At 42.4% G+C, this 72,089-nt stretch overlaps 1 protein-coding gene across 1 annotated transcript; it reads right to left on the bottom strand.

Moving 5' to 3' along the window:
• Positions 1 to 23,960: 23,960 nt before the first annotated feature.
• On the bottom strand, positions 23,961 to 44,576 carry GRPR (gastrin releasing peptide receptor). Its single transcript, XM_030955382.1, has 3 exons — positions 44,158 to 44,576; positions 26,870 to 27,221; positions 23,961 to 24,353 (listed from the first exon to the last, which is right to left on the bottom strand). The coding sequence occupies exons 1-3, from the start codon at positions 44,574 to 44,576 to the stop codon at positions 23,961 to 23,963; spliced, it is 1,164 nt and encodes a 387-aa protein (XP_030811242.1).
• Positions 44,577 to 72,089: the final 27,513 nt, after the last annotated feature.

The raw sequence follows: 72,089 nt of genomic DNA on the forward strand, positions 1-72,089 counted from the left end.
CCGAAGTAGACAATGATAGATGAAAGAATAACTTTTTCTCCTTCCTTGAGATGAAATCCAGAGCACTGAACTGATAAAATACATTCTATTTGAAATTTGCCAAGAAAATTCCCAAGTTGAATTATTAATGAATAATATTGATTTCTATTTGTTTATTTAGATGTATTACTGTAGAACAGTTTATTGGAAGGAGTCCTGCTTTCACTCAAATATTTATTTTTCAGCACTCAAACACTTTCAATAACTCTGCCTACTTGCCTTTTTTTTTTTTTTCAAAGCAAGAACTCTGCATATTTCTGGACCTCTTGGCTCTTCTCAATTTTAAATAAAATGTGTCTTTGATAAGCCAAGAATTTAAGCATTCAATTGAATTTTTTTCTGGTGTTCTGTTCCAAGTGTCCTGTTCCAAAAATTAAGTCCTTTTCATATCACAGAGGTATAAGAGGATAGACATCATCCCTTCAAACATGGAAATATGACTTTCCACTGCACTAAATTTACCAGAAAGTCCCTGGTCAGTAGTGGTGCATGTTGCTCTCAAAGCTCCCCTTGGAGTCTCAGTCCCTGAGAATCTGGGTTGACCAGCTCCCAGGCATCTTGAGAGCCCAACTGACTGACCCTGCTGGAATATCAGCTGCTGCAGGAGGGTATTGGGCACCAGGGCCTCTGGGCCAGCCTTGGAATGCTGGATGAGCACCTGAGGTGGAGTGATGGGGGAAGTGATTCCCCCCCTTCCATCTGGGGGAAGCCCACGAGGCATTTTCCACTGGTTGACAGCTGTGACCATGGTCGGAGCTGACCTCAGTCCCACAGTTGTGCTTACAGAGAGATTCAGACAGGACAGTGTGGGTCCTGTTCCCCATCTCTGTCCCAGGACCCTGGTTTGGACCTGGCATGCTGGCCCTGGAGGCTGGCAGGTGGTCTTAGTCATTACTCATCTTAGAAGCTGATAAGGGCTGTCAGCAAGTCAGAGCCTGACATTTCAGCTTATGTCACAGCTATTTTTGCTTTATTTCCTCCTAACCAATGGCAGTCAATGGGCCACCACAGTGTGTGATAACCTTGTAGGTGTGCTGAGGGCACAAGCACACAACATGATACCAGAACAAGGTAGTGTTTTATTCATTGTGAAGTACTTTGCTGCTGAGATATCGATGTGCCCTGATCACCATGTGCCTTGTTCCTCCCTCACTCAATGCTTTCTCTCCTTCCACGGGCAGTGACGTGTGAAAGAAGCAGAGAAGCATGTTGACTGTGTACAACAGAGCTGTGTCTCATATCAGTTTAACCCTGTCTAGCCAAGTCTGTGGGCACATTTCTGCAGAAAAAGTGGCAATAACTTCTGTCAGCTCTTGCACAGTTGCTCTTCTGCACCCTCCTTCTTTCTCTTCTTCTCTCTTGCCCACTGTATCCAGCTCCAGTGATGCTCTCAGCAGGCCTGTCCACACAACTGACTTCCACCACTGCTGTACTAAGTCCACCTCCCACAACAGATCAGACTTGATAGCAGTTTGCCTAAAATGCAGAGTGTAAAAAGACATTGCTACTCTGAACTTTTTCTGAGGATGTGTTTCAGAATTGTCACGTTATGGAAGCCTCTAGGAATGGTGAGCATTCTCATTATTACACTAGACCTGATCAGCTGGTCGATGATATGAACTCAATAGCAATCATTTTGCTTCCCTCCTCTTCTGAAGGACCCATTTCAGATCAATGGCAGTGACTCTCCCAATAATCATGAAAAAAGAGGATGTGGAGAATTACATGTCAGCGTGCTTGGAAATTATTTTAATCAAATGATGAACTATTCAGAAAGTACCTGAAAGATAAAGAAAGTTAAGGAGGCAGTGCGGATTTGTAAGGAGCAAATTGTGTTACAAAAAAATCTAATTTTCCTCTGCAGCAGCAAAGCAGATCTAGAACTAATCTATAAAACTTCACTTTGGGAACTCTTGATTTGATCTCACATGACATTCTTATATGCCAGCAAAAGTAATATAGCATGGATTAAATCACTAGATGGTGAATCCAAAACATGTTCTATATCTACACTGAGAATTACTTCAATGGCAAAATGTAAAGTGTAACAAGGGCTCTTCCAGGGGTCTTTCTGTTCCAATTCTGCCCAATGCTTGCACTGCTGATCCCAAGCACACACTTACAGATGACACAAAGTTGGGTTGGAACACAAGTTCAAGGTTCAAAGTTCCTTGGGAGTATAGAGAAAGGGCATGAAAACCAAGGACAACTGCAAGGGAATGCTCCAAGTGATGATCACCCAGCTGCCTGGGCACAGTGCATTTAACAAGTAGCCAGGTTGCTGTTTTGGAGAAGGATCATGAGCAGAACACAACAATGCTGTACTGTTATGAAAAAGGCAAACAACCTACCAGGATCTATAAACACACATGGAGTTGGCAAAACACCCAATGTATCAGTGGGAACTGAGCAGGAATATCTTCTCCAGTTTTGGGCACTGTGGTTTAATGAAGATAGAGGCCAATTGGGGAATGTCAGAAGAGCAATGTGAGCACATCTGTACTGTGGAAGTATTTCATCTTCTAAAATTGGCTGTAGACAGACAGTTCCCTGGCCTGTCCTAACTCATCAGGTATGTCCTGCAGCTCTCCAAGAGAGTGCAAAGCTCTCCCAGTTCCAACTGGGCCACCGACTGGTTGTCATGGCCTAAAGGGTTATCCAGCCATGGGTATATAGAGATCATGACTGTGGGTTTGCAGGATTTTTTAATACACAACGACACAAGAGGCTTTATCTTCTAAATTTCTCTGGTTTTATTAAAGATCACCACAAATGCTATGCAAGGATACATATATCAATAAAGTTTACATATCTATCTCTCAAGCCATTAAAGTTACTATCAGCAGTCAGTGCAGCACCAGCCAGTGGTACAGCAACAATCAATTGCATAGCAGCAATCAATATTACAGCAACCAATAGCCAACCACCACTAATGGGTGTAGGGACTATTACAGGTTACTAAACCCTCATCACTAGTGAAATAAGCTTATCAACAATTAGCAGCACACACGCTTATGACAGATTACTTATATAGATGTATGTATAATGCCCGTGTCAAAGGAGTTAGATTGCAGAAGGGACCAAACCATCCCACAGATGGGAGAACAAACCAAACCAAACTGACTCCAAAAGTGGGCCCAAAGGGTGTCTAGTAAGATAACAGAGAGGCTCTCACTTCAGAGAGTATCTCACATCACAGAGCTTGCAGCTGGATCCCCAGTGAGAGTCCAACATCTGGTAGAATTCATGTGGAGCATTTAGCCTGTTTAAGGAATAAGAAAATGCATGAAGCATGCATTGTTCTCAGTTTTCTTACTAATTTTGCACAAAAATTAAGTCCTTTTCATATCACAGAGGCATAAGAGGATGTAGACATCATCTCTTCAAGTAGCCAATAGATGTTGCAAAACTTGATTTTTCACATATAACAAATGATAGGTGATGTTTTCTGACTTTTTCCAATTTTTCTAGACTGTTTTTCACCTTTTCAGATCGTAAATGGTCATTACAGGCCCTTGTTTTTGCACTTTTTGGTGGTATCTCAGAACGTCTCTAGTTTCTAGGCACCCTGGGTATATTTCAAAGAGACAAGCTGCTTCATTTTTCAAGTATGTTTCTGGTTCTCAGCACTGGATCCCAGGCTGGCAGGAATTTCCTCTGTCAATATATTTCAGCAGGCAGTTTGTTCTGTTCAGTAATTTTACCCTTCTAGCCAGGTTGCATTTGAGGCTACTCACATTGCTTGTGTCCCAAAATAATCTCTGGTGTTGTTTGAATTATAGACACAGTGCATGATTTTATGGGCTTTATCCCAGTCTGAAATGCCTGGCACCACCACATGAAAGATAGATGCTCTTTCTTTTAAAGTTTTAAACGTGATGCCTGAGAATTTAATTAGTTGACCTTTATTTATTTGGTTGTGAGAAATAGTGAATACGAGTCCCTATTCACTGCTACATGCCATTCATGGCTGTGTACACATGAAGATACACAGGCTCCTTTCTGAGCCTTTTCTTTCAAAGATGAAAACATTTTGAACTCTTTAACCTTCATACAAAAGCTATTCCAAGGCTTTGACTGCTCTTGCCTTCATATATATATGTATTCTACTTCTGTTTTCCTGGAGGAGGAAAGAATCTGAACAGCACAATATGATCATGCAGTGACAGAGGATTATTATTCTGTTTGTTCTCTGTTCCCTTCTCAAGAATTCTTAATGTTCTATGTACTTTTTTGATGGCTCCTGAGCATGGCATTGAGATTTTATTGTAATTGTCAATGGCAACTCAAAAATCTTTTTTTCCTGCTTGCTAATAGCTAATTTAGAGCTCATCACGGTTATGCATGGTTAAGAATGTTTATTTCCATTATTTCCATGTGCAATACTTCAAATTTATCAGCATCTCATCTGCCATTTTTCTCACAATCACTTGGTATTGTGAGCCATCTGCAGCTCTTCACAGTTGAATTCCATTTTATTGCCTTAAATAATAGAGTATCATCAGAAAATTTCATTGCTTCATTTTTCCAGATGACATATGAACATGTGGGATAACATGAGTTCCCACACACATCCTTTCAAAAAACTACAAAGTGCAAAGTCTGTCCATTAACTTAATGATTTAAGGACATAAAATAACAGAAAAAGAGAGATTTCTTAATAGGTGAGCAGTAGATATGTCTCCATCTTTCCCTGTGGTATTTTTTTGCCTTTAATAGTGCTATGGGGACTCAGATGGAAGAATACCTACAGAGGATATCACTCAATATTTCTAAAGATTCTGCCTTTAACTCTTTTGACTATTGTTCTACTTTTGCACAATAGTCTGCTCTGCTCTGTATCAGGGCAAGATCTCAGCCCCCTATGGGAGCTGCTCGTCCTACATGCGATATTGTACTTAGGTTTTCATATCCGATACAGAGATGGTTTTCATTTTCATCCTGTACTCTACATTAGTAATACCACAGCATGAGAAGCCTTTAAGTCATTATTGTGGGAGCCTCAGGCAAAGTATATCAGAGAAGACCTGCCACTGAGCTGTGAGGTGCAGAAAGGACCTCCTTGTGCACTAAACTCTTCCTCAGAGAGGAGCCTGGTGGCAGATGGATCTGATCTCAGCCACAGACCATCAATGGCTCGAGTAACTTTGTCCTGCAGGCTTTAATGATGGCAAATCAGATATATTCATATAATAAGAATTATTTATTATAACAAATGATTAGACAAAAGATCTTAATCAGAGTTACTACACAGTATAACTTACTACGCAGTATAAAAAGCTAAAACTACTAGCAGTGTGTAGTATAGTATAGTGCACTATATCAAAGCAATTATATTAAAGCTAGCAAAAAGAAACAATTGTTAAGTAGAGATTGATGTAACTCACCATACCAGTGCTTGTGGGCAGATCCCTTTCTCTTAACCTCAAGGAATATCTGTGGGGGGCCTCCCCCTATGCAAGGGAGTAAACTTCACACATTCTAAGCAGGAATATGTTGGAAGAACCTAACTCTATGAAGGTGCTTTTATACTATAAAGTGATTGACTGCCCATCATGTGTTTCCAGGTGAGTTTAGCAGCTTATCTGCCAAATATTTGCCTCACTATCAGGATGATAATTTGGAGTTAGTTAGCCAGACTGCTTTTAGCATAATTCAAAACAGCAAAACCAGCACGTGGCAGCCCCTCTCAATCCACTATTAATAGCTTTGCAAAGAGGACATTTTCCAAGCTGCTTGATCACATTCCAGGGCAGGGCATCTTGCTACAGTCATACCTTCCCACAATATTTTCAAACAAATTTTGCAAAATCACTTGTGCTTTCACATCATGCCTTTAGTTTGCTCCACTACCCCACAGCACAGATGAGAATGTCTCCATTCCCACCACCATTCTTTTTCCCAAATAAAAGAGTACATAATAAAGAACTTTCTAGAAGCCATGTTAATGCCTTTCTAAACAGCTAATTTGTAGTCATCAGCTTTTCCCCTTTCTCAAACCTTCTGCATTGTATACAATAGCTTGGTATTCAACCCAGGGGCCTGGTGTACTGTCAACCATATTCCTGTTTCAGTATCTATTCTAAGGCATACACACTTGCAGTTCCTTTCTTTCCTTCAGCATCTGAGGCCGGGCTTCAACAATTACACTTTTTCCCAGGCATGGTGCCACGGCAGGACAGTCTCAGCTGCAGCATCAAGAAGTGACATGCATCATTAGGCCTCTGAAATCCTCCCTGCACAGAGAAGGAGATGCTCTCAGTGGGAGTACCCAGCCACAGGAGCATTAATTTCTCACTTCCCTTGGGGCAACTGAGGGAGGATGAAGTTCATGGTTATGTTACTTCTCTCTCTTCTTCTTGGTTTGTGGTATTTACAGATCAGGAATGACTGTACATTTATAAAATACTTGCCTGCATGACTTCCCCCGCTCCATTAGATGGTGCAGGAGAAAAGGTCACATTGAAGCCAGGAATTGGGGTACAAGAAGCAGCACAATTTTGCACCTTCTCCTCATCATGGATTTTCACCTCTTGCTGGTGCCTCAACACACAGAGGGGCAACCAGGATGCCACAGTGGGGTACTTCCACCTCCAGACAAAGGAAATGGAGGCCACTGGAGACAGTGAGGATAACTGCATGATCTCCAAGGACCATTTGCTACTGATGAAGCTCTGCCATGGACATTGCACTACATCAAGCCTTTGCTTTTCCTAAATCATTCTAGGAAACTTTGGGAATTTGCTTTATCTATTAGCTGACCAAAATCTTCATATTCTGCACTTGCAACACTAAGGGAAGATGGAGTATTGCATTCCTTTCCACAGAGCAGAGATACTTGGACTCCTGTCCTGAAGGGAGGACATTAGGTTGAGTGATGGCTTTGGTGGAAAAGTCAGAGGAACACAGCTAAGTTAATTGTGGTGTTTGTTTGGGATATCTGCTGAAGGCATTCATAGTGGATGAATCCCAATTCCCTGACAAACCAGAGCCAGAATGAAGCTCCCACAGGGAGCTGGTGTGGGGACTGGTGTTCCTCATGTTTGGTGTGGCGAGGAAAGCCCTCAGCACACAGACATCTCCCTCTTTTCCAGATGATGACTGAGATAGCACTGCAAAGTGGAGCAGAATGAAGTGTGGTTCAAACAAATCTTTCACTGAGTGAAGCTATGCAAGGGAGAGACTTATGGCTGGATATAGAAAAGAACAATTCAGAAAGGGGTCTGGCAAAGTCTCTGTAATTAGCCACATGAGATAGCAATGGCTCACACCTGTGACAGAGAAGCTGCTCAGACCCCTTCATGCATCTTTCTGAAGTTTATCCTATTTTTTAAACTTCTCAGTTGAGCCAGTCACTGCAACTGAGAGTCACTGCAGTTAAAAATATTTGGTCATGATAGTTAATGTGTCTTGTAACATGGTAATTCTTCCCCCACTGCCCCAGCAACACTGTGTAAATTGAAGCTTGTGGGTCCTATCTTGTAGTAGCAAAATACACAAGCAGCTAAAATAGTATATTTATTGGTTTTGCCTATTTAGAGAGAATGGAGTAGGTGGTACATAGGCAAAACCTAAGTGAGGAAGGTTCAATTACCACTCTCAAACCCACTAAGCCAAACCATTATTTGAAGCAGCAAACTGCTTTAGTAGGAGTTTACCTCTTGACATTTCCCCATGCCAGTCTCTTGTACTCAGCATAGCTCATCTCCAGCTCTCTACAATTTACAGTTCTTTACATTAGACCACATGGTCCTGTGTTGTCAGATTTGCTCTCTTCCCTTCCCACCCCTGCAGTGAGCAACAAAGACTGTCTCCTTTCTCTATAATATATTACCTTTATATCTGCTGTATGTTATTGGCACAGAGATATTATAAACAGCTAGAATAATCAGACAACCAAAATGTTACATGAAGCAATTATATATCTTTTAAAAGTACCCAAAAGAATAGAGTATAATTTGTATTTCCAGTAAAATATGCATGATGGTGGTACAACTTGAATATGGATCATCAAATACTTAATACATGCAGATCACAGTATTTTCTTGTAAGTAAAAATGCAGAGAAAGAAGAAATGAATTCCCAGGACAGCGAGGAGGAGCAGTGGGTACATTCACACTGAAATAGCAGTGTGACATACTCGGCTCCCATTGACAACCCAAGCCATGGGCTCTGGCTGTGTTTCCTGGGTGAGGTGCTGCAGTGAAGAATTCATTCCTCTCCCTGGTAATGGAAACACCAGAACAATGAGAGTCCCTTCTCAGACAGCTCCCCCTGAGTCAGTGCAGTGGGACCTGCTGCAGGCAACAAGCCCTTTTCATTTCCTGCTCATTCATTGCTCCCTCTGTCACAGCTCTTTAAGTGTCTCGTTTCCTAAGCCTTTTGACCTGGTGAAACAGAGTAATGAAATTTTTGTGAAAGGCTGACTTAGCTCTCAAACATCAGTCACTGGTCATCATCGTGTGAGGTAGAAAAAACTTATTACTAGACCTTTCATGGAATCAGGGCATGAACTACGGGTCACCAAAAGCCAGGGTTATTTTTTTATTAGCTGCAAAAGCCTTCAGGGTACACCTGTCACAACCAATTCTCTTTGAAGAGGACCATGAGGACAGGTGACCCCAGAGGGAGCTGGAGAGGATTGTGAAGGGGGTGTGCAAGCTCCAGAAGTTGGTCATACCTTGCAAACTGCATAGCTTTTATCTGGGAAACTTTTCCTAGAGAGAGAGGGGGAAAGTTGGATGTTTGATGGGCTCTCCAAAGGGATTAAATCCAAAATATAAAAAGCAAAGAATAATTTTTATTCCTTCTTCTAGCTTTTGGAGAAGGATTAGTTTTGGGGTGGGGGGTGGCTGGGTCAGGGTGGGAATTGCACCTCTCACCTAAAGAGAACACTGGAGAATCTTTTAAATCATCTGTACTACTTCAGATGGTACAGTCAGAAGAAAACAATCTCTGCTTCATCCTCTCTAATTTCACAAATAAAAACATCCACTAAGGGGTAAAAAGTCATATATATTTGTGGCTTGGCAGCATATCACAAGAGTGGGAAGCTGGGTCTATCCTTCCAGCTGTTGCAGATCACTAAATGACAGCAAGATTTGTCTCTTGGTTTATCCCCAGCTGGCAGCTCAGCCCCATGAAGTCAATTCCCATGGGCAGACGGGTGTTCTGCCAGCTGCAAGAAAGACCACCAAAGATCCCTGAAGCCCTCTGACCCATTTCCAGCAAGGTCCAGAAGAACAAACTATGTGTGATAACTAATTTGCACAGAAAGCAAGAAACTTGACTCCAGGGTGGGGAAAACTTACCTGTAAACAGGTATTCCTGTTAAGCGTGGGTGCACACATCCTAGGACACTCCATCAGCTTCATCTGGATCAAAGCTGGAGCTGTGATTTGTCATCCATCCATCCATCCATCCATCCATCCATCCATCCATCCTTCCTTCCTTCCTTCCTTCCTTCCTTCCTTCCTTCCTTCCTTCCTTCCTTCCTTCCTTCCTTCCTTCCTTCCTTCCTTTTCTAACCATCTATGTGTTATCAGCATAAATCCAAAACATAGCCCCGTGCCAGCTGAAGTCAATTAACTCTATCCCAGCCAAACCATAGCAAAACAGGTTTTTCTCTCACTTCTTTCCAGCAGCTCCAGAGATACCAATATGGCAAATAATCAACATAAGCAATAAATTCCCCAAATATTTATCTTGCAGTTATACACTTATTGAAGGCTTCTTGCTCACTTCTGTTTCTCATTTCCTAGTTTTCTGCAAATTGCCTGCATGCTTTCCTAATTTCCTGCTGATAATAAAAATTATATTAAAGTACAGATTAAACCTTATATTTAAAAAGAAATTCTGATATCTATGATACTAAAATAATCTTTCAGGAGTGCAGAGAAACTCACGGAACTACTGAAGAATAGAGAAGATTAACAAGTTCTGAAAGACAATTTAAAAATAGTAATAGAATTTGTGTCTAGAGAGATTCAAGAAAACATTCTGCAAAGACAGGGGACAGATGCAGAGCATCTAATAAACATTTCATTCTTGGCACATGAGTGATGAGCTACCCTGAAAGGTTTGGGCATTTTGGAAGGCAGGACCAGAGTGGGTGTCATGATGAAATTTATTTCTCATCCTGGGCTCTCAAAAAGTCTCTTAGGAGTGTGCCTTCAAAATGTTAATTAATCTAATGGGAATTTCAGGCTTTGTGATCGACTTCAACAGCTATAATAAGGCATCTCTTAACTAGGTTTGGAGAAGATTGGATTATCATGGGAATTGAAATTTCCATGGCATAAGCAGTAAGTCATGATTTTATGCAGGGTGCTATAAATCTCAAATACAAGCATGTCTCCGCTGAAAGATGGCCTTGAATCTCTCAGCTCAACTAGTGTTTTCTGTTTGGCTTACAAAAACTGACATGCCAGCAAGTTACTGGAAGGCAACCTGGAGTTTGAGGTGCTCTGGTGCAGCAGAGCCAGGTCACTTGGGCAAAGAGCTGGTACCAGGGCTGGTGTCACAATGTCCATACCTGACTGCTGCTGCATTTGCAGCTTCCCTTGGAAAGGCATTCCTCTATGTACCGATGGAATCAAGTCTTGGAGCTTCCTCAAGAAAATTCTGGAATGTGGTGGTACCAACTAGGATCTGCACTTACCTCAGGCTGCCTAAAGGCAGGTATGCCACCATCAGCTGTAAGCAGACTGGATGCACTGGGAGCCACAATAATTGCCATACTTAGATGAAAGTGTTCCAAAGATCTCAGCTTTGTGCAGAATACAGTACTGGGGTTAGACAGTAGAAAAAGCTAGAAATTTAGAGTTCCAACAAACCTGTGCAGCTGATACCCCTGTACAGACTTGTACCCCATCAAGCCTGAGTGCTGCTCCCCTGCCTTTTAAATGCTCTTAGGGACATGTGTTCACCAAAGCAATGTTGAAAGGAAGTGTGAACCTGTCATCTGACTCTTCAGTCTTGGTGCCATCTTTTCCAAAGATTAGAAAGGACTTCAGTGGGAATCTGCCATTTCAAATGGGAGCTGCCTTAGGATGAATAGGGATGTTTGAAACAAATGTCTGTGCTAAGAATATTCCCATTAAGGGAAGAATTTACCATTAACAAACACTCATCACAGGAATGACTCATCCCATACATGGCTAAAATGGCAATTAAAAATTGCATTTTGAGAACTTTTTTTTTCTAAAGCATCTCTAAACCTCCCCAGTGTTCAAAACAAACCTCTTTCTCCACTTTGGAAGGTGCAGAAGGCTAAGTCAACCCAAACCAACACCTAACTCCTTTTATCTTTCAGTAGGAAGAGTCTTAACAGATTCTCACAGCCTCTTTGAAGCCAATGGACCACCCAGCCTCAATGCAAGGCAGGAGTGTTCTGTGTTCTGTTGTGTGTCCATCTCATAGTCATGGTAGCACACAGGGAGAAGATGAACTTGTCATTGGCATTATAGTTTAAATGGACTGACAACACTGATAATTGCTTTATCAAAAGGACTACTTTATAAAGGAGCTGTCAAGATTTCCTACAACTCATCACTTAGAAGCATGAAAATGAATGTTATCTTTTTGTTTCCCTGATAACCTGTGGAGATGTAGCTCTTATAGCAATGCTATCTATGAAAGCATAGATAATTTCTTTTCTGGTATTTGCACTTTGTCTATAATGCATTTAGTTTAATTCACTGCAGTGAGAAGCAAAATCTAAAAGCAAAGAGTCATTATTTTGTCTGCATCTGTGTGCCTTTACTTTTTTTGGGAATTATGATTACACTCACCTTGACATCTTCCATATGTTGTGAACACCTGTGTTCAGATGGAAAACTGATCCTGTGCTCTTAGAAAAAATTGAGCATAACAATTATATTCCATAAAATAATGTAACAGAAAGGATTTAAATGTTTAGCAGGAGTGAAATCAGTATGATTGCCTCTTTTCAATGAACAGGGTTCAGTCTAATCTAGGTGAGAATCTAGCTCTCTGCAGTGCACATGCTAGAGGTTTTCTTCACTGAAAGTAATGTTAGCCTGTATGGCCAGTTACTTTTTCAAACTTCAGCCTTTCTCTTAGATATCTCCATCAATTTTTTTCAGTTGTCTCTGCTCTTTTCACCAGGCACAGTAACTTTTTTATCAAAAAACATCTTGCATTGCTTCAGAAGACTCACCCCATCCATCTTTGCTGTTTTCTTTGAAGTCTTATTTTCACATGGCATGTAGAAAAAGTCTGCAAAGAAACCAGTGCTGCAGGCAACACTTTCTCTAACATTTCCAACATGGGAAATGTTTCCGTTCAAGTTTCTCAATGGATGAAACACCACAACTCAGCTGTAGTGATGTTTCATTTTGTTCTTCCTGCGCCTCTTGTTCCTGGAAAATATCTACTGAGTAGACTTTGGAGAGTGTCATTGCAGGAAATTATCCTGCGCTGATGAAGCAGCAGGGAGAGTACATTTTTCTCTCAGCAAAAATTTTTTTGCTTCCCCCAATACCATTTATTTAATTTTTCAGTGAAAGAGAGTGTGTTTTTAGATCCTCTTCGTTAATTTGAATTTTAGAGCCTGTTCTAAGGTCTGTTGTGTTTGTATGAATGTATAGTGACTTATCAGATCTGTTCCCTTCTTACATGGCAACTACACTCACAAGTTCACTGGAGTGTCTCCTGAAGCTTAACAAATATGGTTACTAGAAACACATTAAAAATTATAATAAAGAAAATAATAGTCTACCTTAATCAAAGGCCAATAATCTCTGTTCCAGGAGCATTAGCAAGAAGCTGAGGTTACACAAGAAAGCTTAAGAATCAGTTCTTAGTCATATTGATGAAACTGAATTAAGTGGCTTGAGGGACCCTAGAGTAACTCCCAGTAAAGATATCCTTATTTACATGTGACCAGCTCTGAATGAGGGTGCACATAATATTCCTAATATAAGTATAATATGGAAATAAGCTTCATTAACTTAATTTCCTGGTAAGAGTGTCCTTTAAGCCAGTGGCAGAAAACTTAATAAAACCCAGTAAAGTTAATAACCCCAAACTTAATAAAACCTATTAGGTAAGAGACTTGACATATTTTCTTAATGAGTATCTTAATAAATCCCTAAGTCTGATGGTATGAAACAGCAAAGAAATGTATTTTTCCAGTAGAGCATTCCCAAGATCCCTTATGCAAATAGAAATACAATGTAAACTGGTAATTAATGTCAACATCGGACAAGATGCAGCAGAACCCAAGAGAAGCACAGTTCTGCTCCAGAACATTTCTACTATCTGAAACTAATGTCAGGCAGCATAAGGCGATTCCTTTTACCATTCTTTGTATTATATGACAAAGCTGTTCTAAGAATTGTGGGTGTTGGTGGACAAGGAGCTGGACATGACCCAGCAATGTGTGCTCACAGCCCTGGAAGCCAACAGAGTCCTCAGCTGTACCAGAAGTGGTGTCGAGGGAAGGGATTCATTCCCTCAATTCCACTCTCATGAAACCTCACCTGGAGTTCTGCAGCCAGCTCTGGAGACCAGCATGAGAGGGACAAAGAGCTGGAGCACCTCTCCTATGAGGACAGCCTGAGAGAGTTGGGGCTGTTTAGCATGGAGAGGAGAAGGCGCTGACCTGCTATCAACCTTGCAGCACCCAAAGCACTGAAATGAGAGCTGGACTTTTTACCATGGCCTGTAGCTCTAGGACAAGGGGGAATGGCTTCACCCTGAAAAAGTGCAGGTTTAAATGAGATGTTAGGAGGAAATGCTTCATTACTGTGAGATGCTGGAATAGGTTGCTCAGAGAATTTTTTCACTTCTTTGTGTGTTCAAGTAATGAGATTGCTGATGTGCCAGCACAACTCGTACTGGCCTTGTCTGCCTGAGCAGAAAGAAACCAGACTGCAGACTTGTAGAATTTGCAGTCTCTGGGAACTACATTGCTTGCAGTGCTATGAGATGTCTTGCAAGACTTTTCCCTATAGATTTTCCAGTGAGTATCAGGGAACTTACAATTTGTGCAAAGTGCTACATTAAAAAAGAAAATTAAACTAATGGAATATTACTGTACTCCGTACCTTTTAATGCTAAATGTACAGTGAAAGGTCTGTTTTGATAGATGTAATCTGTGGAAAATACCTACTCAAATGCAGTATTCAGGTTATTTCATGGTGTTTAATATTATAATACACAGATCACTTGGAAGATAATGCAATATAAGAAACAGTTTTGTATAATAATATATAACAGAACTGTAGCCAACAGGATAGAAAAAGAAATCGAAGTTTTAAATGAGGGATGGTATAAACATATAAAGAAAACCTTTCCAATAAACAGTCTTTTGTCAGTTGTCTATACTGTTTATGCTTTAAATAATATTATTAATAATAAGTCAAACATGGAACAAAGTGTGAGCTGCATTATGAATCTGAATCAAACAATGCCAAGCAGAAGAAATTGAAATTAGTGAGACATTCTGCCTCCTGTAGCACTCCTACATTCCTAAATCTGCATCCAGCTTACAATGTTTGTAATGAGGATGGAAAAGAGCCATGGACCTGGTGGATTGGATTGATGACCTCAAGTGCAATAACTCTCCACAAAAGCAACATCTCCTTCAATTGTGAGCTGCAATTGATTCTTAGAAGGCCAAAACTGTTGTGTAACAGATGCTCTAAGTGGTATGGGTGTTGAAGCAAAGGTCATTCACAGTTTCCTTCCAGTGAGCCAGACACTAAGCCCGCCGATGCCAACATGTCACAGGAGAGCTTTCACAACATGCCTCTGTATTTTTCCATTAATTAATCAACCTTATGTAGCTGAGTTTCACAGCCAATAACTGTTAGATGTATCCAATTATTCTAATACAATTGCTCTGAGCCCTTTTTTTTTACAAGCAATGCTGACTGCAGCTTTTCATTGCTCAGTCTGTGGCCTCCTCTCTCTCCTGCTCCCTCCACAGCCCCTGGTGCTGCATTCACATCTCCACCACTGCTGCAGGTCAGTGGCGGCAGAAATGGGAGTTTCAAAAACCTCTGCCAAGCCGTTTGGGTTTGCACACCTGTTGCCAGTCCAGTGTTACCCATGGGAGCAAACTGGACCTGGGATGAGGTTCTCAGTGGGATTTTTGGTGGCACAGCTTCTGGTCTTGCCTCTTTGGTCACTGGAAGATAACCCTTTCCAATGCTTGAAAATTCACACAAAAGCAAGTGGATAAAAATGTTTATGAAACTTGTGGGTTTTCTTCTAACTAAGAAGCAACAGATGTAATCTATTTTGTCTGTCATGCTTTATTAGCTGTAAGTTTTGTGCAATTCAATATTCACATTTGACAGTCTTCAACTGAGTCCATATTTATGTAGAGGCCATTCATGAGCAATTTTAAAAGCATAGTGCGTAAAATTAGAAAATACATCAAAGTCACAGAAAAAAATCCAAATTGCAACACGTTTTCACTTTCTGACCTTTTTTCTTCTAAATTTCCTTCTAAATGCTATTTCAAGAGAGCCGAGACATTGACATTAATGCAAATTTTCTTTTAATAGGGAAATTATTTTTCACTGTTTTTCATAGCAGATTACACAGCCTCTGGAAAAAGAAAGCAAAGTATGTTTCAGATGAAATACACTGCACTGTCTCTGTGCACAGCAATACAAGATATTTACATTCTATACAGATGGCTGAATGCATACATACATTACTTTACAAAGCAATAAATAATATTCATAGGAGGTATCAAATTTATACACGTTTTATGAAATATGTACAATCTTGTAGTTTGTAAGTAAGCTTTTGCACACATGCACTTGGAAACTGAAATGAAGGGGGCTGTGTCTTCTGCTGTCCTCAGAGTGCACTGCTGATAAAGCTGTGGCTTCTCATCCTGCTGTTCTAATTTTTATAAAAAGCAAATACTGTGTGGTCTCTTTAAGATATTTTTAAGTGCATGTCATGGTAATGGATTGCCACCCTTCCTGAATTGATTCCTGGCTTGTCCTAGATTGCCAGCAACTGGTCCTGAATGCACATTCAGAATGACTGGAAGTGCTCAATGATTTTTCCTCCAGTAACAAACAACTGAACTTGAAATGCCCTCCTGGAGTTTAGTGCTCACCACTCCCTCAAAGGGCTCCACTTCTTGGAAAGAGGTGAGTTCTGCCTGGAGACTGCTAACTGAGTGTTTTTCAACCTAGACTCTGTCCCTCAGATGATAGTGTGAAGTTTGCCTCTTCCCTGAAATGCAACACTACACTTATAGGGAGAAACAAACCCACTTTCCCCAAGTTTTGTTTTGGTCATCAATAAATTGTTTTTTCCTACAGATTGTCCCTTTCATGGCACATATGAGTGTGTATCAGATCAAGGACCATTTCTCTTGCTCTTTACCTTCAGCCTCTGGCATAGTTAGCAAAAGTCTAAGTACTGTAGGCATGAGATTGGCTTGAGAACTTTCTGGATTTGCTATTACCTTCTTCTAAATGAATCTGTGGCAGAAAGACATTTTTATTCTGACTATTCCTCCCTATTCAGTCTGCTACATGAGTAACCACATGGCACAGGGGAGACAGGCCATAAGTTAGACTTCTGGTCTAGCAGAGCTTGAGCAAGCTGTCTAAAGTGGTCCCACAGGGTCTCTGTGGCCATTGGGAGTGTTTTCACAGCCAATTCCCCTTATCATGCCAGTGGGGAGTTTGACAACTCCAGAGGGACAAATGAACAAAGACCTGAACCACCATCTGAAGAGGTCTCCTGTATGCCTCATGAAGGTGACTTGTGGGGAGTAAAAGACTTATTCTCCTTGTTGAACCTAAGAGTCAGCCTAAGGTGACATGAGATGGTGGTGACAGGGCAGCAGCTGGTAAGAATAGAATAATGGGGCATCAGGTGCATCCTTCTGCTGGCCAGCAGGGAGACAGGGCTGGACAGAGAGACTCAGATCAGTGTGCTGGGACTTAGCTTGACAGACATTAGCCATTTAAAAGTTAGGCATTCAGCCCATGTGGCCAGCTGGAGTTGGTCTGGGAGACGGGAGATGGGGCCTGGGTCTCATGCAAAGGGAGGTGTCCAAAACAGGGGGTATGGTATGCACTGGATGTGCCTGTCCCTCTCCATGGACTGGTGAAGATGTGCCTGTCCCTCTCCATGGACTGGTGAGGATGTGCCTGTCCATCTCCATGGATTGGTGAGGACAAGGTGGATGCTCAACAAGGCTGGATGCCTGCTTTTATCAGCGCTGTAGGCAGGAGAGTGGCACCCCACACCTTTGGAACTATGCTCAAGTTTGTTGCTGACCTCCAGGGCCAGTGAGCCACCCATTTCTACGTGCTTTGATTTGGGTTTTGGCAATCATAAAACACAGATAGAAACATCAGCTTTTTTTAAAACAAAATCCTTTAACCCTTTGAAACATTTTGGACAAGGAGACTTGCTGAATGGACAGGTTTTATAGTCTTCCTTCTCTGGCTCAGTGCAAAGCCTGGTGTCAAATCCACCCCCATTAAAACCCAGCTGCAGAGGGATGTTGGTGTGAGTAATACACTGACTCTGAAGCTGGAAGTGCTGACAGAAAGCCCAGATCCATCACTTCAAAGCAACACACTGGGTGGACCTGACTTGCCTGGAAAACACAGAGTAGCCATTATGAAGAGATGTTCAGCATAAGGCAGGCATTTTGCCAGTAAGTGTAATTAATTTACATTAAGATAGATTCAATCTTTTATTTCAAAAGAATTCTAGGATTGATTCTCTTTAATTCATATCCACTTACAGTGAAACAGTCAAGCTAATCACAGAAATCATTTGAAGTAGCTATTTCCATAAACAAGCAATTAGGCACATAAAATGACTTTTAGATGTGATTTTAATATAAAATGAGACATAGTCTTCATTGATAATCTTAGCATTAAGCAGAATGTTATTCAGTCTCTATTCTTTAAAGATTTTACAATTGCTGTGCTCAATTATTAGGAAGTAATAAAGACATAATATTAATCCAGCTGGCCAGCAGTGAGGGACTTTCCAAGGGGGAACTCTTTCCAAAGGAAACTCTTTCATCCCTTTTGTAGCATGACCTGCACAGCTGCCCTACCTGTGTGAGGACTCATGGGTTAAGTGTGAATCCTCATGAGACTCCACTAATTTCAAGGTGGTCTGTACAATTAACAATTAAACTTCAACCTTCCTAGGGGAGCTATTACAATAGAGAAATCAGTTACGGGAGATCTGCAGCCTGGGCCCAAGCAGCAGCACCTGGGGTGCCTGAAGCACGATCTGGAGATATGTAGTGCCTCTTCTTCCAGAGGTGCAGGAGGAGGCTGTGCAGCTGCCTACAGCCCCAGCTGCAGTGGGATGGCAGGGGTGGAACCCTGCCAGCCCTTCTGGGAAGAGAGAGGGGTCAGGGCAAGGTGTCTGACCAAAAGGAGTGTGTGAGCACCAGGCTGGCCCAGGCTGCTGGTTCTGGGGAGGGTCTGGCTGCAGAGGTGTGTGTGAGATGTACAGCCCCTGCAAGAAACACCCTGTGCCAGGGAGGGCTGCAGGAACAGCAGCTTGTCCAGCCCATCTGCTGAGCCCCCTGCAGGCTGGCTGAACTCATCTGGGAGGGGGGTCTGTAGCTACCCAAGCTAAAATACATGTTGCAGCCTAACAACAACTTTTCTGTTCCTAAATAAATCCCAATTTGCAGAAGACCCAAGTCAGCTAAAATCAGCTATCTTCCCTCCATGATTTTCAGGGTTAAAAGACAGTATCACATATAAAGATGATGTAAAAAAAAATACAATGAAGTGAGGGTAGCACAAATATTTCAGTAAGGGGCAGAAAACTCTCAGGTTTGAACAATGCCATCTAAAAATTTCCTTGCATCTTCAAACTGCTGCCATCTTAGTCTTGGAAAGGGCAATATCAGTAATCTCTAATGATTTATGGTGAATGACAGAGGCCCATCACCTGTTGAGGTTTCCTAGGATGGAGAGGATAAGCTACCCTGTTATCATGGCCCAGCACTAACAATGAGCAGTTAGCATTCAGGGGATTGCTCGCTACTCAGATAAGCAGCACTGAGCTTCTTGCCTTTAAAGAAGGTTGAAAGATAGGGATTTTTTCCCCATCTGAATACACACAGATGGTTTTCTGCTGTAAAAAAAATATTTTGTCAGAAAAATGAGGAAGAAAGTATATTATTTCTGCCAAACCATGCATAAAAATATAATCTTTCTGGGGTTTAACTATAACATTTATTCCACATAAATCAAGCTAATTGGGAGAATCAGGATTACACATATCAGTAACAGGCTTCCTGCTTTCTTGTTAGGTGAACAGAGATGCTTTGAATTTTTGTTTGTTATTTAAAACAAAGAAAAACTCATTACCTTATGTATTTTTGGTGGATTTTTTAAAATAACTATTTGAGTTCAACAAATATTTTCATAAAAACTATTTGTGTATAAATCTAAAACTCTTCACCATCTGATATTTTTTCTTGCTTGCACCTATTGTTGCCATGCAGCAGAATCATGCACCTTTTATTTTTCATATTTAAACATATTCTAAAAGGCAACATTTGGAAATACTGCAAGAAAAAATCCTCTTGTAGACAGAGGTGAGGAATCTGAGTTGTTTATCTGGAGTCAGTATTAGCAAGTTGCTCTAGTTTTTGGTCCTTTGTGGTGATTTTTCAAACTTACAATAAATAGTTTTAGAGCCAAATTGCTCAGAATAATCTAAACTAAAGCAAGAACAGCTGAAATCTGCGATTTGCTTGTCATCTTCGTCTCCCGCCAGGTTCAGGGAGGGAATTCAGGAATTTCAGAAAAAAATTAATTCCTAATGAAGAACAATGTTTTATCCTATTTAATTTCTCCTTAACAAACAGGGACATAATATAAGCATGAACATAACTCAATATAGAATCAAAAAATGGTTTGGTTTGGAAGGAACCATAAAGACCATCTAGTTCCAGTCCCTGCCTCAAGGGCCTGGACACCTTCCACTAGACCAGGTTGCTCAGAGCCCTGTCCAGCCTGGCCTTGAACTCTTCCAGGAATGGGGTATTCACAACTTATCTGGACATCCTTCTCCAGTGCCTCACCACTCTCACAGTAAATAATTTCTTCCGTATGTCGAAACTAAAATTCCCCTTTTTCAGTCTGACGCCATTGCTCCCTGTCCTGTCACTACAGTTCCTAATGAAGAGTGCCTCTCCACCTTCAGTGCAGACCCCCTTCAGGTACTGGCTCATTAAACATCTCTGTTTAATATTAGTTTTGCATTTCACACCACTTCAGCAAAAGGCAGCCATGTATTTTTTTAGTGCCCCCCTGCCTGGCGGCACTTGTGACCCAGGAGGAAAGCAGAGCTACACTGTGGGAACAGCAACAGTGCCCTGCTGTGCCACACACACAGCCTGACCCACACTGCCACCCTGCCGACACCTGAAATGGCACAACTGCCATGTGTCACACGGGACAGGCCAGACTGAACCCAAAGGGCTGCCTGGTTCAAAGGGAATTTCACCTTCCCGCTTTGAAATTCCTCCGTCTCCCAGGAGCCAGGCATTCCAGGGACATTGAAACATAGCATTCCTTAAAAACCATGGCCTGAGTCACTACTGCAATGCTTCCAGTGCTGATGGAGAGAGCTGAAAGCAGGGTGGAGAGCCACCCCAGGATCACAGCCAGGGACTGCAAAGCCTCCCAGGACTGGGCAGTACTTGAGGGCACAGTGCTGGAGTTGCCTGCCAGGATTTTATCTTGGGCACAGGTTTTCTTGGGATAAGCTTGGGCACAAGTTTTATCTTTGGCACTTTGAAAATTTACCAAACAAACAAAACGCTGCAGACAACGCTCCAGGTTCAAAGAATCAGCACTGCAGCTGTGCCAGCAAACACTGGGAGAGCCCCTAGATAAGGGATCAGGCTGCTGCAACAGTGTAAAGTACATCGTGTTTTTGAAACCAAGGTAATGAGACAAGGAGTGAGAAACACACATAAAAAATTGCAGCTACAAATATTTCAGTTACAGGCTGGCATATTTCAGAAAACTTTCTTGAATCATCCTTCCTTACCTGATCTCACCTGCTGCATTGATATTTTTCATTATTTTAATATGAGGATGAAATAGAAATAACTCCAACCTCAGGTTTGCTCTTTCAATGGGTTTAAAAAATGAGTGCAAGTATGTGAAATATGTTTCAAAATACTTTTTGCAAGGAACTTTTTTTAATGTATTTTTTTTCACAGACTCATTGAATTGTCTTAAAGATATTGAACAGGGAGCCAGGAATCTGAATAAAATGAAGAATGTTAATGAAAATTGACATCACATTTGAAAATACTTGATCTAATTTTCTAAATATTAAAATAACTTTTATGTATCTTAGATTCTGATGAAAAGATTGCATTTTGCATGGAGCTCCCCCTAAATTTAAGCCTATCAGATGCAAAAACAAAGTAAAAGGAATAATAGAATCACAGAATCATTAAGGTTGGAAAGACCTCTAAGGTCATTGAGTTCAACCAGCAGTGCCAAGTCCATCACTAAATAGTACTGAGCATCAAGTAGGAGTGAGGCTGTGACACATGTGGACAACCTGCAGCTGCATTTCTGGAAAGCACTTTTCAGACCAGAGCCATAACCTTTTTCTGTTCTTGGAGGAGTCACTAGCTCTGGTTTGAAGTATATAATCAATAGCACTTATTTAAATCTACAGTGCTAAATCTTCATAGCTCTCCTGTGTTCAAAACAATGCCTTTCTTAGGGAGGCTGGGTATTTGATGCAGCATAGCCCTAAGGGAATTATAACCGCGCTCTTTTCCCCATATTTATGATTTTCTCATTTTTATGATTAATGATTTATGATTTATGATTTTTAGTCCCTTCCCTCAGAGGAAGGGACTAAAAATTCAGAAACTTTTGAAGTCTCTTGTAGAACAACAGTAATCTCTTGTTTGTTACCAAACAGGAGGACACATTGTGTAGCATACCTGGTGTGTTTGCTGTTGAAGTATGTAATTCCTGCTTCCCTTTGATTAAATTCTTACAAGGCTAAAGAAAATATTTAATAAAGATACTTTAGGCCAGATAAATTTTTCTCATTTTGAAATGTCATAAACAGCTCAGAATTCAACCAAACCCTCTGAAATGGTTGCAGACTGAGTTTCTGGTACTGTATGTGGCTTCATTGTGAAGATTAGGGAAAGCACTGAAAATTTTAGTAAGGGAGGACCTCAGATAGCTCAGTAAATTGAAATTAACATCACAGTGACACAGTCAGCCAAGCAAGGACATTGACTCATGTGTAAAATAACCCTATCCCATTAGTTTTCAGCCTGACTGGGATGTGGGGACACTGATGACTGCAGCAGGGGGTGACACACAGGTGGCAGTGCCTAGGGCTGGGGGGGAGCAGGGCAGTGTAACCCCTGGCAGCACAGTGGTGTGGCCCTTGCTGAGCTCACGTACCTGCGTGTCCAGCCTCATCCAGAGCACAAAAGGGAAAATGAGGGGAAGTTTTCAGAGCTTTGCCTTTGGCATCAGAGCCTGTTTGAGTCCTTGGAGACAGCGGATCCCACCAGCAGCCCAAAGCAGCCGCAGACACAGGCTGAGAGCTTTTACACTGCACACATGACTTTTTCTACAAACACAGAGCAAACCCAGGTAAAGTTTTACCAGCTTTAATGTATCTTTTGGTGTGGTAATGAAAAGGATCATCATCAAAGAGGATAAGGACTATTAAAAACCCAATATTCTGCTACAGTGATTGGTTTATGGCCTCATTTGGCAGCAGTTTTATTTATCAGGTGTGCAGCTTCATTGAATGTCTTATAGCCCAGGCGCTTCAGGAGTTTATTATCTCCAGGACACTGTGCTCCTGTTCCAGAATAGATGGTATCTGGAACAGGAATTGTTCTGAGGCAAACTTTACTGTAGACCTGTTTCTCCAATGTGTCAGCCAGTTTTGGCACTCTGTCTCCACAGATTTCTGTGAAGACAGTAGGAAAAAATGTAGGCTGGAGATCACACCTTGCATTGCTGATAGCTTTTGCTGAAAAACTAGTGTTCTGCAAAGCACTACTACATGAAAAATAGCTGCACATCAGTTTCTGCTATTGCCTGCCCTTAGTTAAACCCGACTCAAATTTTGTAGTGCCACTTATGTGAAGGAACTTTTGCTATCTCACACCTTTGAAGACAGGAAGAACAAAACAGTAATGCTTGGAAATTGCCTGCTGTCTCTTCCACAACGCGGCAAAAGCTCACACAGTTGAAAGCTGTAAACATATTCCAACTCACATTTATTCACATTACTGCTTTCACATTGACGTGGTGCAAGATACTGCTCATTTCAGATGGGGCTACAGACATGCCCCAGTAAACTCTTGATATCTTTTAGACCATGAATTAACACTGTACTCAGAACATTAATAAATACTTGAAAAGTCTGTAAATGACCTATGTTGAACTCCTTTGTAAAAGTATTTACCTTATTTAAATGGATTTATTTCTGTGTCAAAATACATTACACAATGAAGTGATGGATGCAACTGTTCTGACAAATTGTGTGCACCTGATATGGTCTTTATCACTGCTGCAAGTCTGCATAAGTATGGGATTGAGCAGGAAATTATGAGGATTCTGCAGAGCCAAAAAAGATTTGATCTTAAGATGCTCATTTTGAAAGCACAGCAGCACTTCCCAGGGAGACCCTGTGGGCTGGTGCTCAATGATCTGATGTTCTGGCGATGCCTCAGTCCAGGGTGAAATGCTGGATGCTTCAGCCTCAGCCCAAGATGAAATGCTGATTGCTTCCAGCTCCTCTGAGCTCTCTGAGCACACCACAGCTCCCTGCATGGGCATGTGCATGTGTGTGTGCACTGCTCACCATGCCACGGAGCAAAGTCCAGCAGCCATGCTCAGCAATTGATGTCCCTTTTAGACATAGCCTTCGTGGCAGATGTGGTTGCCATTGATCAGGCTGAAGGTGGCCAGGGAGTGGTTGGTGCTCTTGAGGGAGGTCATTCGCGTGGTGCTCCTGGCCATGCTGTGGGAGCGGATGAGCAGGCGAGCCCTGCAGCACAGCAGCTGGTTGTTGAACTGCTTCCGAAAGCTCTTGCTCAGCAGGTAGAGAGCAAAGGGGTTGACACAAGAGTTAGTGAAGGCCAGGATCCGAGCACAGATGCTGGCAATGAAATGCAGCACTGAGGTGTCCACCTCGGAGTAGTGGTAGGAGCGGTACAAGTAGATGATGTGGGTGGGCAGCCAGCAGAAGGCGAAGAGGCACACGAAGACCAGCACGGTCCTGGCCAGGCGCTTACGGGACTCAATCTGGACAAAGAAAGAGAAACACAGATTAGCTGCTGTTCCCAGCTCAGACCAGGGGCTGGCTATTCTTGCCAGTGCTGCAGCTTTCCAGCTAACATATGGCACGTAGCACATCCAGAGCAGGGAAATCTGGACTGCAGGTGAACACAGTCAAGAATTCTCCTTGTCTCTCCTCAACCCCCTTCCCTTATAAACAAATAATTCTGAGAATTTATTACATAAGAAGTAGTCTTTCTTTTCCTTTCTGTTTAGAAATAAAATTTCCCGTGGCTTGTCACTTTGCAAAGTCCCAGCTCTGGCAAGAAATGTGTGGACAATCTGCATTAGTTATCCACACATAATATATACAATAATAGGTAATTTTAATAAATTACCTTATTATTATTTCTATTATTATAATTAATTATCATGTAGGAGTCTGGGATATTTCACAGAGCTCACAGGCAGGACATTCTGCCATGGGGCCATGTGGTGTATGTACACAAAAGTGCTGTCAACAGCTCACAGCCCTTTAAGACCAAGTTCAGCACTCAGAGTCTGAAGCAGATGGAGAAACAAAAAAGAGGATATTTTGTACTTAGAGGAACACCAAGGCAGCAGCGAGGTGGACCCTTCAGCTGAAAGCACTGGAACCACCAGGAGAGAGCTACAGGTGGTGAATAGATGGATGACCACCTCTAGGCATAATCTGAGCTTTGTCAGGGAAAGGTGCTTTCACAAAGCCAGCTAGCACGCAGTATAACCTTCATGCAGACCAGCCACACTTTTGTTTTACTTTTTGCTTCTACAGGCTTGGAGTCAACCCAAGGGTATTGCTCAACTGAGGGGAGCTGAGGTAAACCATACCTTGTCTTTTGCCTACAAGTGCTGTACATTAAGATAACAAAGCCACTGAAAAACACATCTCTCTTCCTTATGAATGCAAAAGCCATGAAGGAGTTTGCCCAAAAAGAGTGGACAGAGCTGCCCAGAAAAACCTGCTAAAATGCACCACTCCTTGGGAGAGGTAATGCAGCCAGAGTTTGCAGGATTGGAAAATGTAACATTGCTGATCTTTTAGGGTTCCCTAATGTTCTCCTCTGTGGTAATCCCACTAACGCTCCCCAGACACTCCTAGGGGATTAGCTGCATCCCGCTTCTGGTACTTAAGTAGGATGTGAATGGCCTGCAACTGCCCCTAGCCTCAGCCCTGCTGCCCTTGCTCCTGCCCCAGTGTGGCCACAGCACCTGGCTAGGCTCCCAGGACACTGCCCCATCCTCACTCTGCTTCCAAGCTCCACAGGTAAATCAGAAACTGAGCATTTTACACAGGCTGATCTGTTCTCAGGACAGCTGCAAGCAGGAAGCAGGCAGGAGAGACACTGCAAGCCCATTTGGACTTTATTTCTTGCCCCTTTAATGGCACAGACTAAAAATCAGCCATTGAGCTCAGGAAGGACTGACATGCACCAGATAATAACGTCTCCAGTGAGCAGGCTGAAAATTAAATCCTTTGAGAAAGGGTTCTCCTTGGCTAAACCATATATTCTTTTAAAATGTATTCTTAATTTGATATAGGCCTATTGAGGCCACATCTGCACTATAAAGAAAGGAAGCAATGCAATAAAGAAATCGATACCAGTTATCTCAGATGGAGACGTATAGCACTTGAATGCACTGCAGGACGGGAATGATGGACGGAGGGTGCTAGACCAGCCTGGCCTTTTGCTTTCTTTAGAGCTCTCTCCCTAAAACCAAAGGGGAAAGGGCTGCTTTTACTGCTCACTTTATTGCCACTAATCAAAACAGCCATCGAATCAGCAGAGAAATGGCCTGCGGGGGAAAAGATTTACGCACATTCAGAAGGGAAAAAGGATAAGGATTTCAGGGATCACACATCATTTGATGGGCAAAACCCAAGTCTTTCCAGCCTTCCTGCTTCAGCATAGCACCTGAAGGCTGGGTAAGATAATTTTGTTGGGTCAGTCTAAGGTGGAGGTGTCAGCTGGGTGCAATTGAGTGGACAATTGCTCAGCTACAAATGGCTTGTGTCAGTTTTGCTGAGGTTGAAGCATGCCTCAGTTAAAAAGAAGAGGTAAGGCAAATAAGATAAACACCTCAAGGTAAATAGGCTGTTTAGAAACAGGCAAGGCTTCATCCAAGGTCCTCCCTCTGACAAAGCAACTTTGTGAAGTTTTGATTTTCTCCCATATCACCCCTTTGCTTCAATCTGCAAATGCTGTATCTGCTCTGCCCCTTTCCCTAGTCAATACCTTTCCAGGCTTTGGCAAGGGTTTCCTGCTATGCTTGCCATGGTAACCACTCTGCCAAAGTCTCTGAACTTACAAACAGGAGGAGATGTTTTAACTGTTTAGCCCTGTTTTATGGCTTCTTTCATCCATTTTAATTCTTTTACCCCACCTAATCTATTAAAATCAGTACGACAGACATGGTCTGTCACAGTATAAATTTCCCTGTATTCCCTCTTTCCTCTCAGATTCATAGAAAATGTGGATTTTTGAAGAAAGTCAAATCTCTACCTGTTTCCTCACATGCACATTTCCTTCCACGGGGATGTTGTAAGCACTTCGGATCAAATTCTTAGCAATAAAATAATAATATACTGAAATTACAGATAGGGGAATAATATAAAATATGAGAAATGATGCCATTGAGTGAATTTTGGGATGCAGCCCATCTGAATGAGGGTAAGGAGCGCAGCTGATAAAGGTTTTATTAGTCCCTTTGTCATGGAAAGGGTGCAGATCTGAAAATACTGCTTCAGGGATGGCAAGCAACATGGATACAATCCAGATTATAGCAGCTCTCACACAAATCTTCATCAGTGCATGTGATGCTTGGATCTCCATTGGCCTTACTATAGCTTTATACCTAAAAAAACAAACAAAAAAGGTTATAGTTTATTGACCTCAACATTCAAACATAGTATTACTGCTTTTCCCTTCCATTCAGAAATAAAAACACAAACAAAACCATTCTTTACTCAAGACTGGATTTTTTCTGGTGTTTTTAATTTCAATATTTTTTATAGATTTCTCAATTTAAACCAGAGCCACCTGTCATCATTTCATTCAGTTTCATGTGTATTGATTATGAGTTCATTTAATTTGTAATTGACCCAACAAAGCACAGGGCTCCCTGACATTAACATGTTAATTAATATTAATGACATTAATATGTGTCCAAACAGCATTAAGACAGGAAGTGCAATCCTAAACTTCTCTTCCAAATTGTACAGCAGCTTATACCCCAGAACAGTGTTGAAGGAAACTGGGCTGAGATTTTGACACACTTTTCAAGCTGTGAGTATAGTGGTCTCCTGCAAATCTTATTTTTTCTCAAGCTACAAAGAGCATGCTGCCTGCTTAATTGTTGTTTGGTGGTGTAGCAGGCAAGAGTTTTCTCTAACTCAATGCATTGAGGTAAAGTAGCCAGAAGTGCTAACTGAGTCTCTTGCAGAAAATCACCATTATTGCTCGCTATTCTAGATACATAGAGACATTTTTTGACTTGAAATGTTGTCTTTCATGACTTCAGCCTTTCAGAAAATTGTGCTTTAGAATCCAAGAATACCAAAGAATTAAGCTTATTTGAAATTGGTGTGTGTAATGAGAGGAATGGAAAACATCAGAGCTTGCTGGAGCCCTGCTTTGGCAGGATTTGACACTCCAAGCAAGCCACAACTCACTTATGCATTTAAGGAACGTAGTAGAAGAAAACAAAAGGTAATTAGGAAGGAGTATCTACAGGTTTCACAAATTAGAATGGAGGGTCATTATTATAACAGTTACAAACTGTTGGATATTTCTTCCAGGATCTGCCTCACTCTGCCCATGGTGCACTTGGCTCCCCGTTGGTCACTGCTCCCTGGGGACCGCTGTGTGCCTGGGTCCTGGGCAGTCCCAGCCCTCTCTGGCATGGCAGGGTACATCCCATCAGCTCCTCAGTCCATCTCTAAGCTCCTTCCAGCATCCTGGCTCCTTCAGACAGCTGAAGTGGGTGGGCACTGGGATGGGAGCAGAGGCAGTGAGCACAAACACCCTGCCCGAGTGTGGGTGGCACAGCAGGGCCCCTCCATGCAGCAGCACAAACCAGGCTCTACGGACACTCTGTGAGTCCCCACCTGCTACAGCCTGCATTATCCTAAAACTCAACATCTGAAAGAGGAGTCCATCAGTCCTGAAGTGTTTTAATTGTGTAATTACTTTATTTGCAGGGTAAGCATGCCTTCAACTTCTGATTATATGCAATATCCTGCTCAGCACACCCAGCTTTCCCTCCATGTAGGTATATATGTGTCTATGTATCTTTGTGTATGATTTTAAACACACACACATATTTATATGCGTGTACATTTATGTATACGCAACTACATACATAGTGACATCCTTATTTTTATGAAGACTGCATCTAGACATTTTGTCATTTGCAGGTATTTCTTCATACAGGTATCTTGTGTAGAGGACTTTTCCTTTAATGTACTACTAACAACATGCTCGGTAGTTTGCTGTTTAAACACTTACTCTCCAAAGCTCTCCTTTTTTCCAGCTGCAGGGGCCAGACAAAGTATTTTTAAGGCTTGCTTAGCACCTCTTTAACTTTCACTCTGAAAACTGTGGATTAAGTGGTGTCATACCACAAAGCACAATCTTCCAGTGCCAGATCATAAACTCAGGCGAAGAACGTCACAGCTCTTAAACAAATATGATGCTCTGGATATTGCAGTCATAAAACAGAAGCGCTAGGCAGATTACTAAAGGGTGGTGTTAAAATAGCTCCATTTATAGTCTCATTGACCAGATATAGATTATTGACAGAAACATTAGCTCACTGAAAGTCTTCAGTAAATCTTAAAGAAGAGAAATGCAAAAGGAAATTAATAATATATCAAGGTATAAGCAAATTTAGTTGATTCAAAGGTCTTTCTGCAGATGTTTACTGTATGCTTATCAACATGACATGTTAGCATGATTATTTCAGGGATTGTCTTACAAAATATAGACAGCTGAGAGAAAATGTTCTAGTATTATGTTCCAGGAACATGGATAAGTTAAAGAATATAGAGAAACTGTTTAATTTTTATTAACATTAATGAGTTGTGGGAGCCAGAAAATTACTCCATTTCAAGTTATTGGTACATTTTAATCAGAGATGGCATACAAAAACAATTTAATTTGGACAGAACATAATTAGAAATGTCTAGGAATGCTGGCACTGACTACTAGGCATTTAGTGTATTTTTAAAGCCTCATACAGCAGATGTAAGAGAAGATATGAGAGAGGTTTTGCTTGCAAAGGGTTCAGTGTAGATCCATAGGATGGGAGTGAAAGAACAGAAAGACAAAACAGAGGAAACAAAGCTAGAAAACAGATTTTGAAAATATAAGTTCTCGGGTGCAGAACCACAGGTAGGTATTTTCTTAATAGCCTGACAATCAAATAAAATTATTTTGCTGACTACCTGCATGACTTCCTTGATGGTGGGTAAATTTAAGCAGAAATCTCTATTAATCTCTGTTAGTCTCCAAGTATTGATGTGTGAGTGATCAGTACTGATCTGGTAGGAATCCCCATTTCCAGCTGCCTTGCTGATGTGGCAGTGGGTCTCTCCAGTCTGTGTTCCAGCATTCCACTCTCCCATGCCAGCTCAGGCTCTGGACAGCAGCTGCAGGGGCTGCTCCTGGTGAGGGCACAGGGGATGAGGAACTGTGACCCCCGGCTGGTGCTTGGGCTGGGACACCACTCGATTTTCCTGTTGCTGGTGTTCAGGATGTGAAAAAGCTGCACCTCCTGGTTGGCTTCTGAGTGGGGCTCAGAAATGCCTTCACTCCTTTACTTTTCCATACCACTTTCCTGGCAGGGTCAAGCCTGGGGTTTATAATTTATTTGACATTTCTTCAGAACTTCATCCAGGTAGACTGGATTTGAGTAGCAGCTCATTCTGCTTTTCAGCATGTGTATTTCCAGTTTGTATGTCAAATAGTATTTCAAGTTTTCACAGCTTTGTCCTCTGCCATTTGTTTTTCAATGAGTTAGCCTGAGGCATGCAACTTTCCCATATTTAACATCCAGCATGTAAATATTTCAATCCACTTTGAAGGAGACATTGATGACTATACCTATACACCTTAGAGGAGCCATGGATCTCATGGAACTGAGCTTTCAGGCATAATTTTTAGCCTGGGTCGTAACATGGCCTCTGAGAATGTGTGTCACATTTCATGCTCAACTGTCTGCAGTAGATCTAGACATGGCCCTGGACTGATCACCTCTGCTGCTCACACATTCAGTCTCTAATTATTGAATTATTGTTTGAAATATAGATATTCTTTTTAGTTAAACTTCTTTCCCTATTGGCTTTTAAAGAATTTTTTGAAAAAAGTTTAAAAACCAGAGGTACATTAAAAAGACACAGAGGTACAATTCACGCACTGCAACAAAGCCAAAACTTCAAAATATGCTTTGTGAAGATTCAGTTGAATAAAAAAAAGATACAGTCAAGAACTCATGCCAAACAGCCCAGATGAAAATGACTCAGATGCTGATCTGATTAAAATATGAAAGAGGTGCTGCCCTTTACTACTGCTCAGTCTTTGAATTTCTGTGTTCCCATTGGTGAAGCAGCCAGGTACACTGCAGCTGCCGATCACCTCCCAGCAAGGATGGATGCCAGTCAGCTCCTTGTCTTACAGTCTCACTCAAAGAAGTGAGAAGAAGAAATTGCTCATGGGGCTATTCTAAGTGTGCTTAATGTAATTGCAATTCATGAGGCACTGTGAGGATTCCCCTGCTCAGGAAATCCTCCCCACACCAGCCACAGTGACTCTGGTGCCGTCCCTGTTCTCCAGGGCAGTATTCAAGCCTCCAAGAGAAAGCTGTGAGAAAGGTGATTGTGTTTCTTCGACCCAGAACACCTGATCACTTTTTAACCTAATCCCAAAAATTCATTGTGGACTGGAAGGAGTCCACAGAGCATATGCATCTCCACTGAATCCTTGAAAACAACTTTTACACATCCCTTGGGATCTCTATCGTGCTCATTGAGTAGCTGTTTCTCGCAACTGAAACTACTGAAATGACCACAAACCACTAAAATGTGGCACACCCAAGGTCTTTCTGTGGCAAATACTTTTCCCACTGAGGTTACTATGCCAGGGAAACAGGAAAACTGTGTCATTGTCCCTGTGTTAATAATAATGTAACTAAGGATGGCATCACCTAATGTACTCTAAAGCTTGGGGTATGCAAACATTGGTTAATATCATGCACTTAGCCCCAAAGCTGCAGCTTCAAATATAAACACAGAAGTAGCTGCAGCATGAAAAAGACACTTACAGATACACTGTCCAAAGATACCAACCAAAATATGGCCCCAAATGGATATCAGTGTTCCCTAGGTGTAGTTTTTCTGTTGGTACAAAAATATTTTATCCATCTTTGTGCTCCTCAGCTGAGCCAAGAAAATACACGTCACCTGAAGCATGAACAGGCTTTGCCTTCAAAGCCATACTGCCTATACATTTCTAAGCACAGAAGGGCTGCAATTTTGCTCTCTGGGGAAGAAAGGACCTTATCCACAAAGACTGCAGCCTCTGTGCTTCCTTCATGGCTTTTTCCTGTCACCTTCATCCACTTACTTATGCCTGCTACAACAGCCACAAAAATTAAATGAAAACAACTAAAGCATGGGGAGGAAAATCAGATGTTTCCCTGGGATTTTAAACTAATTTAGCTCCATATGGCTAAGTCTCTGGTTTTGTGTTTTTGGTTTTTTTTAGGGAAGTAACTTTATGCTGTGTGGAGAAGCTGGTGCTATAGGCAGCCTCAGCTTGCTCTCCTCTTCCATGACTGCTTGGTATTAATGCTTTTCTCCCTTCCCTTATGACAGCAAGGAAAGCTAATGTAGATGGCCCAGGAGTGTAGGGAGAGAAAATGGCTGAAAAAGACTCTGCCACAGGGTACTGCCCTTTTCTATCTCAGTCCTTCCAAGCACGTCCATCTTTCTACAACTTAACATCACACTTGCAAAAATGTAAGAGAAAAAAAGATCTGCCCATCCTTCCTCCAGAGAAAAGGGACTGTGCCCCTCCAAAATGAATTTGCAGCAGTACTTAAATGTCAAGGAAAGTCTCCTCCAAGTAGTATCATCTGTTACTATGCCCTACATCTTTTATATAAAAAGATCCTGTGCCCCACTCCTGAATTTTTATCGTGGTTTAAAATCCAAGTGTATTAAAACCTGTTCAAACACGATTTCAGAAGCTTTGCCCACTCTTGCTTTATTACTAATCCCACTGTTTAGACTGCATGAGGCTGGTGAAAAGATGTACATATTGCTACTTGCTTTCTCTCTGAAGTGAGAAATCCACTTACAAAGTTTTAAATCTGTTTGAACTGTGCTCTATTTTGAGAAGTTGAACTAATTTGAAACTCAGACTTAAATAAAAAAGTAGGGATTGGCTGGAACAAACTGATGTCTTACAGAAACAGTCATGTAAATTGCTAAGAGGTGAAAACACTGAGTTCCTCCCAGTTCTAGAAAATGAGCTCCTGAAGTTGCCATGACTTCCTGTGGTAAGGATGAAGAACTGCCTCTCAGTCAGCATGTCCCCGATACTACTTCTGTTCCCACTTGTAACTGATATAGTGAGAAAAGTGCAATTTGCAGTCCCTCTGCTCCCCACTCATCTGTTCCCATTTGTAAGGTTAATGGCACATTGGTCTGGTCCTGGCCTGAGAGCAAGCCAAACACAAATCCTTTCATTAAGATTTTGCAATTAAGTTCTATGAGCATCACATTAATGTTTTGCCCACATAATATGAAGGACTGGCTCGATTACCATCCAAAAAAGCCTCAGGCAACAGAGAAAAAATGATTCCATGGAAAAACTACATAAATGAAGAAGATGGAGCCCTGTTGAGTGTGAAGCTCCACCTGGAAAGCAAGAAAAGAGTCTTGTTAAATATACCAAGAAATTTATGACAAATGCAATGCCACAAACTTTCTTTATTGTTTCCACCATGATGTTATGAATATTTATAGCTCTGAAGACAATTCAGTAAATCCACAAAATTGCTAGACTGTCTAACCCATCAACACACTCCGACAACCTATTCTGGGTCTATCTGCTTTCTGCATACTTAGTTAAGATTATCATTATTATGCATGATTCTTGACTGAACATCTGTTATTAAAATCTTTAGTAAATTGCATATGGGCACAAAGACATCTCTAATGGGCAAATCTTAAATACATTGGCAGGTACTGCCTACTTTCTCTTTTTATTAATTTAACATTTAAATGGAAAGAAAAAGGAGGCATTGATAAAAGTGGCACAGCTCTTACTTTTAAAGCATATGTTCAAAATTCAATCTGTATACCTGCATACAGCTACGTTATCCTGGAATATGGACAAATAAAAATCTCAGTATACGAATGCTTAAGTTCAGAATTGAGACAGAATGTTTTAGAGACCACTGAACTGTACTACATACTGGTGAAGGAGACCTTAAACACTAATCATTTGATAGTGAATATGTTATTCCTAATCATAGCCATAAACAATTTAAAATATTTCTGAAATTAACTATAGATATAAAAAACAATGGATTAAAAGGTTACTGCAGGAAACATTGTGAGCTCCTTGGACATCAGAAGCATCCTCTTTACACCCAGGGGAGTTATTCCCAGAAGGTGATCTTCAGCTTCATGCCAGGTTAAAGATTTCAGTGGGGCCAGCTTCATGGATCCTTGCAAACAGATGTGAGACCTGCTGTCTGAAGCAAGCCTGGGACCCATCCATTTACAGAACCACAGAATATGCTGAGCTGGAGGGGACTCACAAGGATCATTGAATCCAACTCCTGGCCCTGCACAGGATAACCCTAAGAGTCAAACCTTGTGCCTGAGAGCATTATCCAAATGCTTCTTGAACTCTTGTCAGGCTCAGTGCTGTGACCACTTCCCTGGGGAGCTGTTCCAGTGCCCAGCCAGCCTCTGGGTGAAAAACCTTTTCCTGATATCCAACCTAAACCTCCCCTGATACAACTTCAGGCCATTCCCTTGGGTCCTGCCACAGAGCAGAGATCAGGGTCTGCCCGTCCTCTTCCCCTCATGAAGAAGTTGTAACTGCAGTGGGGTCTCTCCTCAGTCTCCTCCAGGCTGAACAGACCAAGTGACCTCAGCTGCTTCTCATACCCTTCCCCTTGAGACCCTTCACCATTTTTGTTGCCCTCCTTTGGTTGCTCTGTAATAGTTTAATACATTTCTTACATTGTGGTGCCCAGAACTGCCCCCAGCACTTGAGGTGAGGCTGCCCCAGTGCAGGGCACAGAGGGACAGTCCTCTCCTTTGCCAAGGGACAGTCCCATCCTTTGCCAAGGGACAGTCCCCTCCCTTGCCAAGGGAAAATCCCCTCCCTTGCCAAGGGACAATCCCTCCCTTGCCAAGGGACAGTCCCCTCCCTTGCCAAGGGACAGTCCCCTCCCCTGCCCGGATGGTGATGCTGGGCCCCTCTGGACACAGTTTGGAAACAGCCTTTAATTTCAAAACGGGCAAGTTCCCACTCAGCTGCCCCACACCAGCTGAGCACTGCACACATTTCTGTGTGCTCAGTGCCCGGGCGCAGCCATAGGGATGTTCCTGCCCGAGCCATGTGGCACCAGAGCACGAGCTGGTGTCAGGGTTGCGATGTGCTGAGCGTCTGGAGGCAGCTGGGACAACTGGTGCTGGCACGGGGCCACCAGGCGTGAGAAGGAGCAAGCCCCAGGGGTGCTTCCATCCAGGGCTTTACTGCCTCAGCCCATCTCCAGGCATGCCAGCAGCCTGGGAGTGGAAGATCTGCATGCCTGAGGATTGAACTGTGACCAGGGCAACTAAAGCTGCAGCCTCAGACATGGACTCTTCATGGCCCTAGAGAATCTGCCTTATTTCTGCTGAAAGCACTACCTTTGGTGCATAAAGACAGAATCACTGAGTAATCTAAGCAGGTGGCATAACTGCTGGATATCCCACACAGCCAGTTATAGAAATTCATTAGAGTTTCTAAAAATGGCAGTTTTTCAACAGAAAAAGTCCTGCCTGTACAATAAATCAATATTGTACCTTGTTTTGATAGAGAAAGAAGAGATCATCATTGACCTAAAAATTAGCACTTCCATAAGGTATAGAAGCTGTGGTGTGCTTACATTAATTTTGTGGAAATAGAATAAAAAGCTAGATATATTTAGAACCAAGGCCAGGTTGGATGAGGCTTTGGGCAACCTGGTCTACTGGAAGGGGCTCCTGTCCACTTCTGGGGGGTTGGAAGTAGATGACCACTAAGGTCTCTTCCAACCCAAACCATTATTTGATTCTATGATTCTGTTAACTTTGGAGAAGCAGATTTCCTAGATTTCCTAGATTTCCTAAAGTTAAAAGCAGCTTTCTAATCAACTGACTGAGAATACAAATCTAAAGGGGTATCACTAACTACAAATTAGTTCCAGCCTGCTCCCTGGTGTCTCCCTTCTTGCCATGAAAAAAGCACAGCAAAAAGCTGCCCTGGATAACAGAAAAGGAGGAGTCATGCTAAAACCTCAAAGAAGTAATTACAAAAATCAATATGCAACAGATGGGGGAAAAAAAGCAAAAGTAAATGACAGCAAGTATTGGAGTTTTAAAATGTTCATGACTGATAAGGGAAGCTGAAGGAGCCAACAAATTATCAAAGGTCCCTCTGCAACAGACAAATGTGCATTTTTAAATGCATCAGGAATAAAAAAATTCAGAAACTCAGGCATACACATAAATAGTGAAGCTATGAACAATGATGAGACAAAGTGAAAAGCAGTAACTTGATAGTAGTCTTCAGGACCAAATGAGCAGGAGATCTGTGTGGTTCTATACTATGTGTGCAGCACTACAGATGTAGCAGAAAACTTGTGAGCTGTATTAAGAAAGCTGTGAGCCAACACCTGCTAACACAAACTAATTTCACACCAGCAGGCCTGAATAATTTACACCTAGGAGTAATAAAGGAACCAGCTGAGGAACAGGTGGAGCTAACTTTTTTACAAATCTTGAAAAAGTGGTGAATTTCCTTGGAAGTGGAGAACTGTCTTCAAAGATATGATGTTCAGAAAAGCTGGATGGTGTGACCAAGAAAAGTGCAAATATTTGTGCTGCCCATGGCCAGTTGCAGAGGGAGTAAGAGAGAGGTTAATCCTGCTAACAGGTGATAATTAATATGTCTGTCTTGTTTAACACACAGCAGATGTCAGCATTGTTTTACCTTGTCACAACATAACAGGGGGTGTAAATAGGGTGTGGGCCATGCTGGCGTACAGAGGAGCTGCAGCTTTTGGGGGCATGTTGGCACAGGTGACTGTGCATGTAGATACGCACATGTGTGAACCAGGGTACATGTGGTCCTCCCTCTCCTATCCATGCAATCCCTGTCCCACTCCCACAGGATAGGGTTAAAATTAGGACTCCTGGTCTGGGAAGGGGGGATTCCAGGTGGAGACCCTGAGCCCCCTGCTTCCCTAGCAGTGTATCAAGCATGGTAGTAAAAAGCAGTGTGTGGAACCATTCGTAGCCTGGGTTCTGGGAACCTTCTCTAGCTGCAATGTTATTTATTGTGTGTATCACCTGCCTTGAGCAGGCTATAAAACCTTGGCTGGAAAAGTCTGCAGATGACACAGTGGCTAACCAGACTGAGAATGTTGTAGAGTCATTGGGGTAAAAGGCCATAGTCTAAAATAAACCATTTTAACTCAGTTATGTGCAAAATAGTAAATACAGGAGCCAAGTGAGCTGGAGATACAAAAAAATTAGTGCTCTGTTAAGAAAAGAAGAGATAAAAGAATATATTAGAGTGACTCTTCTGCATGTGACAAAATGAGATATCCTGTGGAATTCTCTGTGTCATGGCTTTAGTGTAATTCCATATAAAGCTAAGCCAGTTATAGGATCCTTAACTCCCTTCTGTAGTTTCAGTAAATGTAGGTGTCATACGAGATCATCGCCACTACATGAACCTTCAGCAGCATGTAGGGGCTGAACAATCAATTGGTATCCTTGACTGCTCTAATCATAGAGCCATAGAATAGCTTGGTTAGGAGGGGATCTTTAAAGGATTAACAAGCCCCCTGCAATAAGCAAGGACATCTTCAATTAGGTCAGGCTGCTCAAGGACCCATCCAATCTGGCTTTGAACACTTTGAAAGGTGGGGTATCCACCACTTCTCTGGGCAAGCTCCCTCCAGTGCCTTACAACCCCCACCATAAAAAATTTCTTTCTTATGTCTAACTTAAACCCACTGTCTTTCAATTTAAAACCATTGCCTCTCATCTATTACAGGCCTTGGTAAAAAGTTCCTCTCTGTCTTTCTCATAAACCCCTCTAAGTATTGAAAGGCTGCAATAAGATATCCCCAGAACCTTCTCTTCTCCAGACTGAACAACCCAAATGCTCTCAGCCTTTCAGGTTTGCTGTGAGTTGGGTTATTATGCAGTGGTTAGAGGTAAGACAAATTTCAATTTGAAATATGACCTCAGTTCTAAGAGGAGAGGGTAACAGAGTGCCAGACACACCAGAGGTGGCAGAGTGATGTATGTGCCTTTAGTCTGACTGCTCAGAAAGCAGCCTCAGGTCACTGGATATATTTGTTTTAATCCAAATCCTGTAAGATACTCAGTAGCCTCTGTGCACAGGTGTGGGCAAGAACTACTGCTGAGTTGATGGCTAATGTGGTATCTCCTAGTTCTGCATCCACATCTCTGGTTCTCCCAAATAATTTGAACATTCATGTCTCAATCTCATGCTTCAGGGTTGCCCAAAGGTGTGAAGAAACATTTTTTCTCTCAGGTGTCACGGTACTGTTTTCTGTCCTGCCTTCCCAGAGAGCTGCAGAGACTGACTGTGGACAGAAGGCAAGCGAGGACAGGATGGGCTGAGCTCTGACAACGCTTCTCCCTTTGATGCTCTACAGTTTTCTGCAGTCCAATTAAACTGATCACTAGCCTGGCATAGGAGGGGAGTTTCTGCAAGGCATCTCTAGCTTTCTGCTTTTCTCTACAGCAGAGCACTTGGCTTGCTGCTGGGTTGCCTTCAGGTGCCTCAGTACTGTGAGAGGCCCATGGACTGTCCCTGTTTTCTGCCCCATGGCAGAAGGATTTTGAAAGCCCTTGCTCTTCCTGAGATCCTGCACAGCAGACACTGTGTGTGGGGGTTGCAGAGCCTGCTATGGGCAGGAGATCACAGCCCATGGTGTCCTACATTGTACAGGGTGAGGTGGGCACCTGGGTGTCAAACTGCTGAAAAACAAGGTGAGGGGGCTCCATAGGGACTGTGGTGAAGTCTCTTTCCAAAATAAAGGAAAACAGGTTGTTGCAAGGGTCGTCTCTGAGCAAAGCAGTTACCGGATGCTTCAGAGCATGGTTGTGCCTGCTCCTACTTTTTCAGCTCAGCTACCTCCTACTCTTCTCAGCCAGGCTCTTGTCCGCATCTGAACATCAAACAGTAAGACATGAACTGATGGGTCCACAGTAAGCTCATCTCCTTGCCTGAGTGATGGTGAAATCCCAGCCCACTGCTGGGACACACAGCCAGCAAATTCTCTGCAGCTGGTTGCTCTCCTTAATAACAGTGTGTAGAGCACCTCGTACTATGAGACCATGACAACTGATTGGGGGTTTTAGGTTTTACTGAAATGTAAACAATAGGTAATCTGACTTTTCTTCCTTTTGATTGCTTAAATATTGACAGTCTCCAGCACATTAGCACTGACTTTAAACTCAGATTTCCATACCAGTCCCACTGCTATAAATGGAAGCTCTAATCTTCCTGGTTATAGAAGTACATCCATTGTGTTTTGGCCATCTGCTCTGGTTAATCAAGATATTAAGAAAGTTTGTGCTGTTTGATCAGTTGCTCTTGGTGCAGATGGATTCAGAGGCTGAGGAAATGAGAGCTAAAACTAAGGGTGTAAAGAGTGTTTATATTATACTGACACAGTGTCCAGCAACCAGGATCAGCTGAAGAAGATAGGTGTATATCACCCTGCATCCATCAGCACATGAAGGGCAGCAGCACAGATACTTGTGTCAGTGGCAATGGTGGAAATGGGGCTGCCTGGTGCTTCAGAGTGAGGGAAGGCTTTGGGTTGGGCCCCAAAGTCCCTCCAGTTTTCTTCCCTGTGACTAGAATGCCCAGAACACATCCTAAACTACTACGGACTTGGCACTTTACAACTGATGGTATTTTTTAAAAGTGTCATTAAATCAATGAACTCAGGGAAATCTGGGTTGATTTTTCATAGCTTTTTATTACAATGGGATGCTTCCCTTAGTCCGGTAGTGGAGATATAAGCCAGTGATTGTAAAGTAAATTAAATGAACTGGCACATAGATATTACACGTCCTGTAGTATTGTAGGTAATATTAATAGTAGGGTCTGGAGACATCTAAATCACAAAAGTGATGAGTCCACTAAACAAAGACTTTTTCATGTTTCAAAGTGTTTGTAGAAATTCTGGATTTGTTTCTTTCCTTGCACTGCTGCTTTTTTTAGGAGTGTTGTTTCAAAGTTTTATTTCTTAGATAAACAAACCATTATATAAGTTCAGAGGAGCATCAAAATTTGTGTTCGTGGTGCCATTTCAAGGGACCCAGCAGAGCTGAGACCCTGCAGCATTCCTGCATCCATCTCTGCACCCAAGGCACTAAGGTCAACATTTCCAAAGCCAACATCCTCATTTCAGGCATCCCACATGAGTGCAACCCTGCTTTCTGCAGCTGGTTTTACCACTGTAAGCCACCTAATCTCCCGTGTAATGTCACTGCACATGTCTCAGCACGCTTTCATCCCACCACGGACTGCAGGCAGCCCCGGCTGGCAGGCATGCTGCAGCTTCCCAGTGCTAGAATCCACGTAATCCAAGGTGCTTAAAGTAAAGATGCTGCTTGTAAACTCCAATTACATTTTACATTACTCTGCTGTGTGCTTGCAAAACCAGCATTGCTTCAGGAAGGTTTCGCTGCATGAGCACCAGGGCATTTCGATCTTTTGCGACGCCAGCCTAACAGGGAGGAACTATGATCAATGCTTGACAGCCTGGCTAATTCAAATGCAAATGTACATACCCTGTCAGTCACGGGAGAAAGCCAATTAAATAAAGACATCTCCCATGACATGGGCAATTAAATAGTTGCTTTTCCTCTTGCTGTGCAAAGATTTTCCTTAATTTCCTGTCCCTTGCTGAGACAGCCTTGGCTGTTCTGCCTGGGCTAGAAGCTCAGGTGTCACTGCTCTCACGGCTGCCTCTGCACCGCTTATCCTTGCACTGAGGAGGAGGTGAAGGAGGAGGAGGAGGGCAGAACTCAAAGTCCTGTTTTTTGTGTGATAAGCTGAGCAGTAGCTGAAGAAACCGCTGGCTCAACAGTGCAGAGCAGCGGGGCAGATAGCTGTCCTTCCCCTACCAACCTCATTTACAGTTTCTAAAACACACAAACATCATGCACACACATGGGCTGCTTGTTTCCTCGCTCTTGTATACTCAGCATTGGCGCCTTATCACTCATGGAAGGTGGCTGGAAGCACAGCACACGCCTTAACCCTCTCCTGGCTGCTCTGAAAATTTGACACACTTGCAGGAAAACAGGTGTCTCCTGACAGCTTCCACTGCTCCTGCAAATGCAGCCAGACAGATGCAAGCACTGTGCAGACAGTGGAGTGGTCCCAGAGGAAATACATTTATAATACTGTTAACTTTGTTTTGCCCTTTCTTATATATTTTCTGAAATAACAATGAAATCTGAAGGAAATCTCATGATTGTACACAGACCCATCCTAAGCACCTAGGGATGCTCTGGCTGTCCCTTGCTGCTCAAACCTGGGCAAGCATGCTCAGCTGTGTCCATATGTGCCCAGAGCACTTGCAAGCTGGGAGGCTCCCACTGCAGGAAAAGTTGATGTCAGCAATTTGTCCCTCTGTTTCTCCTTGAGAAATGTGCAAGTGAACCATCAATCCTCTGGACAACCTTTCATTCTGGTGGGTCAAACCACTGAGCAGCTTTAGGCGCTCTGTGCTGGCACTCAGCCAAGTGTTTGCAGTCATTGGCAGATGAGAGTTTCCTAACACAGGGCAAAGTGGAAATGGAAATAATCAAAGTATACCTCAGGAAGGCATATACTGATGCACTGATGATGTGAGTGCAAAAACCTACTAAAACTGGGCCCCTTGTTTTCAGAAGGTGATCCAACACATCCGGGACAATTTCTGCCATTGTTATAATGCACAATAAGTGTCTCACACTCTTACATACTCTCTCTGTCCATCACACCTACCCACTGCTTTTCACCTTGTGTTTCAATGCTCATGTCTCTGGAAACGGCCCTCTTGTATCACACTCCAATGCTTTTCTCTACACATCAGAATTCTGCTCCCTGTGATGTCTATCAGGTATCACCATGATATGTTCAGTAATGCCAGCAGTTGTTTCCATGTTTGCTTTTGTCAATGGAAGGATGCTGAAACCAAGAGGGTTTTATGATAACTTTTTGCAGATGATGAATTATAGACAAAAGGTCTGTAGTACACTGACAAGTCTCCCTTTCCTTGGAGACAGTGCCATGTAATGCTATTCAGAGCAGGAGGTTTAGGGGGCTTTTCTCTTACATGGCCTATGGATTGATTAGTGAGAAGAGGGACATTCACACGCCTCATGTGAGCATCTCAGGTAGGATTCACCTCACTGAACATTAATCATCTTGCCACCATGCCCCTTTTTTCTGTTTTCCTTCATGCAGTGCCATGTCTGTCATCAGAAATGGGTGTCTATGAAACCACCCCACATGCCAGGTTCAGCATCTCACCTGCAGGTGTTGGGCTTCCAGACCCTCCACAGCCCCCAGCCAGCATCACCGCACAGGTTCACATTCAACTCACATTTTGGAAGTTTTCCCTTTACATTTTAAGGTTATTTCCCTAATGATTCTGACATGATTAACACTGGGGTCTGGAGTTCAGAGTGACAGTTTTAAGGAGCTAGACTAATTGGCTGTGAGCTGACAAAATATAGACTGTATTATTTTGTAACAAAATTAACCCAGCACTGCTGATAATTCATCAAAATAGAAACTTCTGCAAACTCAACAGATAAGGGACATTTGTGTTTCAATGCACAGCATATTAGATTCATAGGCCTAACAAAGTTACAGGTTTCATTATTATCTCCTTCAGCAGTGGACCACAGGTGCATTAGAAGAGGGTAAAATGATCCCTTGGAAATGGAAACATTTGATCATCAGTGCAGCATGATGGTTAACGGGTTCCTGATAAGGCTGAAGTTCGGAACTTGAAGTCACAAAACCCCAAGCTTGGCACAGCTGCTGTTTTCTGTTCTGTTCTATCACTTCAGGCAAAAAGTGCTATTGATGTGCTTCTCAGTAAAAGCATTTGCAATGTTTACTTTATGCAGCAAGTGATCAGATAGCAATAAATATCTCTAATATAATCTTCTTTACAATGCATTTTTGTTTTCCTTACACCCCTTAAAACACATTACAGCTTTAGAAAGATGTATTTTCCTTAAGAGATACTTATTGTTTTCTCAACATTTTCTTCAGAGCGGTCAGAGGAGATCCAGACACCACATCAAGCACCATATCAAACTCAGGAGCAAAAGTGCATGTGGTCTTTCACTAGTGCAGGTTTTTTCTACCTTCACAGCACTTTTAAAAGCATACTGCTTTAAGACTTTTATCTACACATAGGCCTGTTTGTCATCTGCTGCTGGGACAGACAGTGCTATTTTTATATATCCCAACACAGAGGAGAGGACAAACATATTGACCATTCTGTCTCTGAAACACCAAGGAGCTCCTGCTTTAATTGAGACTGTAAAAAGTATATTGAAATATGTGTGTGAACTACACTAAAATGTGAACAAAAGTAGTCTGATGTTTTAAAGCAGCTTAGCAAGGGACAGTGGCATGCAAGAGACTATCCAAAGCAAACCTAGTTTCACTTATTTGTGAGCAAGGATACAATCCCCATGTCTTTTTTGATCACAACAAAACTGAAATAATTTTTCACTCAGTACTTCTGTGTCACTTCAGCATGGTAACAACGTGTTCCTTAATCTCTCTTGGAAGCATTCAGAAAATAAACCAACATATTTACTGCACATTATTTTTTACTAAACATTATTGGAAACTGAAGTTTCTGAACCAAAAACACAGATCAGTTTTGACTGGATAAGGGGCAAACTGTTTAATCAAGGGAAATACACTGGCTGTGGCAACTGCGATTCCTGGCTTCAGGCAAGCTCATTTGAATATTTGAAAAATATTTTATGAAATATTGTCTCACATATTATTAACTTTAAGGAAGCAAGCCACTAGAAAGAATTGATTCTCATTGCACTTTAAATTGCTGCTCCGGAGCCTTCACACTTCATGAAGTATGGATCAATTATATTTTTGGCAAATGTGAACATGCTATCTTTTAGCAGAGCTTCATTAATGGCATTTTCTTTCTCTGGTTTTTAGCTTTAGCTTGATCTGCTCTTGTCCCTCTTTGAATTAATGTAGACTATTAGCTAAATTGCACAAACATTTAGTTCAGAAAAAGTATCCTGTGTTCAGTATGCATCCTCCTCAAGCTGTATGCTAATATTCATCAGAAATCACCTGAGGTGGTTCTTCTTCCCTCATCACATTAAAAAGAAACATTTTACCCGAAAATACAAATTTATAATTGTGCATTTTATGGAGTCATAATTATGCAGGCTTCTTTTCAAGGCAACAGCAGCCAAGCTTACCTGTCAGCTGAGAGAGCAGTGAGAGTAAAGACTGACACCCCTACAGAGGTGAGCTGTATGAAGGGGATAAGTTTGCATCCAGTTCTGCCAAACAGCCACTCATCAGCAAGGTACCTGCTGGCATCCACAGGCACACAAGTCACTAAAAGCAGCAGGTCTCCCAGAGCCAAACTGGAAATGAACAAATTAGGGACATTTCTCATGGATTTCACAGTACAGAAGATCTTAATCAAAGTGATATTGCCAATAAGGCCTATCAGAATGATGATCCCATAGATAGTGGGGATGGCGTAGAGGAACGCTGGGTAAAACCAGTCTTCCCCCAGGAGGGAGAAGTTTGCACTCTGGTTCACAGAGATGTTATAGAAAATGAAGTTCTCTGTTTCTAGGTCTAGCAGAAGGCACTCTCCAGATGCCATCGTCCTACTTTGCTCTTCTCAGAAAACAGCTTTCTTCTTTGAAAGTCCTCAAATTAATTTCTTGCTTTAATTTTGCTGCTCCTTGTGGCTTTAAACAGCCAGAAGAGTTTAAAAGTCATATCACTTTGTGACACATCTTGTCAATAACCCAACCAAAAAGCACCTGCAGCTTGCTCCACAGTCCTGTTTCCATAAGGTGAAAGTAGAACCTGTTTTAGCATCGTTTGAATTGTGAAACTTGCCTTTTCCTCCTCGACTTCTCTTGCTGTTAAGTATTCCTCAGATCTGGAAGGCCAATTATCAAATTCAAAGACCAGCAAGTGGCAGGCATTTTCTCAAATGGGGCTCGTTAAACTCCCAGCTTCGGCTCTGCCCGGCAGCTCCTAGTCCGAAAGCCGGGAGTTACAGAAAGCAAGAACTTTCGGGAGTTGCTGCCACGCTGCATTGCCAATCTCTCCCGCTTTCGCCGCCTGCCATCGCCAGCCGGATTTAAAGCGAGGGGGGAAAGCGGGGCTCGGCTGGCGGCTGGGATCCTATAGGCAGGATGTTCTGGACGTCAGTCCTTGCGCTGCTTCCCAGGGTGTGCGCGGGCTGCCGGCGGCGCTCCGGGAGCGGCGGCAGCGCGGCCGCCTGCTGGATGCTCCGGGCAGCGCCGCCCTTAACCCTTCAGCTGACAAAATACACATCTGCTCACTCGGGGCTCCTGACGTGCGTCAGCGGCTCGCCACACACTCCTCCCCCACTCAAAAAAACCCAAAATCAAATCTCCCCCCGCAAAAAAACCCAACCCCAAATCTCCCCCCAAAAAAACCCAACCCCAAATCTCGCCCCCCCGAAAGAAAACCCACCAAGCCCCCCCAAACAAACTACAAAAAGCCTCAAATCCATCAAAACCAAACAGCCATGCCCCAAACAAAACAAGCAACCAAACAAAACCCAACCCAGGCAATTTCATACTGCAAACAATGTGTTCAGGAAAGCCATCCCACCTTCTTAACTAAAAGCACACCTATTTTTCTTGCACTCCGGTATTCAATTAATCCAGTGAAAGAGAATGATGATATAAAGCCAAATTCATCTTCCCCTCTCCTCCCTAGGCAGGTGAAATTAATAAAGCCAATTAGGATAAAACCCAATATTGTCGTTAAGGTGGGCAAATGAATATCAGCACTGTGAGCCTGAAGTTTTACAGGGAAACCTTGATTCTGCACACTTTTATGTTAATTTTTTAGTTTGGAGGTAACAATGCCAAGAGACAAAGTTCAGCATTCTATGCAATAATTTATATTTATGAGGTATCCATCACATTGGCATCCATAGATAATGCATGTCGAGATGAAACAGAAAGAAATTTGCTTGGCTTATAACAGTCTGAAAAAACTCCTTCTTAGAACTGAATTAAGATATAACTATTACTGATGCCTTATTACTTTATAACAGGCTATTTATGAATATATAGGAGGACTTTCTGGACTGCAGACATACATAGTTAATTTGGAAACCAGCCTGCAGAATTAAATGAAGCTGTACTTTAAATTTTCTCTCACAACTGCTAATTTTTTGCAGGCAAAAGAATGTTTCACCAACTGCTAGTGTTACTTGGAAGTGAGAGGGGAGGCAATTCAAAGCAGGCATTAAAGTGTGATCACTGGTTTCTGCATAAAAGAAGCATTTCAGGACACATTCTGGAAAATCTCCAGGGGTTTGAAAGTGGTGTCCCAGGGTGGGATTTGAAGCAGGAGGCTTCAATAGCTGCTTTTCTGCCTCATTCTCGTGACCCGGGTCAGTGTTTTCAGCTGCTTTTCTGCTGTCCACTCTAAGTCAACAAAGGACTTATGTGTACTCTTAACTTTAAGTAGGGCTACTTACATATGTTTTTCAAGCCAAACACACACGGCAGTGCTGTGCTGAGAGCTTGAGAGTGCAGAGGAGAAGTCAAATTTTCCAGTGTTCTTTTCAGACAGAAGCCTGCTTTTAAGAAAAGGCTGGAGGTTACTACAGTTAAAAGCAGAGGACACAGAGCAACTGTGCACATTCTGATCGGGGCACTTCTGCAGGTCAGGGCCAGTTCTGGGCAGGGCTGCCAGGCTGGCTGGGTGCCATTGGCAGGCAATGCCATATTTGGCACAGCAGAGCCAAAGGCACAGAGAGGAACTGTGGAGCTACTGAAGCAGCCCTGCCACACACCATGGTGGGACACCTCTCCAGAATATCCTCAGCATACCCGGGAGCCTGGTGTAGAGGCTGCATGACAAAGGGATGCACCCCTCCTCCCTCCCTCCCCCACACTTTGCCCTCTGAGCATTGGGATAAAGAGGAGAGGACCCTTCTAGAAGTGGAAGCAGCCACGTGGTGTAATCCTGATGGACCCCTGTGCCCAGCAGCCTGGTCAGTAATTGGCAGTGACCTACCCTGAGTAGGAGGTGGGGACTTCTTGTCTCCTTTCCCGTTCAAATTACTCGTTGGCACTGGGATTTGTAAATCCACCACTCAAAGATGTAACATCTCTAGCTTGTAGAGCCTTCCTGTTCTGAGGAGGCTGTAATTTGATCCTAAGACTCCTCCCGTGGGACACCTGATAAAACCCCACGGCCCCAGGTCTGCTCGCTCCCGGCTCTCTGGGCTCTGCTCAGGCTCTTGGGCTCCTGCTCCCCCTGGCACAGGGGGGGAATAAAATGGACTCTCGTGCTACACAAAAAGACTTGTCTCGTCTGTTTTCCCTGCCGCCAGTTGTGGCCTCCCTGGATCGTGATCACATCACTGCTGCCACACGCTGCTACAAATGGTGGAGAATGGTGGGCAGCCAGTGAGGAACCTGGACCGGCACCCCTGTGAGTCACCTGCAGACTGATACCCCCTGCGGGACCCCCGTCTTCCATGGAGGTAAAATTCTTACGGGGAGGGGAATTCCCAGTAAGGGCACCAGCATACGGGGACCGAGCAATGGGATGACAGAGACCCGCGAGGACCAGAACCATCTGCACAAAACGCAGCTGCGGGAGCTGGGGCGGCTCAGCAGGACCCTGCGGGAGGAGGACAGCCGCACCCTGAGGCCATGGCAGAGCACAGAGCCCGCGGCTCAGCGGGACCCTGCGGGAGGAGGACAGCCGCACCCTGAGGCCATGGCAGAGCCCGCGGCTCAGCGGGACCCTGCGGGAGGAGGACAGCCGCACCCTGAGGCCATGGCAGAGCCCGCGGCTCAGCGGGACCCTGCGGGAGGAGGACAGCCACATCCTGAGGCCATGGCAGAGCCCGCGGCTCAGCGGGACCCTGCGGGAGGAGGACAGCCGCACCCTGAGGCCATGGCAGAGCACAGAGCCCGCGGCTCAGCGGGACCCTGCGGGAGGATGACAGCCGCATCCTGAGGCCATGGCAGAGCACCGAGCCTCGCAGCATCACCAACAGCACAGTGTGCACCAAGTGCTGCAGGGCTGGGCACATCGCCTCCCACTGCAAGTTTGCCAGGCCTGGGGACCCGCAGTTGGCACAGGACAAGGCACGGATGGACAAGGAGCGCCTGTCCCTGATGGCCGAGCTGGGTGAGGCCCCGGCGTCCGTGAGCTCCAACACTGCTCACAACAACAGCCCCTTGTCCAGCAGCCACCGTGCTGCCAGCCAGGCCTGGGGACAGCCCCCCTGAGCCATCCCCCCGGATGAGCTCAGTGCCTCGGAGAACTGCCCCTACCATGGGCTGCACCGGGGGCCAGGGGGTCCCCACAGCTTCCCCCAGCCCATAGCAGGCAAAGTGTCCGGGCATTTGTACGAGCATATCGCCTCTGTGTTCCTTTCAAGATCCCAAGCCTCTCTCCAAAGGACAGTAAGCATCAATACCCGTGTTTCACCTCTGGAGTAACCTGCATGCATTAAAAAAAAAAAAGAAACAAAAAACAACAACAAAAACAAACCCCCCCAAAACACCAAAAACCTGGCACAAAGTTACTTAACAAGCTGTTGGCAGAGTTGTGAATAAAATGATGCAGGGCTTGTGAGCCTGGTCCTGCATAATAATGGTTTTTGGTTGGACAATGGCAGATTCCACACATCCTTTCAGTTGATGCTTTCTTTTGATCTCACAGCCTTTGTCCAACCTCCAAATGACAGCTGCAAAGAGAAAAATTTCTTAACTGTGCACAATGGGGGAGATTTGTAAAAGCTTAATGGGCAATATTTTCAAAAGCACTTAAACCTACATGAAAGGTAATGAAATTTAGGCTCCTACATTGCTTATGAGTGTACCACCTGGAAGGGGAGTCAGAGTTTCAAACAACTGCAGTCTGCACTGAGAAAAGTACACGAGGACCTGCTTTTCAAAGGTGCTTGGAGAGCTGCAGCTGCCACAATCACAGCTCCAGGCAGATTTTCAGAGCCCTAACAGCCAGTGTGCTGAGGGCTTTTGTAAGACATTGATCATGTGTTCTACATATCTAAATGGACCACTTTGGAAAATCTAATGCAACAGGGGATTCTGTGAGGTTCCATGGGAGATGATCTGGTGATGGGAGCCAGAGAATGTTGGTGTGGCCACCAGCAGACCCTGAGGCTGGCCCAGCCATCACCTCAGAGAGCAGGAACAACCTGCTGCACCAGGGTGGGCAGCCCATGCAGCATTCCTCACACCAGGCATCTCCAACATGCAGGGACCATGGTGGTGATGGGAAATCATCTCCTTGGAGCATGGATGGCTCTTTGCCAGGGGTGTCATGGTTGCTTGTGTGACTTTCCTTCGTATCAACCTCTTCCCGTCTCAGAGGAGATGGATAAACTTGCATCCATGCTCAAGAGTCAGGAGAGGAGTCTCTGTGCTCAGGGTTTTGCTGTTCCTGATAACTGGATTACTGGGGCTAGGAACCAGTGAACCAGGGATTACTCACTGCTGAGCTTGTGGAGCACAACATCCGCTGATTTACTAAGTATTCTCCTGCAAACTTCATCTCCCAGAGGGAATGAAGCAGTGTAAGGCATCCTGCCTATAATCTCTTCAAGCAAATTCTTCATTTTTATTGCTGTCACTCCTACGTGCCCAAATAGTACTCTGTGTTCACCACTCCGTTTCAGTCACCAAAGTTAACAGAAATGGTTCACAAAAGGGTGATTTTCTAACCCATTTCATTCCAGGGATCAGATTTATATCAGGGCTTTACAGACAGTAAATTACATAAACTTTTTATTTTCTTGAGCAAAGATTTTTACTCATACCTGCATGACTGGGGGTCAGAGGGGCTGAGGAAGAAACTGAATATAATTCACAGTGTAAAAATCCCCTGAGTAGACACAATGTGCTGGTTTCTTGCATATGTAAAAATGGAAATGAAGCATTGTCAGGTTTCCTCCATCCTGCAGCCTTGCTGACGCACAGCCTACAGTGCAAATGAAGATGCAGGCCATACAATGTGGAGTGCTTCCACTGTGCTTTTGAAAATAGCTTGTTCATTCTAAATTAGGCAACTCCTACAGTGTGTTTTTAGCTTTACAAATCCCTTACTTATTCCCAGCATTTCATCATGACACACAGCCATCAAAAACTGACACAGCTGGAAGGGATGTCTGAACTGCCTAACACACTGGAAGTGTTTGAAGGAGACACATGCAGATGTATGTTTACAGGAATCTTCTGTTTGAAGAGTAACAAAGCCATAACAGCATCTGAAAATGCTGTAAGTGAGAAAGTAAAGGTTGCATGGTGGGCCAGCAGGGGCAGGGAACCAGCCTGTACCTGATAAATGAGGGATGAAAAGGGACTTGAGAATGTAGAGAGCTGCCTGTGTGAGCCATTTTCAAGGAGGGCACATTTGAAAAAGATGCACAGTGTTGATGTAAGCCCAGTGCAAGGAAAAGGATCTTGGCAACCTTCAAGAAGCAACAATGCATTTTTTTGAGAGCAAAGAATGCTGTAACAGGCAAGATATGGGCAAGAAACCTTAGCTAAAAAAAGAGGTAGGAAAAGTTTTATTTCACATACTTTATAAGACACACTCCTCTCCACACCCACACCCTGCAAAACAGAAAGACCTAGGGATGTAGGGAGAGCAACAAGTAGGAAGCAGGACTGAGTGAAAAACAGTCCAGAAAAGTGCTGCCACCTTGGTGCAGAGAAAACATTAACATCTCTTTTAACTATGTGGAGCTCATGTTGGCAGCAGATAATTCCCAAGGAAATGTTGTAGGATGAAATTGCCATCCTGATAGATGGGAGTGAAGTCATTGAAAGAAAGTTATCTGTATGGAAAGAAGGCATAAGTTTGTGGATAAGGACAGCTCAGAGAGGCAAGGAAGGGTACAAAGGAAAGATCATCCCACAAACAGCTGAGGGAAGACAAAAAGAAACCATCAAAGATCCTGCAGAAGGGAAAAAGCATGCAGAAAAAGAGAAAGCAGATGAAAAAAGCAGGGGAAGCCAAGATTTTGGGTTCAATGTATAATCAAATACAACATCCTAAGTATCATGTCCAACTCAGGTGAAGCTAGTAGCACAGTTTGGGCTAGAAGAATCTTAAAGAATTATAGATATTTGTGCATGAAACTGCAGTGCTGTGGAAGGGATGAAGCCAGATTAAAAGTTTGGGCTGGAGTTGTAAAAGAAGATGCTCTTTTTCCATGCATCTGTTTTCCAAGATGAAGGAGAAGTAAAAGGATCTGGGTGCAAGAAGGTTAGGGACAGCAGCATTAGAAGGGCACGAAAAGTGCACATAACTCATGCCTGTCCTGAGTTTGCTAATTCTTCCTGAAGGGCACCTTAAACTGGGCACTTTATAGCAGGGCACTTTGGTCAGACACTCCTGGAAAGCTCTCCTGCTCTTGGCCATCAGCAGAGCCAGCACTTCCCTGCAGTTGCTGGCCCTTGGCGGGGATGTGGAAGCATTTCCTTGGTAAGACTGCTGAGCAGACCAGAGCATGGGGTGGCATACACACTGCAAAAGAGGTAATGAAACACCATCCTCAATGTTACCAGTCCTTCTTACCAACACCTTATTTTCAGGACCTACTGCCAGACAGCACTGAACTCCACTGGGACCATTAGTAGGTACCTCAGACTTTATTTGGTTGGTGAAACCTGGGCAGAGTCAGCCTGAGAGTTTGTTCAAACACAGGCAGGAATACTAAAGGCCAAAAGGTCTGTGATGACACTTAGAATTGTGAGCATCAGCCCTGTGTCCATCAGCATCTCAGCTGTGTCACTTCACAGGAAATACAGGTGCCAATTTAACAAGACTAATCTTTGTTTCTGACCCCTGGCTTGCCTGAAGTATCATTTAGGATGTGCCAGCCCTTCCTTGGGCTGAGCAGTGCTGATGGATTCACACCCAGTTTCACTCCCTTCCTTCCCTGCATCATCCCAGTGTCTTCCTTGGGCTCCTGGGGTAGGAACATTTTTTTCTTTCAATGTTGTCACTGACAAGCAGCTGGTGGAATAAATTATTGCTGAATGCATGCTGTTCTTTTCCTTTTATAAGGTAAGATGCACTTTTTTTCCCCATCTTGATTGTCATGGGAAAGTACAATTCCCCACCTAAGAGAAAAACACAAAAATGGAAATACTGTTATTATTAATAATAAGAATTGTACTCTGGGAGATTGGAACAAATGAAACAACTCAGTGTCAAATATGTATTTTAGAGAAGAAAAATATGTTGAAACCCATCATCAACAAGGCTGTTAAAGCTTTTTTCTAAACAAATGGTTCCAAAGCTTCCTGGCATAACTCACCAAGAAATGTGCTGGAGAAACACAGCAAGGTAATATTACCCTTTACCGTCTTCATATTGTACTTGAGGGATGTTTCAAGAAGAAAATCACACAATATAGAGTCAGGCAGTAATGATAATTCTAAACATATCGGGTTTGTCTATATTTGGTATCTGATTTGTTTTCTATTGTCTTCTCTCACATGAGAAAGAGAGCAAATGTCAAATATTTAAGGGCAGTGATTTGCCTTCTAAGTTACAAGGGGAAGCAGCTGTAGTTGTGACAAGAAAGAGGCCCTCGGCGCATCCCCGCAGAGTGCTCCAGCGGCTTCTCGCGGGGCAGGGGGACTCTGGACCCCGGCAGAAGCTCTGAGGGCAGTTTTGCTTAGGCAAGTCTGCTGCGCTTTACCGGCCCCGGTGGGACGGGCTCCGCCGCCCCTTGCCGGGGCTGGGCCTCCCCAGCCCGCCGCTCCCCCGGGCGCTGCGGGCCGCGGCCGCCGGAGGGCGGCGCTGAGCCGGCGGAGGGGCCAGGCCGGGAGGGGCCGTGGAGGGACGTCAGGGGCCGGGAGGAGTCTGGACGGGGTCCGGAGGGGCTTTGGAGGGGCCGCTGCCGCCCCACCGGGCATCGGCGCTGCAGATCGCAGGCACCGACAGCAGCGGCCGCAGGCACCGAATGCCGGCCGAGAGCGCCCTGTGCTGTACTCGGGCCTCAGGAGGGGCGAGAAGCCCGCAGGTGACAGATAGTGGCAGACTGGGAGGGTCTTCCTACAGAAGGGAGAGGAAGAGGCAGAAGTTGGGCAGACCTGTTCTCGTCTCAGTTTAATTTAGCTCTGATTTTAGTTTCTTGCCCTGTCCCCAACACCCATCCACGGGATTTGTTTTAGTGGCTTCGCCATATCAGCAGAGCGTCTGACTCCATCGTTATTGATTAACTCCAGCTGATGTCTGGGGAGCACGGGAAAAATTGGGTTTTCTGGAAAGCAAAGCCATCTACCAGTGTAGTTCCATTTCTTAAAACACCTCCTGTGAATTTGCCAGTGCTGGGTTTTGTGCCAAGTAGTGACTTTGCTCTGACAAATGGTAGTAGAAAAAAAGGTGGTGCAAATGTTGCATTGATGTCCAAAAAGCGTGGAGAGAGAGCTCGGGGGCTGCAGGGCAGACACCTTGCTTCTGGTGTCTGAAGAAGACAGCATATTTAAAAACAGAATCAGTAGAAGAAATACAAAGAGTAGGGGGAAAATCAACACAACATTCACAGAAGGAAACCATTGCCCTCAAACCTAATGTTACTGAAGTTAGGAGTTAGTGAGGTTGTAAATAAGGATAGTCAGACAATACATTTGTGCTCGTACTCCTTGAAAGCTTTCATAAACTTTCATAAAGGTTACAAAATAAGAGAGTGCTTTGTATAAATAACATCTGAAAATTGTATATTTACCTGTATGGTAGATGGGTGTTCAGAATGGTCTTGTGGTATTCTCTGAGCATCCAACAAATGATAAACTAATGAAGGAAAAAAGGGGGGAAAATCGATCATTTGCAACAAGCAATTACATTAGCAACAATGAAGACAGAGGGATAAAAGGCTTTGCAATGCTGAAATAAATGGGCTTTTATCCCCAGAAAAATAGTGTATCAGAGGGAAACCTGAAAGTGTGAAATAGGTAAAGCTTAGTCTGATTTGGGGCATAGCTTAGCTTGCAATGAGACAGACAGCCAACGTTGATACCACACTGCTTTTCTAATGGCATAACTTCCCTGAACTCAGTGATTTGTTGTCTTGATTTACCAGGAAAAGACACATAGCAGCATTCAGCAAATTCAATTCTGCATTTATAGCAACTGCAGAGAGAGACAAAATTGAGATACAGCACTTTGAGTGCACTGGAAAAGTCAGCACTGAACCAGGAGAAAGCTCTCCAGGCTTCGTAAGGAAGAAAGGCAGAGTGTGCAATTCCCACTCCATCTATGGAGAGTACATTCATAAACATGTTCCTAAACTTCACTCAGAAATCAGACTGCCAAAGGTTTGTAGACAATGTGCCAATGGATATGATTTAATAGGACCTCAATTCAGTTATGTCATTCCAATAAAATACAGCTCTTCTTCCCATGATGGATGTTATCCATATGAAATGAGAGAGCTGGAAGATCCCTGGAGTTTACAGCCCTGATGGTTCTCACCATGAATACCACAGGGAAAAAAGTCTTTCAGAAAGATACATAAGCCCTCAACTAAAATGAAATCAAAGTCTGTGTAAAATACTATCTGTATTCATGAATGTACTGACAGCTCTCAGCACTCATTTCTGTTTCTTGGCAAGTCAGTGTCCTATCTTATTTAACTGAATAAACAAATTATTGGTTTTCGGGCAGACAGACAAGTGTGTGAAAAATAGATTACTTTTTGAATAATTTTCCTAGCATATCACTGTGCTTCAGCAAACATCCTATTCATAGAAATCCCAAATAAGGGGCTTCTAAAACAATACAACAAATATAACTATTGCTTTTTCTACATTTCATGGAACTAATCCTATTATCTGTCAGAGTGCACTGTTAGAAGAGAAGAGAATTCAAGTACAAAGTGAATGTATCATCCTGGAAGTTCAGTGAAAATGTGAATATGGAAAAGACAAAGCATTTGACAAATGCTTTGAGGATCCTCTACCAAGGAATGGCTCTGCAGTCATTCAGCTGGAGCTGTAGTTGTGACACTTTGCTTTGATCTCTTTTCTTGGGACACATGTACATTGGACATGTACGTTTTTTTTTTGTTTTTTTTTTTTTTTTAACTTTAGATTGTTTTTCATCCACCCTGCAATCTTTGCATTAGCATTCTTCTAGTGTGTTGTACTGTTAATTTGGATTCAATATGCAGCACTAGATCAGGCAAAAGGACCGTCCCAGCTGTCAGTAACTTTGCAGCTGAAACTAAATTATTCACTTCTGTTCAGCAAAGAAGTTTAAACCTCAGGCAATAGGAACACATTGTGGGCTAAATGAAGAATGTTGAGGTCCTCAGCTTCCACCTTACAAATTTGACAGGAAAGAAAAGATTTTCATCAGGCATTCATTTAGCAAAGATGCTGTCAGGAAAATGAAGATTTGCTAGCCTCAGAAAACCAGCTATGCTGGTGGGGTATTAGATACAGATGAAAGTCATCAGAGGACTCTGAATTATCAACAATTATCTGTAGCACACCCGTTATGCTGTCACACTGGAAATCCTTTCCAGGAACTTGAGCAGTGACTGAAAACAGGACTATCCTTCACCCACCTTCTGTGAGATTAAACTTTTGTGCCTAATCTGCTCTTTCAGGTGTGCCAAAACACAGATATCTTATTAATATTTAAAACACTGGGGAATAAAGAGTAGAAATAATTAAATGCTTTGCCATCCAAAACTGAAAACCATTCTATCCCTTAGATGAAAAAAACCCAGCAGTACTGATAAGACATTTAACAGCAGTAACAGTTCAGGCTGTTCTCTGTAATGTACAAGGCAAATGGACCATTTCAAGTGTGTTAAATATGATGAAGGTAAAATGAAACCATGTCCTCGACAGTATCTAAAACAATTTCGAGGTAGACTCAACCCAACACAGCTGTATAACTTTCCACCACATCTAAAATCTCAGTCCAGATTTTGTGGTTCTTTACCAAACCTTGGTAGTCAAATAGGAGATTTTCCATTAATGCCAATAGGCTGCACTGGGAGCGCTCTTGGCCAATGCCTGACCACAGCCATTTTCCTGACATAAAAACTTTAACTAAACTGAATACTAAAAGTATCAAGATATTTGTACACAGGAAGGCACCCTACATTTCCCATCTGAATAGCTCTAATTTGAGACCAAAGAACCAGAAAAGCTAGAAAAAGTTATTATGAAAACTCTGTGAGGGAGCTGATAAATGAAAATACCTTTTTTGACAGTAAGCTCTGTGTGTGTAAAGGCAATTCTAAGTGCTCTTTTTGTCTGGGCTAACACAGCAGGTGGAAGCACTTCACCTCACTGCCCAAGCTGTTCTTTCACTCTGAATGGTTATTAAGAGTGCTCATTCAGTGTTTCATGAGGATAAACTAAGCCACAATAAAAAGCTATGAGCAAAAGTTTTCCACTCTGAGAAATTACCTATCAACTTGTTAGTGGAGTTCAAAGACTGAATTTTTGTTGTTTTCTTGTCTGATTGCTCAGCACCACTAAGAGCCTGGCTCCATCCTCTGGCACCCTCCCTTGAGATACTGATAAACATTGATGAGGTCCCCTTTTAGTCATCTCTCCTTGAGGCTAAGCAGGTGCAGTTTCCCCAACCTTTCCTCATAAGAGAGATGCTCCCTTATTCATATTTTTTTCTTTTTTACCCTCCACTGAACCCACTTCAGGATCTCCAAGTCTCTCTTGAACTGAGGAGCCCGGAACTGTCCAGATGTGGCCTCACCAGGGCTGCCTAGTGGGGCAGGATCACCTCCCTGGACCCGCTGGCAATGCTCTTCCTTATGCACCCCAGGATTCCATTTGCCTTCTTGGCCACCAGGGCACACTGCCAGCTCAGATGCTTCTGTATTTTGTGCTCTTCCTCCACTGCACACTGAAGGAGTGAACAGGTGGGTAGATGAGGAAGGTAAGCATATTCTAGTGGGGCAGGACTCCCACTTCACTCCCAGAATGAGGGCACTAAGCACACACAGAGCCCCTGCCACAGCTGGCCCTCCCTTACCTTTCTCATCCTGGCTTCTCATCTCCATCCCACTCCTGAGCCTTGCATTCCTTTTAATGCCTTTGGCTCTGCACCTTCCCTGAATGCAGCAGTCATTATTCCAACCAACCCATCCATCTTTTCTTTCCTGTACTTGGTTCAATGGAATAATTAACGGTTTCACTGGAGCTGACCCAAATGGCCCTAATCAAGAGGAATTGGCAAGCTGGCAAACACCCTGCAGATGCCTGTCAGGGATGAAGTAAGATCACCTTTTCTGTAATAGATACCAGGATTAATAAAAACAAACTGCTTCTTGTCTTTCCCATGTTCATCATTTATTAGAAATAGCAGAAAGGATTTCAGATTTTTAGATTAATGCTGTGGGCCCCACCTGTGCAGCATGGGGATGGATGCAGGATATGTTATATATATTCCTTTACACTGCTTTTGGTTTTTGTTTTTGTCTTCCTCTTATGTTTAGGCATTACACCCTGAGGCAAATGTAAAGATGTAAACATCTGGTTTCTAATGGTTTACGTCCTGAAAATTAAGTCACTTCTTTTACAAATGCAATTGTTATCAGACAAAGGAAGAGAAATGCTTTATCATGGGATTGCTGTTATTTACTAATAATTTATAGGAACACTGGTATCAGACAGATAAGCATCTCCTTATCAATGTAATCATCCAGCAAATTCATGGCTGCTGGAACAAAGCCCTTTGAAGTATGTAGCAACTCACTTTTCTTTCACTCAAGAGAGAAGCAGACAGAGAGGATGAACTGAGACACAGCTGAAATTTAACCCATTTCCTACAAGACAATTGCCAAGCTTTAGTGTGCTCCTTTGGCAGAAATGCTCTCTCAGAGCAGCAAAGTGTGTTGTCTGAGGGACTGACTTTATCACTCTCTGTGACTGCCTGAAAGAAGGTTGTGGCCAGACAGGGATCAGCCTCTTCTCCCAGGCAACCCATGACAAGACAAGAGGACATCATAATCTTAAACTCCGCCAGGGGAGGTTTAGGTTGGACGTTAGGAAGTTTTTTCACAGAAAGCATGGTTAGATTTTGGAATGGGCTGCCCAGGGACGTGGTGGAGTCACTGTTCTGGTGGTGTTTAAGGAAAGACTGGATGTGACATTCAGTGCTCTGGTCTAGTTGGAAGGTGTTGGGTTGTGGGTTGGACTCAGTGATTTCAGAGGTCTTTTCCAGTATGGTTGATCCTGTGATTCGAAGAAAGCAATAACAGTGAAGTGCTGTTATACAGTGGATAGAATGAAGCAATAAATAAGACTCCTAAGCACTCTGGAAGCAAAGATTATTCTCCTTAAAAAAGCCCCACAAATGAACAACCATGGACACGATCTGCGTTCATTCAAGGCTTTCATGTTGTCATGCTCCATCATGAGTGTTTGCCAAGCTTTGTGTTCAGTGACATCTCCTCAGTGACTCCTTTTCAGCTTGTTGAGTGCTTCTGCTGCTATTTACAAGTGCAGCCATAGTCTCTCGAGGTAGGCTTTAAAGTGTATGGATCTGACTGATGTGAGACAGTATTTGAATAGACACGTGAAATGAAAAGTATGCTTCTTATTGCCTATTTGTTTCTCCTTGGAAATGCTGAATTCACTTGAGCCCATGCTGACAATGATCTGTGTTTATGAAGATTCATAACTGAGTGATAGATACTCTAAAATAGCCTGAAAATCCCACAGCAAGTGTGTAAAAGGAACATGTTCAGGAATAAAGAGAATTCGACTGGGAACAATGAGACCTTTTGGGCTGACATAATAATACCATGACATTTTCCTCTTCTTTCTGCTATGGCTACCACACACTCAGGACCCTGCTGTACAGTCTGTACTGATTTTGGCCAATGTCTCATTCCATAGGTGAGACAGGTGAGACTGCTCTTCATGTAAGGTGTTGCTCCTTGTAAGTAATGGTATCATGGTCCCTAATGAGTTTAAATTGTTTAAATAATGCCTGAAAGACAAATGTCCTGACTACAGTACCAGACAGGGACAATGAGTTAGACTGTGTGTGAGAGGGTAAATGTTTTTCTACCTTTATGAAGCTAATACATTTATGAATGGAGCTCAAATTATGAATTACCTACCTTCTGTATTAGATTTGTATCAGATTCCTGTTTCTTCAATTTTACAGAACAGTGTTTTTTAAAGGGCATTCTATAAAATGAACAGTCTGGGTAATCTTGGAAAGAATCTTTCCTTTTTCATTAATGAAACAGGATAAAAATCCCAGCAGACTCTATAGTACACTTATCCCTAGGAATGTGTGAATTGAGATTAGTTGACAATTAAGTTATCTGGTATTGATTTTACATGCACTGTTAACCTGCTAACCCCTGGCTAGCAGAGATAGAGTCTAGCTTAATGTTGTTCTGTTAGGTTTTTTTCAAAATAAACAGTGAAACATTATGTAGCAATTTTCACAAAAATGTTCTCATTTGTTTTATACCTCTCAAAAATGCATGAACAAGTTTGTTCCATAAGTACTTGTTTGGTAGAAATTACTTTGCGCTCAGTTTAGGAAACTCAATCTCCACATTTTCAAGGAAGTAAATAGAACACTGAGTTTGAAAAGAGAATGTTTAGCTCTAGCTTTTACTAATTTCTCAGTGGCTATCACCAGAACATGATTAAGACTATTCCATTATCATGTGGGGAATTATGATTTGTCATTTAGATCAGTGAATCACAGTATCATAGAATGGTTTGGGTTGGAAAGGACCTTAAAGTATCATCGAGTTTCCACCACCCTGCCATGGATAGGAACGAGTCCCACTACACCAGGCTGTTAAAAATTTGGGAGTGTTCAATGTCTTGCAGAACAAATCAAAAAGACTTCCTTTTAAAAGCCTGCACTAAATATTATCCATGGGCAAATCAAAATGAGATCACCTCTTTTGGTTCAAAACAAAATAGGCATGACACAAATTCCTTCTCAGCTGGAAGGTGAGTAGCAGAGCAGCTTTGCTCAGAAAGGAGAGCATTTCACAGGCTATGCAGAACTCACAGGAATATCCCTGTGCCAGTCACAAGGAGCTAATGTTGCTGGCTGGCCTTAGGAGCTGTAGAACAGGAGAGGGCAGAATGATCAGCATAAAGAGTGCTGTGGCAACATCTTTGTGGAAAAAGCAGTCCGTTTTCAGGAGCAAAATGAGACCAGAAGTAGGCTGGGAATAAAGCTGCCTTGGATCTCAGCAGCAAAGCTGAGCTGTAACTTTAGGCTCAGCCTAAAGGCACCCAGCAGCAAGTGCTCATGCCATGTGCACCCTCTGAGCTCCCAGGCAGTGATCAGCACAGCCCCCAGAGCTGGGAGCTCACCTGCACAGAGCTCTCTCTCAAAGCTCTCCCAGACCCTCTGTGTCAGGCTTCTCCAGCCACAAACTTTGTGCAGCCCTGTCACACTGGTGTAAAGGAGGCTCTTCTGAGTTATCTGCACTTCTCTCCTCTTCCCCTGAGTGTAATTTAATTGGCATAAGAAAGTTGTTTTACAGTTGAAGCCTGATACAATCTCAGGCGTTGTGCTTCTCACTGATTTAGCTCTCTTCCTAGGTGGGATCTCTACAGGAATGAGGCTGTTCTGCAACTGCTTTAAGCTGCAAAATCTGAGGGGCAGCTGTCACAAGAGAGGTCCTGCCCTGTCCCTTTGCTGGCCTGTGTGTTTTCTACATCCACCTTTGTATTCCTATGAGTACTGATACCTGAGACCTGGGCAGTCTCAAGAAGCAGGTCCAGCTGGCAGCTGGACCAGAAAGAAATGAAACACTTTTTGGCATCCAGATTGGTTTTAGTGTGGAAGTTACCAAGCAAAATATGAGCTAGCTGTGAGCTAGAGCACAGGCAGGCAGGCAACTTGGGGAGATTCAGCAGGGCAGGTGGCTGCTAGTTTACTGTTTAGGATGGAGAGTGTATCACCACACATTAGAGCTCTGGGGGGAAAGTCTGTCCTCTTCAGGGTCTTGTGGGATCTCACTCTGGCTGCCTGCAAGGCTCTTTCCTCCGATTTTCCTATAATGGTACTGGGGAAAAGGTGTCCTTGCAGCTGCCCATCTAACTGTGCAATAACACATGTCCACCTGCAGCTTCTTCCCAGTCTCTAAACTTGTGATGTTCTTACAAGTTTCTTCTTCAACATCAATTATTCCTCTAAGAAAATGTAAGGGTTTTAACAACATTTTTTGCACTCCACTGCCTTTAAGGCAGGGCTATAAATCATACTAAATGCCTCCACATTATGTAAATTGACTCGTTTGCAGAACATTTTTCATTCAGTATAAATAGAGCAATTACACCCTTTGATGTTTGCCTAAAATTGCTATTTCTTTTCCCCCTTCCAAAGGGGAACTTTTAATTTGTGTCATCTTTTCTCTTGTGTTATATATTAAATGAGAATGAGCTGCAAATGCTTCATCCCAGCTCTCCTTTTCAAAAAAACATCTATGTTTGACCTGCTATCTTCCTAGCCCTCCTCCTCCTCATGTGTGTCCTTTCCACTGGTTCATTTAACCTCTTTCACTCTTTGTGCATTTCCTTCTTGTATCATTAGGTGACGCTTTCAATACTTTCAATTTTCTTTCTCTTTTTTCGGAGCGTGTTTCATGCTTCAGGACATTCAAGAAGTGTCTTCTTTTGCCGTGTCATGGCCAAACATCTTAAAGAGCTTCTTTTATGTCAGTTAATTCATCATTTTGCCAAAGCTTCTCTGGGTTTCTATATTGGTCATCCCATTGATGCCCTTGACACAAACAGTTGAGTACTAGAGCACTTCTGCTTTTCTGCAACACCAATTATGTGCTAGCTTTGTATGTTGCATCAAAGTTACCTATAACAATCATGTTTTGATCCAAGAGAACCTGAACAAATATTATTTGATCCAATAATGACCTGAACAATGAAAGCAGCAGTTTCCAGAATATGGCCTTTAGAAAAAGGCATGGCAGCCTAAAAAACAGAGTGCAGCTCAAATTTTTCCCAAAGTATCAGGAGAATGACAGAAATCCCAGAATAGCTGGGATTGGAAGGGACTTCTGGAGATCATCTAGCCCAGATCCCCTGCTAAAGCAAGTTCATCTGGAGCTGGTTGCACAGACTCACATCCAGGACAATTTTGAGTACCTCCAGAGAAGGAGATTTCACAACCTCTCTGTGCAGCCTCTTCCAGTGCTCTGTCATCCTCACAGTAAAGAAGTTTTGGGGTTTTCTTTTCCTCATATTTAGATGGAACTTCAATTTGTGTCTGTTACCCCTTGTCCTGTTGTCGGGCAGCACTGAAGAGTCTGGGCCCATCCTGCTGACAACTGCCCACAGACAGAAATGCCTATTATTCTCAATGATTAATTTCTTTTATCTAGTTAATGAACTAATTAATTACTGAAAATAAAGATCAGTTTTGTGTGCCATTTTTATACACTGAAGATCTAAGCTGAGGGATGTCTGGCTTTGAACATCCAAGGATGCTGAGTTGGTCAGAGTCCAAGGTGCAGTGCAGTTCAGAAACTCCACCCCACTCTCCTGTGAGAAGATGAATTTTGTTGCAGTTAAAGTCAAGTAGATCTTTATTTGTCTGTTTCAGATAGAAAAATCCATGATGACAGTTTGCTTCTCAGTATCATTTATTTTCTTAATTGTTTTTCCATGGTGCTTCTTTAATAACAGGGACACATACAGTCAGTCACCCTGACAAAAGCACTCTTTCAGTTAGCAGGTGGAAGTTCACAGTTGATTTTATCCCTACAAGTGTCATCTTTCCTTGTCTTTGTGTCAGTGTTTTTGCACAAAAAGTCAATTAATTCATCTGCAGCTATGATTTCTTTGCAATGCTGTAAACCTTTAAGTACTTCTGAAGCTCAAACAATTAAGTGTGCCAGTTTTTCTCTTGTCCAGCATCTTCTGTGCATCTTTAACTGATACAGGCTGTACTGCTGTTTTCAAGAGAATGCTCCTTATAATCTTAGTAAGAAGTTTCTGCTATATAATTATTTAAATGCTTCCTGTCTTAGATTAATTGACCACACTGATTCTGCAGACTTTATCACAGAGTGAATTTTTGTTGCTTCATCTGATCCCTTTTATTTTATCCTTTTTTTTTTTTTAATTTTTCACTGAAGGATGTATTCATTTTGTAAATTAACATCATAGCTTTTGACAAAAATGCTGGCGTCTCTGCAAAATCAGGGATCTGCTGAACAAGGTTTTGTTCAGTTAGGTATAACTGGATGTTGGAAGCTCAGCTGGCTTTGAAACTATCTGACCACCTCCAGGAAGCCCCTTTTTGTTTTCACATCACTGCTCCCCTCATAGCTGTATTATCTGTTACTGAGGCAATAAGCGTCTTCTTAATTTTCTACTAGTCAATTCTTTATCCTTAACTAAACCATCAAATATCCATGACTTTGTTCTTGGAAAGAGCTGATTTTTTGCTGTACCTTTGCTACCTGCTGTAGCAAAGTGTCCACAAAACACTCATGGGAGATACTGGGTAATTTTCAGATAATGGGTAAGGCAGACTGATGGTATGTTTGGAACAATTAGGATCAAGATAATACTGTTTTCTAATGGATTGTCCCATTTATATGTTCTTTCCTTTCCTTAACCCGGGACAATTTTCTTTGGAGCTGTCTTCCCACTTGAGGTCAGTTTCCAAACACAGTCTAGTCCCATAAGAAATGAAGGCTGTGAGTGGCTCAGCTGGAAAACTTCCATTGCAACCAAATTGTTCAAAGATAAAGTCTATACATAATTTTTTTTACAAACACTGATAATTCAGTGTCATTTCACTCTAATCAACCCCAAGGGATCTATTAACAAAAACCTGAGTTACTCTCATCTTTTGGGGCAGCTTGCCACAGAGGTGAAGGGCTGGATTTTGCCTCAAGCCTCTAAGCAGTTGTTACCCAGACTGTTGAGGAGCTTTGCTGGAAGTTTTCTTAAAATCTTCAACTGCCCTTCTTCAAAATTAAAAATTCCTTGCCTGGTTACAGTAAACATGGAGACATTTAAAGCCACTGTCCACTTCCATATGAGTCACCCTGTCCATGCTTTCTGGAAGTTTTGTGCACACGCTTTTCACCTTTGCACTTAAAGGTTTGACATTATATGTTTCCCCTCAGGCTCAGAAGAAGAGTAAAAAGAGGGAAAAACTCTGTATTTTAAATGTCTCTTGAGCCTCAGCTCACAAACTTAGAAATGATCTTCTGTGAGAGCCACTGTTTACTCTCTCCAGTCACAGAAAATTCCTTGTGACTGAAATTGTAAAAAGTGTTTATTTGAATGTTTAAACCCCTGACAGTTCTTTCATTCCTTATTAGAGAAGTTTTAGTGTATCCTTTATCTTATTGGAACACATGCAGGCAAATTATCCTTGTTTACCTCCCTTACTATGGCAACCCCTTCTGGCTTTCCTTTTCAGTCCTTAGAGGGGGAAACCTTCCTTTTCTTTGCTCTCTGCCAGCCCTGGGCACTGCTTTGACACTGTTCCCAAGCCCTCCTGATTCATTGTGGCCCCACACAGAAGTTGTTACAGACTGTTCCTGTAGTCCAGGGGTTTCACATGCAGAAGAGGGGAAAAGTCCTGTTCTGTTTACAGTGAGCCATCACCTACCTTTGCCACACAGGGGTTAACGATGCAGTGACTGCGGTCAGCAGCACTGCAGGACATCAGAGATGTAATCTGCCTTGCGAAAAGCAGTGTTGTTAATTTACGGGAATTAAATGTTTTCTTTTATGCAGGAAAAAACAAAAACAAAGGAAAAATTTCTCCTCACATAAGTTTACTCTACTATTTTACTGTTACTAAGGTGCCCTCCAGCCAGGCAGGGGACAGGTCAGGAGCCATCACAACAAGCTGGGCACGAGTGAGCTTTCAGCTGGATGATTTGAGAGGAAGGTGCATCTCATGCCTATGGAGCAGGTAGAAACAGTTAGAAAATGAAGTAGTGCAAGTGTTTCCTGTGGGGCTTGCTCTGAATGGGTGCCATGTGGGAAATCTGTGAGGTGCCACAGAGCCAGCACCCCTTTTGAGACCAGGACTAGCAGAGCTGTCAACTTTCTTTCCCATGCCTGCCCTATAAATCATGCCTATTTATAAAGTTTTGGCCACCAGCAATGATCCCTGGTGTCAGTACAGATTCTAAGTCCATATCTCTAAGAAGCACAATTTTTCAGAAGAAGTAAATTGCACCAATTTTTCTCAAATGGCAATAACACCACTTTTATCCAAACTTTTGGTGGACAAGGGCCATTTAATGAGGTCTGAAATCCCATTCTAGACAAAGTCTCTGGCAGCAGACAAGAACATGGGTATTTAATGTCTAAAGTTTAGACACTCTGGATCTGCCAGACTGTTGAGGTATTTAATCTTGACTCATTATTGTGAGTGATTTGTGAACATCTGAGGAATAAAAGCAATGATTTCGTTTTCATTTATTTTCATAACAATATTTATCATTTATAGTAACTAGGACAGCTTCCTGCAATTTGGGAAAACCTCCATGTATTCTTACAGAATTTAATGAATCACCATGGAGCCCATATTGCATTTCAAACACTTGGAGAGAGCTAGTCATTATTCACCTGCCTCCAGATTTCAATCAACAGCTCTGGGAAGCAGAAAAATGAAAGAAAAAACTCTTGAAATAGAATCAGGGAAATAACTTACTATTGCTTACAGAAATTAAACATGTTTATAGAAAAAGGAATGATTCTGTAAAGGCTTCTCAACAGGAATAAATTTACTACCAGTTTGATTTATAATGATTCAGTCAGCAAATAAATAGGAGTGATCCATTGACAATAAAAAAATACTGTTATTTAGAAATATGATTCTGCTATGATGCAAAGACAGTCTTGATAGAATGACTTGACTCTTTTGTATTAAAAGTGGGGGAAGATAGTTGGAGATCAAGATCTCTTGGATATATAGCTTAGTGATTGCATCAGATGTTGAGAATGGGAAGCTTACTACAAAGGTTTTTGAAAAGAACCTGCATGCTGAAATAGCAGATCAAGGTCTAGAAACACACATACTCATAGCACAATAGCACCTCAAAATCCCATATAAAATCAATTATATCATCCCAAACTACTCAACACCACCAACTCTAACTGATGCTATGTATTAGATTTATTTTCTTCCTTTCTTTTGTGTTATCAAATGGAGGACAGTACATATGGAAATCAAATTTCAGTACAATTCAGAAGCTGGTGCAGTTGTTTATTTGATTTCAAATATTTTTGTATATGAAACTTGAGCTGGAGAAGGTATGAGTGAAGGTTGCTGCTAGACATTGTACAGTGTGAAGAAGTGTTGAATATAGCAAAAAGCCATTATTGTCCTCTGGGCAATCTTTTCAGTGCTGAGTGGGCCTGACTGTACTTATCGGGAAACTTATATTGCAGCAACTTCTGTCAGTAAAATACACAGGTGGCTGATGGCTGTGTGACCTGTAAGGGCATATGGAAGAATGAACTTCAAAGCACTTAAATCAATAGAAATTTTGTCTGCACTACTCCTCATCAAAGTTATCCATGCTACTTTTCTGCCCTTTCTTTTCCTATGGAAAATTGCCACCAAACTGTACTGTCTGCCCAGAAACACCCTTTGTCTTGACTCTTGATGATTAAACAGGTTTTGAAGTGCCATCCACTTACTGCAGTCATGCTGTTGAGTAAGGATAGTGTGATTAGATAGAGTAAGGCTTTAAACAGCTAAATCTCACAACAGAGATCAGCTGGCTCTGTTTTTTCTTTGTTTTTGTGCTAGACTTCACCATTTTAGCAAAACGTCACTTCAGGCTTTTTTATGATACACCTTTTTCCTTCAGTGAGGGTGTTAATATTTTAATTACAAGGCAGTGTGATCTCTTTTTGCAATGTTTGTGCCTGCTGTAGCAGTGCTTCTCTAAGAGCACTCACATTCAAGGGAAGGGTAAGTCTTACTATTTGATAGTCTCTTTTGTGACTATTGGTTAGGTGTTAATGGACTTTGCCATTAGTAACATTTTTGCTTTTAACTCAGAACCCCTCACTCCTCAGGATGTGTCAGGCTTCATTTGTTGCTGTCTTTTGAATACTCCTCCTCTGAGGCTGATTTATGAAGAGGCCATTTTTAAGGTGGATCATGAATACTAGTGAAGGATGCCCCTTACAGGTGACTTATATAACTGCCTGAGCATGAAACGTTAAAGAATTATCAACAGGGATGACAGGGGACTGATTTTGAAATTCCTTAAGACTCAACATAGAACCAGTGAAATCCTCTAAATCTACAGAGTCAGAGGCTACAGAAGTTAATCCACACAATTGAATCTGCAAATCCCCTTCAACCCCAAATTTGGTGTTTGTATATCTTGAAAGAAATGTTAAAAGTCATTTTACTGAGAATATATAGATAGTCAGCCTTCTTCTAGGTTGTCTCTTCAGACTTCTGTAAATGTATCAATACTCATATATATTTGAGACAGATATATATCACCATTTAAGTTCTCTTGCATGTACCAAGCCACTTCCAAGAGCAGATGAAAGGTCCATGATGTGCTGACAATAGTTTTTTCTCTCTCATGAGCGTCTGTGAGCCTGAGCAACAGATTGATGTATCTGGAGAGGTGACAAAGAGTTTGGGTCTGTCTGCACTCCACAGGACAACCTGCTCCCATTACTGCTGTAAGGTCTCACAGGAATTAAAGCAGGATTAAAATTTAGAAGAAATTGCTCAAAATAACATAGAAAATCTAACAGACTTTTTTTTTACTTTTACAAAGAGTACCTTTTAAATCAAAGCTTTTCTATTAGTGTCTACAATACAATAAAACTGGATTAAGCTTTGTAAGTCTTACACTGAAGCAGCTTTATAAGCTTTGCATGCTATTGCATTAATCAGGGAATTCTCTATTTCCTTTTGTGTACTGTCAGGTTGTGGGGTTTTTTTTGTGTGGTTTTTTGCCTTTTTTTTTTTGGGGGGGGTGGGGATGCAAGAATGTGGAGTCTAGGCAGATGATTACAGAATTAAAAGCTGCTTCCCTTTTCAGAGAAGCAGTTCTTATTGTGCAGAGAGACAGACAGGAATTGAGCTCAAGGAGGTGGAAATGCAGGTAAACAGGAGCCTGACATTTATGAGCATGCAGGCATTTTTGGATTTCAATCCACATATGCAAAAGTTAGCCACTCTGCAACTAACTTGTTTTGCATCTGAGCAGAGAAGGGTGCTATAATGAAAAAATTACTAAATCAGAAGATGGCATGACCACTTAAATTCAGTTTTAAATTCATGTGTATTTTTGGAAGTGTAAGACATGGACACTTGAAATGTAAATCACTGCCACTTGAACACAGCTCGGGAGAAACATTTCTGAGCATATGGCTCTGTTTTGTCTCAAAGAGACTGAAAGAAAAAAGTGGGGTTTGTGAGTATGAGGTTTCTTACTCATTCAATACATAATAAAGACAAATTTTCAGTCTTTGGGGAAAGATACTGGTTTTCCAGGATCCTTCTAATATTCTATGGTGTTTTAAAGTCTTCTTATTTACTAAATCTGTTTTGATTTCATAGTATTCATTACATATTCATTAAAGTATTAATAGACTAGTTTGTAGCATGTTATTAACACATGGTTTTCATTGGGACCCTCTAACAATTTGCCAAATGGGGTGAGCAGGACTGAGTTTTTTGAAAGCAACCTGGTACTGCTTTAACTTGCAAGAAACACTCCCCAAATCTGGAAGCCAATTGTGTTCCAAATACAGAGTCTTTTTTATTGCAGCTAATGCACTCTGTAACAAAAATATTATTCGTCATTCTCTGGAGCAGTCACATACACCATACCAGTCCCACTGGTATTGGTGCCCAAGGGGACCTCTGATCTTGAAACATAGCTAAATAACTAGAATGTCACAATGCTGCTACAACTTTGGGGCAGAGTGTGCATCTGTGGAGCTGTTGTACCTCGCAGTCATTTGCTTTCCTGAGCCTTTTCACCCTTCTCATCATGTAAAGTCGCCTTAAGCTGCTTAAAATGTACTCAGTATTGGGATACATTTTGGACTTCTTCCAAATGTGCAAAAGTACAACTCCTAGTTCTTAAGCCTGGCAGAAGTCTGGCTACTTGAAACTGGCAGAGCTGTACAAAATGCTTTTAATGTCAGTGAGAGCCAAGCTGAACTATTTTGTTTTGCCATTAACTCTCTGGGCACAGACTAAGACATAATGTGTTTATTTTTAAGTCAGAGAATGCTCATGCAAATTGTTAAATAATTTCTTTAAATTGTGGTATAAACAAAATTTCTTTTGTTATAGTGCTTCAAGCAATAACTGTTTTCAGGGAAATTACCTTAATGAAGCTATTTACTTTATTTCTCATTATTCATACATTTCTGTTATTATTCACATAGTAGATTTGTTGGCATTAGGATAGTTGTACACAGCTAATTTGTGGCCTTTTTTGAGGGGATTGATTTATCTGTTTTATTCCATTCCTTAAATTGCAATGAGGCAATAAAATAGGCAGAAAGTAGTGAATATACCTACAAATTTAAAGATGTCAGCTCATGATGGAAATTACAGCAAAGAACTGAAATAATAAAAAGTTTTTATGTCCCAAGGATGGGTTAACTTGGACGAAGGGCTGGGATAGTGTTGCCATCTTATTGCAAAAGTTTCATACCTTGTTGGTGATTTCTCATAGGCAGCTCCTCACAGCACTGACTCTTTCTTTTTCACAGCACAGCCAACAAACTCCAGCTCCCTTCTCGCCCAGCTAACCCACTTTTTGTAGCACTCATCCTCATTGGACACAGCTGTGGCCTGTTAAGGGCAGGCCTGTTCCTAATCTTTGGTGATTAGTACAGCTGCAGCTCCTCAGGGGTGAGATTACCTTCTGCACTATCTTTATTTTCTTATTTTCTATCTTATTCGATCCCCCACAGGATAGTATCCATGTAAGGATCTCCTGCACTGTAACAGCTTTTCCTTAGCTAAACCATCAGCCATTGGTCTGTATTTTCACCCCACCCCAGAGAGTGCAACACACACTTTGAGTTTGGTGTAATACATACAGTTTGACAAGCTCCCACATGCCCCCAGTATCACTTCAGGTACTTTTAATATCTCAGATCTCTTGGCCAGTTGGCCTCAATTGCAGAGATTGTTCCTTGGTCTTCTCTTTCCTTGGTGTAGACATGTACAAGGATACTCCAGATGCAGGTGGTCTTGAGTCAGACATTTCCTGGGAAGTAAGGAGAATGCTGCCCACAGGTAAATGATGCAGATAACTTTTAAACCTATTTTCATTGTCATTATAGAACATGGTGATAAAACACTTCTCAGGTTTCTCATCTGCCATAAAAATTGCAATTTTGCATGTCAGTGTTAGTTGGGCAGCAAGATAGTCTTGTGTGATGGCGTGACCTGGGAATTAGGCTGAGGAGCGGTGGTGGTGGTGGAGAAGCTCTTTGCTGAAGGTGAGACTACGGACTCCATATGGCCATGCAGTCATGTACAAACTCACACTTATGGAGAACAGCTCAAATCCAGGTTTCTTGTAGCATACAGTAAACAAAACCAAAGCAATCCTCCATAGCTCAGTATGACCTAAGATGGCACTTCTAGACAGGCTGCTGGAGTAGTGCTAACTGTGTGAGACTGGGCCATTTGGCACTTCCAGAGCATGTCAAACTGTACCAAAATACCCAGGCACTTCACCATATGCAGTAAGAATCAGAAATAAAACAATCTGTGGTGTCTAGAAGCTGGTATGTCACAGATATGTAAAGCTAACAGAAGGAAAATTGTAACTATTGACATAAGAGATGTGGTAACTGCCTTAGGCCACGTGGTGAATTCAGATTGTAATTTCACTGATGTGAGTGATTTTGTGCTGGTTGATCCCACCCAACTGATGTGCTGAACCAAAAGTATCATTGATTGAACAGGAGTGGGTTGGCTGCAAGATACACCAAATCAGAAGTAGCAACCAGACATCTTGTAACATACAGATTCCTCTGAAGTGACAGAGTGGCATAGTTGTATCTAAAGTCTTTCTTAATTTTTCCATGTAAGATTTTTTTTTTGGGTGCATTTTTACCATGCAATAAATCATCTGTATTAGCAACTAATATCTGCACTGGGCAGTACTTCTGCTTTGTAAAGTCCCTTTCTGTGAAGATATCAGAGCTTTTACAAACTGGATTCCAAACTTTTTTCAATTGGATTGCTCTAAATCACAATCAACACAAGTGGTTAGTGATGCTCTGATGTTGTAAACTGATACATCCTGATGTCTGCTTAGCAGCCAGAATATGGTGGGCAAAAGCAAGCGCAATAATTGTTTTCATTGAATGCATCTTAGAATCACTCTGGAAGTACCAGAGCAACCCTGAGTGTCTGAAAGGCAGGTGGCTGGGGTGAGAAAGGGCTCAGGAGTTACCAGTCCTCAGCAGGGACAAGGTTTTTGTCACCTGCTTCCCACTTTGCCACCTCCCTCCCTCAGCTTCCCAGCTGCTCTCAGAGCTTGCAAATTAATTTCAATCTGTTTGGTTCAGCTATCTATCTAATCTATCTATCTATCTATCTATCTAAACTCTCTGTCCTGCATGTGTGGTCCTCAGTGGCTCCCTCTGTACCTGCACAATCCTGCTGCCAAAATGAACCTTATTGCTCCCTTCAACTTCTTGTTCCTGTATGACCCAAGATGCTGGAATAATTTGGGTTAGTAATATCCATGGAAAAATTGCACTTGTGCCTCCCAAATATGTGGACTTCCTTAATTGAAATGGCAGCAATTAGTCCATAGTAATAGAGCTAAATGTTCAGAGGTGAGAACCTCTTCAGCCAGGTCCTCAGCATAAAAGGAAATGTATCCATCATTCTGCATATTTTTTTGCAACTGAAGAGGAAAGTTTTCACTTCTGTTTTCTCGCTGGTGTCACTTTAGTGTCAGATAATTATTCTAGACTGCTGGTCATGATAGATTCAGAAAAAAAATGGATTTCCACAGGCAGAATATCTCCAACTTACTAAGTATCTGGTTTTTCCAGTGATTTAATATATTTTTTGTGTATAGACATATACATACTCATGCAGATATAGGTATGCTCATATATATGCACACATA

Source organism: Camarhynchus parvulus, chromosome 1 (assembly GCF_901933205.1).
Source record: "Camarhynchus parvulus chromosome 1, STF_HiC, whole genome shotgun sequence".
Lineage (NCBI taxonomy): Eukaryota > Metazoa > Chordata > Aves > Passeriformes > Thraupidae > Camarhynchus > Camarhynchus parvulus.

Excerpts from the sequence above, each read along its gene's own strand:
- GRPR (XM_030955382.1), bottom strand. The coding sequence starts at position 44,576 with ATGGCATCTGGAGAGTGCCTTCTGCTAGACCTAGAAACAGAGAACTTC. Across the intron at positions 27,222-44,157 it reads ACTGCTCTCTCAGCTGACAG|GTATAAAGCTATAGTAAGGC; the intron begins GTAAGCTTGGCT and ends TTGTTTTTTTAG. Across the intron at positions 24,354-26,869 it reads ATGTGCATGTGAGGAAACAG|ATTGAGTCCCGTAAGCGCCT; the intron begins GTAGAGATTTGA and ends TTCTTTGTCCAG.